The sequence below is a fragment of the Leptidea sinapis genome, chromosome 20 (assembly GCF_905404315.1).
Source record: "Leptidea sinapis chromosome 20, ilLepSina1.1, whole genome shotgun sequence".
Classification (NCBI taxonomy): domain Eukaryota; kingdom Metazoa; phylum Arthropoda; class Insecta; order Lepidoptera; family Pieridae; genus Leptidea; species Leptidea sinapis.
Genome location: NC_066284.1, coordinates 8,409,974 through 8,479,309, shown reverse-complemented (window position 1 = coordinate 8,479,309; position 69,336 = coordinate 8,409,974). Strand labels below are relative to the sequence as shown.

The following is a 69,336-nucleotide window of genomic DNA, read 5'->3' as shown; positions in this document are numbered from 1 at the left end:
TTTAGAAGTTCAAACTTTTATTAAAACAAATCTCTGTAGTAATAAGTAAGTAAGTATAAATCTTGGTAACTACTCTAAGCTGTTGTTGGGTGAGTGACGTACTTAATTAAGATCTAAAGATAATATCACATCACCCTATCTAGAGGGACATTAACCTGCTAAATTTATGTTTTGAAAAATCCTGACGCTGTCAACGCAACGCAAAAAAAGGGTGTGTGTGTTTATGTATGCACGCATGAAGTTATACTTCTTCGGGCTAACGAAGCAAAAATCATTAAAATTAGTTTTTTCTCGTGCTATTCTACGTTCCTAGAAGGAACAATTTTGTAAAAATCTTGCAAAGATGGCTCTGACAATTAATTATTAGATAATGAATACGGCTGTATGGGCTTGAACCCTTTACCTGCCCTAATAATGGACGAAGAAAATGCGTCATTAGAAAAATAACTTAAAGCCAGTTAAGTGACATATTGTTAATTTTTACAAATATATATAATATATATATAAAATAATATAATAATATATATATATATATGTGTATATATATATATATATATATTATTATATTATTTTATACCGTAAAATTTCTTTTTCTAAATCGTAATATATATACATATATATATATATATATATAAATATACATTTAACTACTCATGTAAATCGGAGGTTAAACACGGTCCATACTGCTTTAATCTATCCTCTTATACAAAGAACGTTTACGAGACGGAACCTTTTCAATGTAACTCAGAGAAGATAACAAAATGAAAATATATTTTCCTCTGAATGTTTTAGTTATGTTTAAAGCAATCCTATGATATAAATCTACTAAGAGTTGTATAAAAATATCTTAGTAATATATCAATCTTATAAAGGCATGATAAAATGAAGTAGATTGAACCATGCCTTACGAATAGTTATTTTATGCAACAGTTGTATAATGAGGGTCAAACAACACGAGTGGCAATAAATGACACCACGAGCGCTTTTTGACCTAGTTATGCAACGTGTCGCATACAGTTTTTTTTCTACGACTTGTTAATTTTGGATAAAACAAAAATTAAACAAACAAATATCGTAAGTTTTCAAGTTAAATTGACGGAAAATGTTTTACAAACTTATCTCTGGTGAGTGGTTTCAATTTTCCTTCAAGGAATGTTAAAGATACACCCATACAGCCATATAGAAAATATTATGTATTTATTACGGTATGTATCTACTATGTATTACCTAATATTTCTATGAACCTACCATACCTAACCTAGATTTAGTTGTCTGTGGCACCCTACCATACCTAACTTAGATTTACCAAAACAACTTTTTACTTTCTTAAATCGTAGTAGAATACAGTAGTAGCTTGAAATTGAATTAGGTCCTAATCATATTAATCCCTACTAATATTATAAATGTGAATGTGAATGTGTTTATATTATAAAGTTTGTTTGTTACGTTTTCATGCCGGAGCTACTCAACTGATTTTGATGACATCTGGTACAGCGATAGACTAGAGCTTGGGAAAGGACACAGGCAGACATTTTATCACAGAAAAAACCATGGTTCCCGTGGACTTTATGAAAAACTGAAATTCACATCGATCATCTATATATATCAATGAGTACGTAATTAGTTTGCCATAGCAATCTTCATCGAAATAAGAATGAGATAATATGTTGGGGACGGAATCGAAAATCGAAACCGGAACTGGAATAGGATATGGGAAATAATGGATAATCTTCAATTCTAAACTTGCTTATTATTTTTAAGAACCCTTTACCTACGCGGAGTCGCATTATACCTAACGGCGGTTTTCAATAACTTATCTATATAGTTGCGGATATATGTTATTGAAATGTAAGTAAGTATAAAAGGACAGATTTGTCTACGTCTAGTAAGTTAAACAAAGGATACATAGGTTATTGAAAACGGCCGTTAATTAATTAGTATATAATATAATTATGTTAGAGTATAATAATTTATATTAAATCAGTGAGAATAATAAGAATAGAACTTAACTTTGTATTACAATATCAATCAAGTTTTGTAAGAATACCGCTAAAGCTGGCGACGTTTAAGAATTAGGCGGCGAATTAAGGCTTTCTCTTCTCTTTTCTTTTTGTGTTGACTCGTACTTTTAAGTAGTTGTATTTTAACGATCTTATGCGCGCTTTAAACTTGTTCGTTGTAAAAGAACCATTGAAATTCCGTTGAGTTCACGTAAATGAAGTCATAGAAAATCTAAAGGTTAGGATTATGTGAATTTAGTGGCTGAGAATTCCCAGAAGGTTGTCTTATGCCTTGTATTTCCTTACCGGACACTTAATAAATAATATAGAAATAAACAAAACTGATTAAAAAAAATCAATAAATATAAAAAATATAAAAGCATGAATGTATTTCTCCAATTTAACGCTTCCACATGCTACCAACATGAAATCTCAGCGTAAAACATATCACAAGTCGTAAAATTTATATAGAACATAACACTAAACACGTCTGAATTTTTCATAAACAAATATGAAGGAAGACACGTTATTTTAGTGAACATAACTTCACATAAGACAATATAGTAGCTCGCAACTCCGTCTACGTGAGATTTAAAAATTTTTCTCTTTTTTTTTCTGAAATTTTAAAAAGGAAACTCTTAAAATTTTATTTATGAAAATAAGAGATGAGACGAGCAGGACGTTCAGCTGATGGTAATTGATACGCCCTACCCATTACAATTCAGTGCTACTCAGGATTCTTGAAAAACTCAAAAATTCTGAGCGGCGCTACAATTGCGCTCGTCACCTTGAGACATAGGATGTTAACTCTCATTTTCCCAGTAATTTCACTAGCTACGGCGCCCTTCAGACCACAACACAGTAATGTTTACACATTAGTGCTTCACGGCAGAAATAGGCGCCGTTAATCAGCACCCATAATCTAGCCGGCTTCCTGTGCAATGGACCCACTGGTAAAATCATCATGACTGCTGGACAAAGGCCTCTCCCAAAGATCTCCACGACGATAGCTCCTACGCTACCCTCATCCAACCTATTGCGGAGATCTTGACCAGATCATCGATACATCTTGTGGGGGCTTACCAATACTGCGTCTTCGTTTGTAGTAGCCTTCCCGAAACCTGGGACTTCTAGCACTCCCTGCCCCGTCACTTACGTGGCGTGTGTGGGGGCCGGGACCTTATATTTCTATATCGGAGGTTTTTCGAGGAGGATAAGGCCTTGGCGGGCAGGTTGGCGATCGCAGTATATTGCGATGCTGTCTTGGACATATCACAAAGGTGCAACGATGGATGATATCCTTTTACATAACCGGTTGAATAAGAGATCTTTGGGAGGTGACAAACTGGCGCTACGAACTTCAGAAGGCCATCCAAATCTAGGAGCGGCTGGACTGGTCTGGGGTAGCTGGAAAGTTTTTTTTTTACAAAATTTCTATACTGAGGGTAGGTCAGAGATGACGGCAATACTTTAAAATATGTGGCAGGAATTAGGCCTTATAGAGCGCTAAATTGTGCAGCGGCTTGAATCCTAGTAAAGAAGTCCAAGTTTCCGTGAAGCCAATTTTACTTTGGCTTACCAAAAAAATCTCGAAATATTGAGTTCCAGTAGTCCATTACTGGGCGAATATTGTTGTTCGTCTTCATTTTCATTCTACAATATGGCGTCAGGTTGTCATGATTTTGAAAATTATTACCCGATCACTCTTATCTCTATTAATTATCTTTGAACCTGACATCGATGACGTCACATCGTCGCTTTGTTACGTTGTGCAAAATAAGCATCACTATGATATTAATACAAAAAATAAACAACGATTTATATTTTTCAGAATTGTAAATTGATTTGGTGCGTGTTGTGATGCTGATTATAATATATGTTGAAAAATCAATGAAAGACTCTTGGTTAAGTAAAAAAGTATTATATTATATTATTATTCAGATAATAGACACAGAGCAACAGAAACTATACAGCTATTAACAACAAAAACAAAACGTAACAATGACAACTTCAAAAAAAAACAGTGATAGTAAGAAAATATCACGCCATGCATGGAACCGTTATGAAACTGCAAACCATACTGACGCAACAGGACGAGCGCGAGGGGGTGGAAGGAAAACAGGAGGGGGCTTCATATTCCGGCGACGTCTAGAGGTAATGTGGCCGTCTAGTAAAGTCATGTCCTGCAACATTAACGGCCGTTCCAAATATTTAGTCTATCTCCGGTTGTGGCCTACTTGAGATAGAAATCTTAACCATCGTTGACTTTTCTCTCCCAATAAATTATTCTTATCCGTACACACTGTCTGTCAATGGGAGGACGTATAGCTTACCAGCGATAGAAGTTTGTATGGAAATTGCAATTCACGCGTCCCAATATAATGCGATAAGAATAACTTATCGGGTATAATTGAGGGCAGGTGCAAGGTTCTGGATCTCTCTTTCCTTCATAACATAGTTCATGGTAGGATCGACAGTACAGAGCTAACTGAACTATTCATACAATTACGAGTGCCATCAGCTCGCACTAGACACACGCCTCTATTCCAAGTCCCGCTGAGTCATACTAATTATTATGAAAATTCGGTAATCTGTCGCACTCTATGCAATAATAAGCAATTCAACAGTACTGAACTTTTTAATAACAGTAGAGGCTGCTTTAAAAGGAGTGTTAGTAAAAATCTAAAGGAAGGTTAAATTTAGAGTAATTCACAAACACACACACACACACACATGCACACACAAACACACGCACTCTCAACAAACCCCACACGCACAAATATCATGTCTTTTTATAAATATTGTAAATCCGTTATTAGATGTAAGTCCTACAAAATAGTATTATTATAACCTAATTTAAGTTCTGTGGATTTTGTGATGTTTTAAATAAATGAATAAATAAATAATGGGACAGCTTCAGATTATTGACAGCTAATTACTGAACTAAAGGTAGTAATTTATCTCTATCTGTAGATAGTATATTGGGAACGGCTGTAAGGCAATTCGATTGACGCAAAAAATAATACGAATTGTCACAGCGAAACATTTAAACAGAATATTTTCACATTACTTTCTTATTGCGTTGCGAAGTAGATTAGAAACTAGATCGAAAGCAGTACCAAGTTTTTATAGAAATAACAATTACTCAAAGTTCCCCAGCCGCACAGGTTACGAGATGATGAAACTGTACGCGGTATAACCTGCTAATGAGCGTTTTTTATTTTACTTTTTATGTTTACCTCTCGTTCTTTACTTTCTATTCCCTTACAAATATCTGTATCTACATTTAAATGGTTTCAATTTAAAAAGATGTAGTTATATCCGTGTTTTAATGAAAAACAGCTTCAATAATATTAGAATACAAAGATAAATTTCGCCACTATGTACAAGACTATAATAGCTCAGATAGTCATTGGGTAATCCGGTAAGCAGAAGACCCCGGTTTGAATCCAGATGTCCTATTAGATTTTTTTGTTCAAGTTTTGTACATTCTTAAAAATCCAAGCAAGGCTCGGTCGTCCGGATATTATGCTTTAAAAAAAAACAATTTATTTACTTCAATATACTTATATTTAAGCGAGGCCAGAAACTTTACTGTATTCATGCCTGTATCTCGAATTTAATTACGGAAACACGAGCCCTTATATTGTACTATACTAAACGAAGTAATACTCCTTGCTTTAAAACAGAAAAAAAAAGTCTGTATTGGAAGTTATAAGAATATAAAACGACTTAAATAAACTAAATCAAGAAAACTTTACTCAATGCAAAAGCTTGCCAAGACAATGCAGACAAATTTACTAACCAATACGTTTAAATGGTATTGAATCTAAATGTGCAACTAAATCAAGCAAACGATGTGCAGTTCAATTTACCAAATATACCTTTGGCGAGACCACAAAGCTGGAGATTCACTCCAACGCAACGCAAATATTGGCATACAGCCTCCTATGAGAAACCTCTGACTACAGAATGAGAATCTTAACAGACGCTTATGAACAGCACTGAATAAGGTTATCAGATAAATTATACTGTAATTAATCGTTCTGTAGTATCTACGCATGATCACGTGCACAACCTACGTGTGGATTAGCACTAAGCGATTGCATGAAATTGCAACGGAGATTTGTAAGGTACGGTAGAACAGTTACCTTGCAAATTTATAAGATCAATTATTGTGCGTCGTCGTAGAATCTTACGCGCGTCTTCACAGTACTCCGTCTTCAACTTCCTTTTTACTTTCCATTGTAAAATACGACGATAACTTAAATTTTTATTCAAGAAGGTGATATATCGCGGTGCATTCAATATTTTTACTTTCCATAAGATAAGACAACGATACCCTTAATTGTTATTAAATAATCTAATTTACGTGGTTCGAGCTCATCTAATACTAATTTTCTTGAAATTACAATTGATTCTTAACATGGACAATATCAATATAAATTCCTCTGAAAAAAGTAAGTACCTAAATAATTAGTACCTTCCAACCGATCAGCAGTACAAATATTACTTAACAATGTGTGCATTAACTTGCTGTAACTAGGATAAAATGTAAAATCGTTCCAAGCAATTTGTCGTCGAAATAGACCAGACAAAAAGTTTATTACAATCCTAATGTTACCCGTAACTACATTGGAATGGGATCCGTCTATTCAATTTCAACAGACCCATTTATAAGCCTTAAGAAAATCTATTACAATGAAATAGAATTCAGTTTCTCTTGGGCTGAGTTGAGAAGAAATTTGCAAGATTTAAGAAGTGTACTTTTCTGATTGAAGTGTATTTTATATCGTTAATTTTAGACGGTGAGCGGAGAAGAGTCCTCACAATACAATGTGTAGTTGGAGAGAAGCCAAGTAAACGACTAGTTGTGGAGTATTCAATTTGTAGATTCCATTTATTAGGTTAAATCTACTTGGATTTTGGTAAGATGTTAAAAATGCTTTAAGTTTTTTATTGAATATTAATTAAATGTATTTTTTTAGATTAGCCTTGCAAATTTTTGAAGTGTAACATCTTTCATCTCAGTTACTGGATATTTATCTGTTAGTGATTTCGTGAAAAGGGACGGAAATATGATACAGGAAACCGGGGAAGCACGCGCTATTTGATTCGTCCAATGAGCGCTCGCGGTGGCGCATAGACGGCTGTGAGATGTTGCCAGCTCATTTTGAGCGACGACGTATAGTGTATGCGTGTGTTTGACGAGAAAGAGAAAGGGAACCAAAGAGAATAGAGAAGGAGGACGCATCAGCTTTGCACTTGTGTTATCTACAGTTATAGTGTTGTGCATAAGATCAGAGGTTATATTTACATGTGTAAACTATATTAATTATCTTTACTATTAAGAGTCTGACAAATTGCGCCATTAAAAAAATATGAGCAAGTAATATGGATTATTCGAATAATCCATATTAATATGTTAGTGCGGTATATATTAGTTTAATATTCATGCTGATTAATTTTTGTTGATTTTGTGATTTCAGAGATGTGTAAATCCAGAGTAGAATATATGGGAAATTATCGACAAAAGTGTATGATGTTAGATGCTACTACTACACATTATATGCGACTACTGTAAGACTCGTTTCCTTTTTTTTTATTAAATGGGGGCAAATAGAAAAGTGACTCATATGATTAAAGTAAAAATCCAGGCACCCATGAACATGAACAGTTATCAAGAGATGCGTCCATATTATAAATGAATATTTACAGCTCCAGTATTTTACATTATATATATAAATAATATCTATTATGTAAAATACAAACTTAAAAGCAACAATGTTTTCAATCAATATTTACAGTTCCTATATTTTACATAATAGGTATTTATATAAACTTGTTCAATGCAACAAAGATACTAAATCTTTTCTACTTACCCACCAGAGTAAGAATAAGTAACTATTTATACAATATGTTGAAAACTAGGAAAACCTGGCTATTTATGAATTCATATCAAATTATTGAAAATCTTTTCAAACTTGACGTTTTTTTTTGGAGGTAGAAAGTTGATCTTCATTATCAATATAAGTAATATGAATGTCAAATCCAGTTTTTTTTTTCTATATTAGAGGAGGCATACGGGCAAGTGACGTGATGGGTTGTGGTGGTGAGGTAACAAGCCATGGACATACGAAACACCAGGGCTCAAGAGTTACGTCACCGGCCTTTAAGTTGGGAGTGTAGCTGTACCAACAACCAATAACATCAATTAATACAAATGTCTAATATCTAACTTGTAACGTAATACCTTCGTAGCATTATAGATCGTAAAAATATAAATCATGCATTAACTGTAATAAGCGTATGCCGAAAGGTTCGTTCTGAAAAGAACATTTTATTTTATATACCGTAATATTAGCTCTTATAAGAACCATTTCATAATGCTGTACATCAAGTCATAGAATCATGCAGATCACCAGTAGTCATCTCATCGAAGTATAAGCATCGTCACGTTCTCTCGAAGACCGCAGATATACTCAAGTGATCAGTCTCCTCTATCTCTCGATATACTCCGCGTTACACTACCTCACAGCAAGGCCGAGCGTACTCTACTACAGCGCGTCGACCACTATTCATTCAATTTTTATCAATAAGCGACAGGAGAGGGTGCCCATTGAGATACGCCTATCGAGCATCGACGCGAGCTTACACAAGCGCTCGCTGGCCAGCTTACTGCGATAGCATTAGTTTTAGAGCGAGATAGAACACATAATATTATTCTCAATTCTTATTGAATGAAACTATCGGTCAAAATGTAAGATGTAGTATTGGTGTGTATTTTTTAAACTACTAAATATTTTTTAAGTAACAATTGTAATTGGTTAACTAGTTTTAAGGATTTTGTATATATATCGTGTAACTGAAGTAAAAAATATATTCCACATATTTCTCACAGTCTTCATACTACTCAAGCAGTTGTTTTATTTAATCACCAAACGCTCAGTCTCTAAAGGAATATACTACAAGCTGGAAGGTCCCTAAGCTGACCATAGTCGTCCTTCATTGCCCTGTCACAATTTATTTACATTATCGGCATTGATTTAACTATTCAATGGAAAAAAATTGTGAAATGAAATTATGTTTCCTCTTTTTAGTGAATAATTCCATGAATTGTTGAGACGCGGGAATAAGTTTCAGCCACCAAACCAAATTGCGGTGTTGTGCTCAAGGGACCCGCAAAGTTCTAAAGAGGAAATATAACCGTCCCTCCAGATTCTTTAAGCGACAACTCGCCCGTGCGAAATCGAAGCACGTCGTCAAAATCGGCGAGCATTATTCCAGTTACCGAACTGGAACTCCCAAGTTCTGGTCGTTACTTCAACCAGTCGTCTCTGCCGTCGTTTCAAATGATTGGGGAATGTCACTCTGGCCCATTCGGCAAATGAGAAAGCAGATCTTATGTGCGCTCTTTTTTCCTCCAACTCGACTCTTGGCGACAACGGATAAACGCCGCCGACCATCCCGCGGTGTCAGTGCTCTATGCCTGAAGTACAGTTCAAACAGAAAACTGTTCGTAGACGTCAGAAAATCGAGCGAGCCGGATGGTATTTATCCAATCGCGCTTAGAAAATGTGTGCCACTGAGTTGACGCCGGTGCTCATGCGTTTATTCCGGAATTCATATTCAAAATGTGAAGTCTGACTCATGAATGTCAGCCCTTGTCCATCCGATCCAAGAAAAAGGAGACAGTTCAGATCCGGCAAACTACAGGACTATACCTACCTCTCCAAAATCATGGAGAACATAATAAATTAACTGCTAGCTCTTGGTATACCTAGAAGGTCACCAGTTGATCATCGACCGACAGTACGGCTTTCGCGATGGTCTGTCGGCAGACGACGTTCTGGCATACCTAGCACCTAGATAAGTGGCGGCCATCAAAATCAAGGGGAAGGTCTGGCAGTTAGCCTGGATATAGCGAAGGCCTTTGATTGTATGTACAAGGCACTTCACTCAAAACTTCCATCATTTGGGCTTCCTGAGATCTTATGTAAAGCGGACCTCAAGCTTTTGTCACTGGGCGCAGAATACATGTCGTTGTCGATGGTCGACGGACACCTTCAGACAGCAGTACTGGTGATGCTGTATACACGGTCTCTCTCGGGAAATCTTTGACATTGCCGGGTATTCTATCGAGTTCTTTCTTGAGAAGGTCACGGAATGGGGTAAATTGAACCTTGTCCAATTTAACCCAAACAAGACTGAAGTTTGCTCGTTTACCACAAAAAATCTATTATCCTAAACCTGTTGTCGTATCACCGCTTTTCGACAACACTTTCCTTACAGCCTCGCTTAGTATCGGAATAACGGGGCTCGAAATCTTGAGCGATTGTTAATGCCGCGGTCATCTGAAGGGTAAAACCAAATTAGCTTCGAAGAAAGTGGGCGTCATAAATAAAGCACGGCAATACTTTAAGCCGGCCGACATTCATGCGCTCAACAAAGCGCAGGTCAGGCCACACATGGAGTATTGCTGTCATCTGTGGTCTGGCGGGCCCCAGTATCAGCTCGATCCATTTGACCGCATGCAACAGTGCTCCATGAACGGCTGGATCACTCAGCGTTACGTAGAAACGTTGCTTCAATGTGTGTCTTCTACAGCATTTATCACGGGGAGTGTTCCGAAGAGCTGTATCATCTGATTCCTGCCGCTGAATTCCACCTTCGCACGCCACAAATTAGGATATTATCACCAGCATTTGGATGTGTGGCGGTCCACCTCAATGCGGTTTTCAAGGAGTTTTCTTCCACGTTTCCAGGACGATACGACATGGGTATCTTCAAAAAAAGCGCGTACATAAAACGCTCTTGTAATTCACTAGTGTGTATCACTTAAAACCAGGTATGCTCGTTTGTTCTCCATTTCAGAAAAAAACATGAGTTCTTTCTTTGTTATTAATTCAATAGTAATCAAGAAATGCTTAGTAAGATATTGTTAAAATAATTACATTAATAAAATAAATACATAAACATCACAAGTTGTTTTCGAATCGTTATTAAAAATATTTTACAGAAACAAAACACCTCATGTTAATAGAATCGCTTTAGTATCTGACGTGAGGGATAATAAAAGCTAACAGCAGATTACGTAAGACGCATACAAAGTTGAATATTAAAAAACTTGTAAAGTCTGTTGGAGTTTTAATCTGCAAAGTGAATGAGCTGATGAAAACGACGATAGATAGTGAACAGCGGTGACGAGATAAAACACTTGCAAGTTTTATAATTAAAACTTCGGCTTGGTTTGTTCAGATCGCAAACAGATTAAGCGGTGATAAACTGGGCGAAATTAGTCGTTGGTTTTTAAAAATAGTGCTAACCAAATATTTTAAATAATTTTTTTGAAGTGATAACTTCTTATGAGAGGATAAGCCGCATCGTAACGTAACGCGTTACGGCGCCAGTCTGTCCGGCTTCCCTTTCTTTCACGCATATGGCAGCGGTAGGCAGGCTCTTCCTCTCTCACTCTAAGCAATTCTTAAGTATAGGATAATACTAATCATGTACATACAAAACATTCTAATGAACATATACAAGAATTGTAACTAAGAATAAAATATATTTTATAATCAATAACAGATTTTGTTAATAAATAACCCTTCCTGACATGATCATATTAATAATAATAATATTCACACACTTTTTGCACAAATTATCTTGCCCCAAACTAGGCATAGCCAATGGGTACAAGACAACGATATATTTTATTACAATATACTTACTTAAAAATACATAAATACATAATATAAAAATCCATGACTCGGAAACAAACATCCATATTCATGATATAAATGATTGCATCTACCGGGGTTCGCATTTGGGACCTCTAGCTTAGTACTCAAGGTCACTAACCATTCGGCTATATATATATATATATATATCATAAAATTTAAGTAACAACCTAAGCTCTTCTCAAGTTTACCAAATTCAATATAAAATATTTCCACTTAGAATAGTTTATGTAATTACTTCTGTCGTGCGTCCCGAGACGCTCACGTTTTTTTTACAAAAGATTTTAAATGGTTTTATTGAAAGTCTTACTCTTCCACCCATTAGATTAGATATGCCTCAGACCTGAGGACAGACCAAAGAAACACAGCATGCATTTTTTTTATGGAATAGGAGGACAAACGAGCGTACCTGGTAACCTGGTGTTAAGTGATCACCGCCGCCCACATTCTCTTGCAACACCAGAGGAATCACAAGAGCGTTGCCGGCCTTTAAGGAAGGTGTACGCGCTTTTTTTGAAGGTCCCATGTCGTATCGTCCCGGAAACACCGCACAAGGAAGCTCATTCCACAGCTTTGTAGAGCGCTAAAATGTGGGCCAGCTTGAAGTATTGCCGTGCTCTATTAATGACGCCCAGCTTCTTCGAAGCCAATTTGGCTTTGCCATCCAGATGGCCACGGAATTGGCAATCGCTCGAGATTTCGAGACCCAGTATTCCGATACTAGGCGAGGCTTTAAGGGAAGTGTTGTTGAAGAGCGGTGATGTGATGATGCCTCTTTTATAAATAAAATTTCAGTAGAATTTTATGAAATAGCCTCGGGCCGGTGGTGTCATTTAGAAAGTCATTTATGCTTTATTAACCTTTACTTTAACATTACAATTAATTTCCACCCAAGCTTTTAACACGTCGATCTAACGTCGGGGTAAATTAAATAAACCAGCAAAGTGCATGTTGGGCTTGCTCACAAAGGGTTCCGTAACATTTCATATGATAGTAATAATGCTTTGTGCTTTTTATACTTTTGTAACCTAATTTAATTTCGCATTGGCGGCAAAGGGACTATTTTGGAATGTGCCAATATTTGTTATTATAGCGACAATACTATTATAATGCATGCACTATCAAATTTTTCTGTCTAATGGGACAGTGGAGGCTTAGAATAATAAAAAAATTCTCAATTTGATGGAAAAGAGTGGCCGTTGAGTTTCTCGTATGTTCTACTCACGATCTACTCACGAGCAGGAGAGCAATGTTCGTGAGTTTTGTATCTCCTTGCACTCAAAATCACTATATTTTCAGTGGCAGCGTTTTTTGCACAGGGTGCCGGGAAAATAAGTTACACAGTGAGTTATGTACCGGGCGTCGGGAATTAAGTTTTTAAAAAGCACTTTTAATTAACAATATCAAATGTTACTCACAGATAAATTGCAAAAAGACTGACTAAACAATATCATAATTAAACTAAAGAAATCTAAAAGACATTGGGTTCTCGATCAGCACTACGTCGGGGTACGAGGTGGCAACGTATGCAGGTTTAGCCGTGTTGGGCCGTCGTAACTAGTGGCACCTTTTTCTATTGTGAAGCAGTAACTAGCTTTATTATGTTTCGAAGTTGTAGCAAGTTAAATTACTGGTACATTGAGACTTATGATCTTATGTCTCAAAGTGACGAGCGCAACTGTGATGACATTCCAATTGTTGGGGTCAAAAGCAATCCTGAGCAGCACTGTATCGTAATAAGCAATGTTTACTACTTACTATCAAGTGAAAGTCTTACTTGTCTTGTCACATTTTCTCATAAACATAAAACTAACAGTTACAGCCACAGAACAGATAATCTCTTTATACTGTTCTGTGGTTACAGCACTTTTACAGACAGCGGAGGCTTACTAATAATAAAGTTCATGCTAGTTACATTTCGGCACGGAACCCTAAAAGTCTTAGGTTTTAAGAGCAACGTTCTTGACTCTTGTAATTCCCTAAATTTAAATTCAAGTCACATTTTTAATCATAAATATTTTATAACTACGAAGCATTTAAATGAGACAAATTCATTTCATTGTCATTCAAAGGCTTCATCAGTTGAACGCTATCAAGAAAGTTTTATAATTTTTTAAATATTTATATGAATGAAATAATATATTATTGAAATTTAAATCGTCCCATGATATAAAATGAAACGATTGTTATGTATTACTTAAATGTTAACGAGTAGGCGTGCTCTTATATTTAAATTTCTTAGAGAGACAAAGTTCTGTCTGTTATATCATTTTTTTGGTGAAATTTTGTGATATACAGGCGTTTTATGAACTACACTAATCCTAAGGAGTTTTATTTTCTTGTTGTCGCAGTTGCAGACAACAACATAAAACAAAACAAACTGAAGTCACCGACATACCCGAATGATTGCAAAACATAACAACTCTGGGCAGTAGCACGTAGTACAGATAGCCGTTGAGGCAGTTAGGTCCTCTAATGGCGACCATGTACTCCCCACAAGATGGACCGATGATCTGGTGCAGATTGACGGAATACGTTGGACGAGAGCAGCGCAGGACAGGTCATCGTGGATGTCTTTGGGGGAGGCCATTGTTCACGAGTCGATGCTGAAATAATGCTGATGACATCTAGTTGTAAGTTTTTTTATAAATCAAGAACGGCTAACATCATCTTGATGAAAATTGGGGTGCAGTTAGATCATGTTTAATGGATATGATTATTATATTCTGCTTGCAATTTCGTGCGCTTATATTGGAAATCACGCATCTTAGGGAAACCTTATACTCGTATTCCATGTCCTTTTACACACACTGGTTATAAACTGTCCTACAAACGGACATACCATGTTGTGTTTTATCTTATATTAATATTCCGAGATAGATTTAAGTACTCGCTGACGACGAAGCAGATACAGCTAGATATTTATAAAGTTATATTTACAAAGTTCTTGCGGTTTTCGTCGCCTTTCGCGGAGATGAGTAATTATTGTGAAAGTTATTGAGATAACGAACGGGGGGTAAGTTTTAATTGTCTGAAGGAGATCTGTTAGCTGAACTCCGACATTTTAGCCAACCTAAATATTTATATTCATAATATCTACAACGTAAACTTTTAATGTAAAATATATTAAGTCGGAATAACTTTTTACATTAAGGCATGAATTAATAAAAAATCCTGCTGTGCAAAATAATGTAAAAATGTATATTATAATGTAGGTACTTCAATATGTCACTTGCGAACACAGCGACATCTGTTGGCATAAAGTATTTTTGCCGGATGTTCTCTTTATGAGTTCTGACGCTATGATTCATACCCACCTGTTTTATTTCTGTTTTTTTTTTAATGAAAATAAGGGACAAGACGCCGCTCATGACTTTTGAAAAACCCTAAAATTCTGAGCGGCACTGCAATTGCGCTCATCACCTTGAGAGATAAGATGTTAAGTCTCAGCTGCCCAGTAATTTCACTAGCTACGGTGCCCTTCAGACCGAAACACAGTAATTACACATCTTCACGGCAGAAATAGGCGTCGTTGGGGTACCGATAATCTAGCCGGCTTCCTGTGCAAAGGAGCCTCCCACTGGAATATACGTACATACATTTAAATACCTATTAAACATCATAAGTACTGTAGGTTAATATCATTGTAAATAGAGTCATTATATAGTTTATGACTGTCAAGGCGAGGTTGTTGCTGATTTGCTACTAGCGAGTTAATCTGCTGCCAACAAATGGGGATTCATGTGAAAGACTGTTGATATTCGTCAGTTTGTCGGGGCGGATTCTGTACTACACTGGCCTTCAAAAGTAAGTATCACACTTTTAAAATTGGGATAACGTTTTAAGTTCACAAGATATACTTTCGAAATAAAAAGGACTCCAAAGAGAATTTAATTTTGTACATAAAAACTTTATAGTCGGTAACCTTCTTTTAAGAATTGGCTGAAAAAAAACTTCAAAAACAAAACCATTCCATTTTCAAAGTGGACGTTTCCGAATTACAATTTTACCATTCACATTTTTCTTTCTGTTTTAAATTTTTTTCAAGATCGATGGGTCTTGTTTTAAAAATTAATGCTAAAAAGCACATAACATTTTTTCAGTTGAAGAATGTGCTAGGCATCTATCATGGCTTTTCTGGAACTAGGCATCAGTATGCGTCGCACTGCAAGAATGGTGGGTGTAACGGTATGAACGGTCCAGAAGGTAAAGCGAAGGTACGAAGAGACTGGACAACATCTGAGGAGACCTTGTAATGGCAGACCCAGGTGTACCAGTGCCCGAGAAGATCGTTATATTATTTCCACTGTGTTGAAAAATCGCCACCAAAATGCAGTTGAAGTCCAGCAACAGCTACTTCAGACCCGGAGGGACTACATTAGTGACAGTACAGTGAGAAGAAGACTTGCTGAAGCAAATTTGAAACCCCGAAGACCAGCGAGTGGCCCAAAACTCGAGAGACAGCATCTAGTAGCGAGACTGCGATACGCCCGTGAACACATGCAGTTGGATGAAGAAGAATGGTCAAGAATTTTGTTTGCAGATGAGTCTCTGATGGAAGGCGAAGTGTTTACAGGCGACCTGGTGAGCGATACCTTCAAGCCTGCATCTCAGAAAGAGTCCAATACGGTGGAGGCAGTGTACATGTATGGGCTGGTATATCTTCAGAAGGTCGCACAGAGCTAGTAGCCATAGAAAATGGCACCCTCACTGGGCAAAGATATGCTCAAGAGATTCTCAATGAGTATGCAGGGCCGTATTTAGCAAATATGGGTGATGGATCGATGCTGATGCATGATAATGCCCGGCCACACACGGCTCATATCGTACAAGAGTATATTAAGGAGGTCGGTATCAGCGAGATGGCTTGGCCATCAAGAAGTCCTGATCTCAACCCGATTGAACACGCCTGGGATGAGCTTGGGAGGCTAGTCAGAAATCGCAGACCACCACCTACTACCCTCAGGGCACTAAAGCAGGCCCTGGTAGAAGAATGGGAGAATATTCCCCAACATCGGCTCCGAAACCTAGTGTTCAGTATGCCAAACCGGCTCGAAGCTGTAATCAGAGCTCGAGGAGGCAATACCAGTTATTAAAAATTAAATAACATGTAATACATTTTAGTTGAATTTTTTTACACTAAACTAAAAATGTCTATTTTCATTGTTTTATCTTTTTTAACTTAAAAATGTTACTAATGCATAATTTTAGTTTCTAAGAATTAAAGCCTATAAAATTTGCAACAAAACTTTTTAAATCTTAAATCTCTACCTTCTATAGTTAAGAAAAAAAAATAATTTGAAAAGTGTGATACTTACTTTTGCAGGCCAGTGTATATTGATCGAAGGCTTTGATCGGTTATAACGGAGTCAGTGAAAGAAAAATACACCTGAGTTGCCCCACATCCACAATCTTGTTGTAGAACGAGACATATAGATGCAATGTTGAGTTTGAAAGAATTATTCTTTGAATTTATGTGGCCATAATATAGTGACTTGTACCATCACATTGTCGCTTACTCTTCGTATTTTTGCAAATTATTAAACATGATTTTAGTAAAAATACTAATACTATAAGATGCAAACTAATGCTTAGATCTCACTCAAAAGTATTCTTAGGTTTTGTAATGGACGTACATAAATCTCCTTTTTTAGTTAAAAATTAACAAATTTTGTAGCATTTCATTTAAGTTGCAAACATTATAGATGCTCACAATTTCGTTAGAATTGAAAATATTCTTTTATTTTTTCATAAAATATAAAAACTTTGTAAAAGTATTTTAAATTTTTTTTATTTTTTTTTTGTCATTCATATGTGTCATTGCCGTGCCCTACTTGAATAAAATGATTTTGATTTGATCCTTTAGCGGCGTTGAGGACTTTTCTTAGGATGGGTATACCCTCCAAAGTCTTGCGTAAGGACACATGGCCTGATGAAAGATTGATTCTTCTAACGAATAGTTCGGCTTTTCTTCGGACCAGTGCAGTGGTTGAAACATTGTGATTGAGAAGCCGAAACACCGCGAGGTCGAGGGATCGAATCCCAGCCGTGATATTTTTATTATGAATTTTACTGTTAATTATGGATGAAAGTTGATTTTTCTGAGAGATAAACTTTTTGATGTAAAATAATTATTGTAATAGTTCTGAAGTGTTATATTTTTATAATAATATAAATTGTTACTTTTGTGTGCGATAGCGCCATTAATGAATATTGTATTTAATCCCATAAATGCTAGTCATTCTATACTGATAAATAAATAAATTCGTGCGTAATTATTCCCTAAAGTATTCAAAAATGCACAGCGTTAATGTTCAAGTTTTCATTTCTGCCTTCACTCGCGGAGTGCAAACCGTATTTTTTTATGATTAAAGTCTAAATTTTTCAAAATATTTCTCGATACACAACACTATGATAAACACCAAGAAAACAAGTTTTCACAAAAAAATAAAATGGCACTAACGTAAGTTCTTTTAGACAGCTTTGCGCACTTCATTCTTTGCCTGGTATAGATATGGAAATAATTAAGTAGGTATAAGCTACGCCCCTGTTGTTTCAATCTATTTTGACTAAATAGCCTTAATAATAAGCCCTTCGTTCTAGAAATATTTATTTTCCCTCACCCCCTGATTTTACAATCATACGTGGGTAACACTGAAAATGTTTAGAACTGGCCAGTTAGAAACATTGCTAATGAAAACTTTTTTGAATTTAAATTTTAGAACTCTTTGGTAACCTAATGTAGTATATTGCATTCATTTGTTATTTGTTTTTGTGAATAGGCTGTCATCTCTGGTCTGGCGCACCCCAGTATCAGCTCGATCCACTTGACCGCATGCAACGCAGAGCAGCTCGAATTGTCGGGGACCCAGTGCTCTGTGAACGGCTGGATCACTTGGCGTTGCGTAGAGACGTCGCTTCATTGTGTGTCTTCTACCGCATTTATCACGGGGAGTGTTCCGAAGAGCTGTTTAACCTGATTCCTGCAGCCGAATTCCACCTTCGCACGACACGCCACATGTTAGTATCCAGTTAGCATCCTCACTATCTGGATGTGTGGCGGTCCTCCACAGTGCGGTTTTCAAGGAGCTTTCTTCCACGTACTACAAAGCTGTGGAATGAGCTTCCTTGTGCGGTGTTTCAGGGACGATACGACATGGGTACCTTCAAAAAAGCGCGTACACCTCCCTTAAAGGCCGGCAACGCTCCTGTGATTCCTCTGGTGTTACAAGAGATTGTGGGCGGCGGTGATCACTTAACAACAGGTGACCCGTACGCTCGTTTGTCCTCCTATTCCATAAAAAAAAAAGCGGCAAATCTAAAACTCTTGTTACACGTGAAAATGAACCTAATGCGAGAAAATTTTCGGTCAATGATTTATTATGACTTTCGTTGATGGCTTACTCAACAACAAAGCTATATGCTGCGATTAGCATTTCTTAATGAAGCCCCATCTCGTGCCACTATTTACAATAACATTATTTACAAATTTATAGTTTAACGAGTTTAAGCGTGGCCGTAGCAATCTCAATGATGATCCGTGAGGGACGTCCTTTAACAGCGACTACTGAAGATAACATCAGTGCCTTGCGACGCATGATAGAGGAAGATAAGAGAGTGACCGTAGTATCAGCACATACCGGCAAGCCTAGGCATTGGTATGAGTCAAGTTCAAAAAATATTACACGAACATTTAGGCGTCAGGAAGCTTTGTACCAGATGGGTTCCCCATAATTTAACAGACCACCAGAAACCCCTTGGCATGGACTGGCGTCGCCAAATGTTAGATAAGTTCGACGACGGTGACTCAAATGCTGTATTTGACATCGTCACAGGTTATGAAAGCTGGGTAAGTTGCTACGAACCCGCAACCAAAAGTCAATCAGCTTAGTGGGTGTTTCCTTACGGGAATCGGCCAACTAAGGTAAAGAAAGGAAGAACTCAAGGAAAAAAGATGACTGCCTCATTCGCGACAGTTGTGCTAGAAGATGGAAGGACAGTTACTGCAGACTGGTATGTCAATCGCTGTTTGCCTGTTGTTTGGAAAAAAATTCGACAGCAGCGCCCTCGAAGCAGGATCCCCCTTCACCACGACAATGCTTAAGCGCACTCCGCAAAACGTACTGTTGAATATTTGACTATGGCAGGTGTCGAGATAATGAGTCATCCGCCATACAGTCCTCACCTGGCGCCCTGCGACTTTTATTTATTCCCAAAAACTAAAGATAAAATTCGAGGTATTCGCTTTACGAGTCCTGAAGATGCGGTGAAAGCGTACAAAAATGCCATAGAAGGGACCCCTAAGGAAGAATGGGCCCACTGCTTTTCTCAGTAGTTCCATCAAATTCGACGAGAGGAACGGAGATTACTTCGAAAAACAAAAGTATTGGCAACTTTCTACATTAAGCCGTTTTTCATTTTCTAAACATTTTCAGTGTTACCTAGGTATATCCAACCATCGCCAGACGTAAACTCCAAATGTCTTCAGATTAAGAAGTTCCTTTTACTATGTAGAGAGAACGAATCCTATTTTGCCTAACTTTCAACTTCCATTCTAATTTTTAAAACTGTTTACTATATGGACAGAAGAAAGTCGTTCGATTCAGCTAGTATTATTTGTTAATATCCCTACTAATATTATAAATGTGAATGTGGGTTTAAGTAAGGAGCTACTGAACCGATTTTGATGAAATTTAGTACAACGATAGACTAGAGCTTGGGAAAGGACTAAAACTCACGTCGATGAGCTATAACTATACCAATAGTAGGCTTTGTTTGCCATAGCAATCTTTCTCGAAATAAGATTCATATAATGTGTTGGGAACGGGAGCGAAAACGTGAACCAGAACTGGAATAGGACATGAGACAATCTTCAATTCCAAACTTGCTTATTTTTATTAAAACCCTTTATCTACGAAGACGATGTCGCGGGCATCAGCCAGTAATAAATATTTGAAATGAAAAGCTTCTAATCAAACGCAACCAGCAAACTCATAAATATTCTCAGCGTACAATGTGTTAACATTATCACAAGCTGTAAAATATACTCGTTCAACACAACAGTAAACATGTCAGAATTTTCCAGAAACAAAATAATATGAAGAGAAAAAGTGTTGTATTAGCAACACTTTATATGGATATAAGTAAACAGAATAATAACCACTAAAATACATATAAACTTGTAACTTTTGCTGTAAATACATACTCATGTAACATTAATTTAAACACGTGTTGCTGTAAAAATGCACTTTAAAAACATTCATGGTTTCATCTTAAAAAAAATTATGTACATAAAAGACCAACAAAACAGTAAAAAAATTGTATTAGCGAGTTTAATTACAAAAAATGGGAAGTTGTATTTTGGTTGTTTGAGATTTATAGTGTTATATATATATATATATATATATATATATATAAGAGATTCCCACGTATACACTCGTCACTCATCACGATATCTCTGAAACCATTAGTGCTAAAGACTTGAAATTTGGTAGGAATATTCTTTTCACCGAGTAGAAGCGGATATTTCAAAATTCCATCCGCAAGAGTTTTTTTTATTATGAACAGAACAACGTCTGTCGGGTCAGCTAGTGATGTCATAATTGAATCGATATCAAATTTTAATATATCGTTGCTGTCGCTGTATACAAGCCAAAACGTGCACCCCCATTATGGTTACGGTGAGGTGTGACAGAACGGCAAACAGAAGGCAGGATTGCATTCTAAAATTGACTGCCCGAACATAGCCCAGTATCACAGTGAGGTGCTGCACTGGAACCTTTGTACCGGAAGGGCCACTGAAGTTACTGAATAGACCCCAAACTGTGTGGAAAAAGTTCCATAAAGTTGATCTACATTTTCGAGTTCCAACGCTGCAACGTGGCAAATACGGTTGCTGACATTCTGGAACTCGGGATCATTGACAAAAGGGTAACCAGCAATAGTTATCAGTGCTGATAAAACGAATGACAGTATTGTTGGCTAAAGACATTACACTAATGTAGAAATTGAAAAGAAACCAAATAAGAACGAAGTAAATAACAATAAAAATAAATATATTAAATTAACTGCAATAAATATTAAAATTGAAGATGTATTATAAAATAAAGAGTATTTAATACCTCAAAAAAAAACAGGCCCACTCTGATTTTTGCACCAGACCCAATCTTGAATTTTTTTTTTCACTATAAGCGAGCATGACAAAGTGACGTGTTTCTTGAGTGCTAGGGAGCACTTTAATTGTATTTAATTATTTTGAGTAGTGTGAGGATGTTTACGGCGTAAAATACTAAATTTTGAAGTTAAATTTAAAGTGTGTGACAATGCAGTTTATAGAATCCTTATTTCATCGAGTAATATTAGTATTAATATTTCAATATTGTGTTTCGAGTGTCATGGTGTCAGTGAGCGGTTGTCTCCGTAAAAGTTGATGTCAAAAGATAAGAAAAAATTATAAATCAAGTTTTACTTTAGTTTTATAAGGAAGTTTAGTATCGATGCTTCAAATACAGGCGATACTCCACAGAAATTAACCGTTTCATCCGGCACTAAATACCTTTGAATTCCGAGTGCACTCTTCGACGTTTCATTAGGTTTCATTAGATTACTGTTACAACAAGGTGATATTGATAAATATCATAGTAATTAAACAAACACAAGGGCTATTAATTACAACGTGGAACCAACACTGACGGTATTATTTAACTAAATTCAACCACTGTGATTTTGTGCTCAAAGACACTAAGTAAATTTGCTGTTGGTGTAAAATAACTTGCGACGGTAGTTCAAAATCCTTGCTTAATGTTTATGACGTCTGAGCCTATATTTGACGTGAGCTTGTTAACATAGATTCACACATTTCAACCCGGTCATTAATTATTGAATAGCTTTGTTGTTTGCCATCGGACTAACTTGTTGGTGATTACGGTTCGAATCTAATTTGTTTTTTTTTTTTCATTTTTATAGATATAACGTGTTTTTTTTATATGTTTTGGCCAATTTTAATTTTATTTTATAACACTTAAATATTGTATTGCCACATCAAAAAAATTTAGTAATACCCATTATGTAGCAAACAGTAAAAACATATGCTCTGCGACGTGGAGGATTATTAAAAATGAAACAAAAAGTAACAATAGTGACACTTGTATAGAATCAGTTATAGTAAATAATAATGAGATGAATAACACTAAAGATATAGCAAACAGTTTTAATGATTCTTGGATAAATTTGACTAACAGCAGTGATAAATGTCAGACAAAGCGAAAGTTGAAACCTTGTATAAATCAAAATAAAACTGGAAGTAGTATTTTTCTCAATCCAGTAACCGAAAACGAAACATTAAAAATAATACAATTGTTGCGGAATACTACAGCAGAAGCTATGATGAAATTCTCACAAAAATTATTAAAATATGCAAAGATGAACTAGTACCAGTTATAACATACCTAATCAATTTGTCGTTTGAAACTGGTGAATTCCCAGACGCACTAAAATTATCGGTGGTCAAGCCACTACATAAAAAAGACGATAAAAAACAACTTAATAACTACCGCCCAATTGCACTCGTATCTATTTTTTCAAAAGTCTTTGAGAAAGCAATGTATGGCCGTTTAACAAATTTTTTTACAAAAATAATATAATAAACAAGCAACAATTTGGCTTTCAAAAAACAAGTCGACAACATTAGCTGCATTTAAACTGGTTAACAAAATAGCAGAAAATGTAGATTCTATAAAACCAACGTGTGTAATATTTTTTGATATGAGCAAGGCTTTTGACTTCATATCACACACCATCTTGTTGGATAAGTTGGAGCAAAATGGCGTTAGAGGACCAGCTCTTAACTGGATGGAGTCTTACTTAAAAGACCGTAAGTAATGTGTGGAGATCAATTCTATCGACGAAAAGGCTACCATAATTGCCCAATAATCGAACTTTAAATTAAATAGATTTGGTGTTCCGCAAGGAAGCGTCCTTGGACCATTATTATTTTTAATTTATATTAATGACCTGCCTAGTGTGACAAAAAATTACTGTTATTTATTCGCCGATAACATATCAATAATTATGACATGTAATAATAAAAATGAGATTGATATTTATGAAAGTGAAATTAACAATGAAATTAATACAGTGGTAAATTGGCTAGAGGATAATAATCTTCAAGTGAATATTAAAAAAACCTGATTTATGCAATTTAGTTTAAGTAACCGCTCTAATAACTATAGCCTTAAAATTTATCTTAAGGCTATAGTTATTAGAGTACAATTATAGAATACAAATACCCAAATAGAAGAAGCTCTGCATGTTAAATTTTTAGGAGTACTTCTAGATAAAAATCTATAATGGAAAGAGCATGTAGACATGGTATGCTAAAAAATTGATAGATATGTTTATGTGTTATATAGATTGCGTAGAACGGCTTTACCAAGTACAGTCCTGGCAGCTTATCATGGTTATGTCGCATCAGTACTTCGATATGGACTCATCTTGTGGGGAAACTCTAGCGAGGCTAATAGGGCTTTCATAGCCCAAAAGAGATTCTTAAGAGCTATGACAGGAGCTTTTTACTCAGATTCGTGTGAACCACTGTTTAAAGAATTACGTATTCTTCCATTTCCCTGTATGTATATATACGAACTACTTTGTCAAACAACATGACCATTTATTTACAAAAGCAAGAGATATTTATCCGAGAAATACAAGAAACGGTGACAGACTGGTGATTGCACACAAATTTCATAATGCATCCTACGGAAAATGTAGCTATGTCAAGTGTATAAAAATATTTAATAAACTCCCTCCAAGCTTACGCGTATTACCCGTCCAACGATTTAAAAAGGATCTTTTTACATGGCTTATAGATAAATGTTTTTATTCCATAAATGAAATAATAATAATAATAATAAATCTTTATTTGTTGCAAAAAAAATACAATTTTGCTTAAAATTGCCCTCGGCCCCCAAATTAGGACAGCCCGTGACATGAGGGTCAGCCTCTTCCCGGTTGTGCATTGTAAAATGTCAAATAACAAACATCAACGTATTTTAAGGTCTAACAATGGAAGTTATGCAACAAATTATGAACACAGAAACTATTTTATATATAATTTAGGGCGTGTGTTGTGTGTTTGTGTGTGTATGTGTATGTGTGTGTATATGTGTGTGTGTGTGTGTGTGTGTGAGACACATTAGGTTAAATTAAATTGACTTTAAAATATATATTAATTCTAGTCTTTAAATAATATAATATAAATTGACCTAAGTGCTTAAAATATAGAGTTTGTTAATGTTAAATCAATTATAATAATTAATAATAATTTTGCATGCCAGAAATGGCCGATAACATTGATACATTAAAACTATTTACACCCATTGTTACATGTTTTCTAGCAAAATAAAGGATTTATTTATTTATTATTTTATTTATATTTAAAAAAAACAGAATTACGTGTCATTTATCGGTGCCGCATCAATCATGCAGAGAAGTCAATACATTAGTTCTTGTTCAATAGTCTTATTACATAATAAGAATCATCATCTCAGTCGAAAAATGTCCACTACTGCACAAAGGCTAAATATCTTCACGACCATCAATCCTGTGCTACCCATGTTCTCTGCTTCAACAATGCGTCTTCCAGTGCGTGGTCGCCATTCAAGGACTTTACTGCAACAACCATCTGTCTTCGGTTTCGCAATCATCTGGACTATATCGGTGACTTTGGTTATCTTACGCATCCCTCATGTCTAATTCCTTATTGCATACCGATGTTTAACATGTCCCATGTCCATGCTGATAATAAAAATCACATGTGCCGTGAACAAAAGCGAATGAGTGAATTAAAAAAATGATTACATGATTAAAAAACAAAATTAATTTATTATAAAATTCTTCACCAAAAAAAAATTAATTACAATTTAAATTACTTGTACAATAGTACAGCAATTTGGTAAGTAAAGAAAGACCTATCTTAACTCGGTTGAAAATAAATCATGACATCGATAATTTGAAAATATCGTTACATTCTGAATATAATAATATATATGTAATACTTTCGTTGATCAAGCAAGTTACTCTACTCCACAATAGACATTTTCCTTGGTACCTAACTGAGTAATTGAAATTAATTTCTTGAATAAGCCCATAGAAATTATTTGCAAGTAAATAAATTTATATTTTCGCTCAGAACAAAATATTGGCTAAAATATCATGCAAATGTTGTTTCTCATAACTTCACATAAAAATTCATAACCTGTGTCGTCATTTACTAAGTAACGACACCATCGATAGGCGCTACGAGATGTTACGAGCTGTGTCATAGAGTTACAAATATCGATAGATACACCTTTGTTCAGTGTGTGGTATAAATTTTACTTAATTAAGGCAATTTAAAAGAAAATATTCAACATAACATTAATGGTATTTTAAAGGAGGGCAAAAAAGAAACAGTAGGATTTTCTTTTTTTTTATGAAAATAAGGGACGAGACGAGCAGGATTCAGCTGAGCAGGATTCAGCTGATGGTAATTGATACGCCCTGCCTATTACAATGTAGTGCCGCTCAGGATTCTTGAAAAACCCAACATTCAGAGCGGCACTCAAATTGCGCTCGTCACCTAAGACATAAGATGTTAAGGCGAAAATAGGCACCGTTGTGGTACACATAATTTAGCCTCCCCCTGATTCTTACTCCGTATCTCTTCCCTCTGAAGCTCCATTGTTCCCAAAGTGTAATTGTAGTGATTTTAATGATATCGAGAAAATTTTAATGAATCAATTTTGAAGTGGAGCTTTTATACGGACGTTCTAGCGCGGGTTTTCCATCCGTGCTAAGCGTCAGATTTAGCGTTACATGAGCACGTCAGGTTTGGGTTTCTTTTTTTGAGAGGAGTAAAATAGATTTAGGACCCAAACGGGGCCCATATTACGAACTCGTGTGTCAGCGTAAGCGGACACCTTCTCCCGACTAATAAACCTCCTCTATGCTGTCCGCCCTAAAAGCTTTTCCAGAACGAAGCCGGGCGGGGGCCTTAGAGGCCAAAAATTTAGCTCATAGGTGTGGGAAGTCTCAAAGGGAGACAGAAAGTCGGACCGACTGCTCGCTAAGTAAATGGATTGAAGATCACTAACGATCTTACATATATTATGTTAGTCCAATATACTTCAAGTTTGAAGAAACTTCGCTCTCGGCTGCCATTACGGTAGTATATGAAAGTGTATATTATGTGTGTTTGTGATTGTGTGAATGTATGTATCTGTGTATAGAATAATTGTAATAATAAATTAGATCATAATATTGGTATCTTTTAAAATATTAACATTTTATAAAAGACAGTTGTCCTTGTTAACATTGCTTAAAAATAGATAAGTAACTATGTAATTAGTAGTAAATTCATTACTAATTTGTTTTTAGCATTTATTAGCTTAGTAACGATGTGCATACCTTTGATTTAGATATATAAATAGTAACACTCATTAATGTTTATCTTATTCGTATATGTAATATTACGTATCTAGTTGGTAAGCCATAATAAATAAATAGGTGTGTGAGGATTTGTGTGTAGCGTTTAAGCAGGTGTGTGATTTGTGATGTCTGTGAGTGTGATTGGCGTTGAACGATTACAGGACGAGGAATATCTCGTCGGGATTCTTACAAAGTGTTTGACTTGTGATATATTAAGTTGCGCGCCGCTGGCCATCGTCAAAGTAACGAGTGCCAACGGTTTGTTGCTCATTGCCTCGGCTACGTCTCTGACGTAAAATACTATATTTGATTTAAAATAGTGACCGTTGAGTTACATCTTGTTCATTTTCTTCTCAAGAATTCTGCATTTTTCCAACATATGCTAGATTCAGTTATTGAAAAGAAATATTTGTAGTAACGATTCAAAAGTTTGTGTTTAATTGAATAAAGTTTATTTGACTATGACTCTATGCTTTTCTGTACACCTGACGTCATGTGTGCAAAAGATTATGACGATCGGTTAAGTTGTAAAAGCGTGAAAGTGTAACCAACTCATACGATGGATACGTCCTCCTCCATCAGTCATGCGCTGCCCTCATCCAACGTATTCTGGAGATTTTGACTAAATCATCAGTCCATCTTCTGGGAAGTCTACCAACACTGCGTCTTCTGTGACGCCATTCGAGGACTTTACTGCCCCACTGGCTATCTGTCGGTGGTCCTCCACGGTGCAGTTTTCAAGGAAATTTCTTTCATGTACAACAAAGCTGTTGAATGAGCTTCCTTGTGTGGTGTTTCCGGGACGATAAGACATAAGAACCTTCAAAAAAAGCGTGTACACCTTCTTAAAAGGTTGGCAACGCTCCGGTGATTCCTCTGACGTTGCAAGAGAATATGGGCAGCAGTGATCACTTACATAAAAAAATATTAGTATTAGTAAAGATCAAAGATATTAAATACAGAGTCGATTCAGTAAGATTTTGACTGATATTAATCAATATATTCTGTGAAAAATATCAAGTTTGCCAAAATTGATGACATTATAGTGTAAGACTTACGTAACCAAGATATGTCCGTGAAAAGATACATAATTTTTGGCCTAATCCTGAGTACATCGACAAATCCCAACTCTATGAATTAATGTGAACTGTACACGCATAATATTTGAGACAGTATCGTCAGCTAGTATGTAAATGTATCTACAAAATACGATAATGCAAACTTGTGTTTATGAAATACTGGAGTTAGTTTATCACCTACGCTGTGCACGATCCGGTGCGGAAGATGTGTGCTTGAAGTATTTACACCTGTTTCGATAAATTGAACTTTTACACGAAAGAAATTATCCTGAAGCATCAAGTACAGTTTAGCAAAGCTATAATATTATATTATCAAAAGAATTTTTAAAAATCGTTTGTGTGGCAAAGGCTACTTCAACATAAATGACGTTCTAATTGATACAGATTTGAAATGGAGCGACCTCAGGCTATTAAATAAAAATTTTAAATGTACGAAATTACTTTGTAACCATATTTTTTAATAAAAAAAGAAGGCGGCTTTCTTATTTGTTGCGCTCGTTCTTCTCAGGTAGGTAGGCGGTCTTTTTGGAATGGGTGGTAGTTTTTGACTTTCAAAGAGTGATGTCACATCTTATTTTGAATAAAAAAATATTTAAATTTGAATTGTGTTTTGCGCTGCCTTCGTAACACTATTTAAATAAAATACTTTTTAAAATATTAAAATACATGTCATTGTAACTATATTAGCTTTTGCGTTAAAGTAAATTTTTAATGGTTCCGTACCTCAAAAAGAAATAAAAGAACCATTAAAGGATTACTTTGTTGTTGGTCCATCCGTCTGTCTGTCTGTCAAGACTGTTTATCTCGGGAATGCGTAGAGGTGTTTAGTTCAAATCAGAATAATACACTGAAGTCTACAAGTCGCTTGAAACTGTAAAAAAACAAACTTCTAACTTAACATAAAAAAGATAGAGCTGTTTATGCCGAACAAAAACTTATATCGTGACACTCTCAAAGTAATTAAAATTTATAGGGGATTTTCCGTTGACTCTGACATTAAGTTAGTAATACCGGGTCTTAAAAACGGGGTCCTTCAAAGAAGAATGAAAAAAACACATAAGTATAGGTATATTACTAATAATATGTACAGAACTATCGATGAGAGTGACAACCGAAACACATGTCCGGTTTTTTTATTATTACTATCAGTCCACCTGTAAACGTCGTCCTTAAAAGTAGAATAAAATCCGTGTATTTATAACATGATAAACCAAAACACTTTCCATATTATACAACAGATATTTTATACTGTTACTTCAGAATTATTAATGCTTAATGTATGGTACCATAGTGGTCCTCCTATCTGTTTCAGTTCATTCTCCCATCGTATGAACTGTCTTCCACTATTCCTCTTATCTCCTCTGGGGCACCATTCGGTTATTGCTCTAGTCCATTTTGGTGTTTCATCCCTCATAAAGTCACGACCTTGGAGGAGGGAGGCCTTTGTCGAAGGACAAACAGTTAACAGAAAGAGTCACAGACTGTTCAAAAGTTACTGTGTGTTATGTAAGATAAGTTAATTAATTAAAATGTTTTATAGATAAATATATGTTATTAAATATATCTATAAAGTATTTTAGTGATTATATTGAAGTGACTGTATTGTAGCTTGTAATGATCTGTGGAATTAATTTATCTTTTTATATTGTTTTAACATGTTAGCGTTATAGGACTTCAATTCACTTCTATATAATTAACAACTAAATTTGTTTTGTAAACTGTAATAAAGACTTTATTATTATTATTATTATGTATGGTACCTATGTAAGGGTAAATAAAAGCTTATAATAATAATAATTGCAGCGATCCTCAGCGATATTTCGTCTGAGGTTTCCTTACTGAGCTAGTGAACTGTATATTAAATAGGTGCTAATTCAGCTCAGATCCATACTACAGTATTTGCTTCTACTTAATGTTTTTATTAAACACGTAAAAAGAACACACTGAAATATAGCTGCATTAAAATTATAGAATCCAAAAGACATAAGGAAGTCAGATAAGGTGAGATGTAAAGGTAAAAAGGCCACACATGGAGTATTGCTGTCATCTCTGGTCTGGCGCACTCCAGAATCAGCTCGATCCATTTGACCGTTGTTGCGTAGAGACGTCGCTTCATTGTGTGTCTTCTACCGCATTTATCACGGGAAGTGTTCCGAAGAGCTGTTCAACCTGATTCCTGCCGCCGAATTCCACTTTCGCACGACGCGCCACAAATTAGGATATCATCCCCACCATCTGGATGTGTGGCGGTCCTCCACAGTGCGGTTTTCAAGGAGCTTTCTTTCCGGGACGATACGACATGGGTACCTTCAAAAAAAGCGCGTACACCTTCCTTAACGGCCGGCAACGCTCTTGTGATTCCTCTGGTATTGCAAGAGAATGTGCGCCGCCCACTAAACCACCATTCCATTACCATTCCATAAAAAAAAAGTTAAGGAACTCACGTGCACACACGGTGATTGATAGTCCAGGCTATCTAGCAAAGTACAACACTGCAGCACTGGTTCACAAACACACGTTTTACGCAGGTCTGCTAAATTTCACTGTATTTCGTATTAGTTTGATGTTTAAAGTAAGAAACACACTAAGCATTAAGGTTGGCGTGATTTATTGGGATGAATGATATTTATCGCGACACACGAGGTCTGCCAATAAGGTTCAAGAAGACACAGAAGTACAGGCATTGGTACAGGTGTGTTTCAAAATCTATTGCCAAAATCTGGTAACAGAGGCGAGACAACACGTCCTGAGGATGACTCGTGTAGAGGCGAAACACGTGTCGAATTGTTTTAAAAACAAATATCGGCGGAATTAACACTGGAGAAAACTTGAATCATTTGTATAATTATGGATTTTCGCAAAGTAACGCCTAATTCAATAAATTTTCATGTCTAGGATATTTAATTATATTTATAAAAAAAATATATATGTTTATGTATTATAATTTAATTTACAAGTGCTAAGTGGAAAATTTATAATTACACACTTTTTATAAATTTTGATGTTGACTGCTAGTTTCTTTGTTTTTTTTTTAATTTGATTGATATCACAAATGATGTTCAATATGTCACATGATTCAAATTTTAACCGACTTCATATAAGAGGAGGCTATCAATTCGATCGGTATTTTTTTATGTATGTACACCGATTACTCTGAGATTTATGATCCAATTTACGTAATTTTTTAATTCGATGCTGAATACATGCCATTTGGTCCCATAAAATTTTTACATAGTTTGGCCCAGTAGATTTCATTTTATGAAAATTTTTGTTTACTTCGATGATATAATTGTTTCTTGTGTACTGCTTTTTTAGGAGTTTTCATTCAGGTTGATTATATATTTTAATTATAAACCTACACTATAAAGTAAAAAATAAAAAAAACACACCAACAAATTGTCAAGGAAGGAAATGACAGGAATGTTAGGTACAATTGACAGCCTAATTAACCAATCAGAGAGTCACCTCCCTGATAGTGCAGTGTTACCTATGTTCAATTTAAACAATACTCAACTCATTCGTGACGTAACATTCAACGTTTTTAACGTTATAATCACAATTCTAACATAAAAGGAGTACGAACAGTGGATATATTTGCTGAAGTCGTTGGTAGCTAACTACAAAAGGAGTGAGTCCCCAGTGTCAGAGGTTGCGGAGTCTCGAACGCGGTGAGACTCACTAACGAGCGTTTTTATTTCACTTCCTGCTTCGCTTTTTGTACGGACACTGAATTTTCTTATGCCAGTCTTTGTTTAAAACTTTACTCTTATGGAGGTTAAAAAAGCAACTCTGTGGTTTTATGAATCCATGGTGCAAGTAAAACTTTTTTTTTTCATAAAATAACATAATATTATATAATACTAGCTGACCCAGCAAACGTTGTATTGCCGATATTAAAATCGCGATACAAAAGTAGCTGTTGATCGTAGATGGGTGAAAATTTGAAGTTGTATGTATTTTTTAATGCTGACTCATAATTAAACAAATTAAAAAAAAATGTCGTGTGGACCACCCTTAACATTTAGGGGGATGAAAAATAGATGTTGGCCGATTCTCAGACCTACTCAATATACTCACAAAATTTCATGAGAATCGGTGAAGCCGTTTCGGAGGAGTACGGGAACGAACATTGTGACACGAGAATTTTATATATAAGATAACTTCCCGAGATACCTCTCGTGGGAGGTATCTCGGGAACCAGAGCCTAAATCTGGCGTATTATGGCCATTCGGCCAATCTGAATTGAAAGTAGTAGTTGAAATTAATGATTCAACTGCACCCTTACTCCGCGGCCGGCTGTAATGCAATATACCATAGAATATAGATGGACGAAAAATGAGGCGATGTAATAAAAGTTAAACTTTAAACACTTTAATTCGTCTATTAAATTTTCGACAATACCTCCGGATCGTATATCGATGTTAAGAATAAACGGCACGAGGACCAACGATTGCTCTTTTAAAATAATTATATTATTATCGGCAACATGGTGGCTGTGATACACAAATAAGATAACACGTTTATATTACGTGCTCTTATTGGCCGTTAAGGCTAGGGTAACTATGGATGCGAGTTCTGACGAAAATTTGTTCTGACGAGTACGTCCGAAATCCTCGTCAGAACAAGGCGTTTACACTGCACGTTTTCTGTTATTCTGATAGTCAGTTCGTTTCTGCTGTCCAGCGAAGATGGACGAATTTGATTTTCTTGAAAGTCCATTATTTAAAATATTATTGTTAAATGGTGGAAAGACAGAGCATGTCAACGAGTTACTTTCTATAAGAGACGATAAAGGAGAGTTCCAAATGTAGAGTGTTGAGTTCTGTAGCAACTTTCTCCCACTTTTGCCGAGAAATATATCTGTTGTGATAATTTTTGTCTCTCATATCCCACAATTACCGATTCTCGTACACGAGACTGATCAATTTATCGTTATCCATGGTGGAAACCAAATCACTCGAAATTCGCAGATGCAGGTCGTGCGAAAAAAATCAAACTCGTTTGAACGCTCGAGTCGTTCTGACGACGTCGTGCATGTTCTGACGCGTTCGTCGTTGCCAGTGTAAACACTGTCATTGGATACCAGGCGTTTGTTTCTTCTGACGAATCCGTCAGAACTCGTCAGAATAAATTTTCGTCAGAACTCGCATCCATAGTAACCCTAGCCTAAGACGTCGGTGAAGCAAAGCCTAAGACTGTTGCCTCTCATAAGAGAAGCGCTGGTACTATCCCCACGCGCTATGTATCAATGTGTGTCCGATTTTCGTATTCGTAACCTTACACACACAGGCGAATATATTGTAAGGATGTGTGTGAAATTTAGCAACTCACACTTAGCTTATCAACAGGGCTTTATTTTTAATTTATTTTATTTATTTATATCTTATCAACAAATTACATATTATAGGTAACACAATTATTGTACATACATAAACTCATTTGAGTTTTACCGTGTACAATAAGGTCGTCGGAAGACATATAATATTATTTAAATTTAAAGTTTAATACTTAACTAACTACTTAAATTAAATTATTTATTTTTAAAGAAAAATGAAACAACTGAAAACTACATACAAATATTAATTATACAGAAAAAAAAACACAAAACAAAGGCATACACATTTAGGTGCTAAGAAATTTTATGAACAACATTACAAACTAAATAACTTACAAATATCCTCAATATTAACACTACAAGTATTGTTGCTTTATCTACAGAGTGATTATTTTATTTACAAACAATAGAACACTGCAAGGACGAGGAGAAACTTGAAACCCTGATTATCAAGCAAAATAGACATACAGTTGCCGTCGAGTTGCGAAGTAACCGGTTATACTTACCTTTTTTGGCAGATTTTTAAAAACCAATACCGTTATTCTAATAACACATATCCTTTAACATATATGTTCGAATTTTGCGAATTTAAATGTGAATCTTTATTTAATGCTGATATTGTGTATCAAAAGCTTTAACAAATAAGCCATCCTTATAAATATTCGTTATAACGAAGTCAATCCGATTTCCGGCGGATGCCCTAACTGCTATAGAAATGTTGATTTTTCCTATTACACAATCCGCATTCACATATTCAAGTACTTTCTAAGCCTTGCTGGTTGTTAGTGGAATGTACGGGACAAAGTTTGTGCAGATCCGCGAATAATCGATTATATTATAACGAATTAATAAACGAACTGTTATGATATATTATTGTAAGAATTAATAGTTCTTAAGCTATTGTGCATAACTACAAAAAATAACATCTAGTCTTCTTACGTCAAAAGCATATTAATGTTATGTTTGTCTTATCTGTGGCGTTTTTTCATAACTATCTATAATCGAATGAATTTGTATATTGAATAATAAACGTTACAATTTATGTTACTATTCATAAACTTATAATGGTTTATGCAATAAACGCAGCAATATTTCAGCTACTATTTATTGCAAATGTTTTTTCTAAAACTGGATTCCAGGTGACCAGTAATACAGGTATTTTATTACCTACCACAGGCACCAGCGATCCAAGACCAAAACCTATGTATCCCCTGTATTTTTAAGTTTTTGCTGTATTGTAATTTTGGTTGTTGGTGAGAAAAAAAAATATTATAATGCCCAAATAATGCAAAATAGTTCGTCAAACTATTAAATTTAACTGAATAAAAAATGCGGCCTAGATTTTGACTCCAAGTGTTCCATATAAACTTGTATATGACACTAAGCCTGCTGAAAACAACAGAAATTGTTTTCTTTACCTTCTCTAGAAATTTCATAATTATACGTCAACCAGAAGTACTTTTTAAATATGAAACACCTGCAAATTGCTTAATTATAATATAAAACCTTAAATAACCGTATCTCTCGAACATTTGAATTTAGAAGCCAAATCATTTTCAAGACCCCGCTGACGTTAGTATTTGATGTGATTATCAACTTCATACCTCAAAGTGTTCCTGAGAAGAATGATTTTGACTAACGGAGAAACTACAGAGAGTCCTAACAATTCCTCGTAGTGGTAAACAAACCGCGTATACTTTCTAAGCCTTACTCAATCGATTCAAATCGACAATTGTCTGACGCGGAGTTCGGGCGAATTTCCTCCCGTATGTTAACACCATCATCTGCATTCAAGGCGAGTCCGCGCGAGTGTTTTCCGACCGTTTTCGCAACGAACACCATTCTGAATGTGTGGACGTGACTATGATTTATTTACCGGAGGGGGGGTAGAGGGGGGTAGAGGGGAGAAGGGTGAAGTGATCTCTCTATCCGTTCTTATTTATTATAGATTCGACAATACAATGAAATATTGCCGACATAGCACGATTTGTTATATAAATATTTACGAAGAAACTCGCGGCTGACAACCAGACATGTTATTGAAGGCTGAAGGTCACAAGATCCAATGCTTTAAATTAAGATACTTAAATATGTATATTTCATTAATTAAATTGATAAGTTCTTGGAGTCCGGCGGCACGAAACCTTATTCGGCGTCTTGACAAGTACTTAAATTGTCAAGACGCCTAATAAATGACAGGTGACTGAAATTAAATTTCAAATATCTTTAATCAAAAAAGGTCTTGATGTCACTTAAGGTTGTTATTGAAAGTCAAAAGACTACCCAAACGATAAAGAAAACTTCTCAGACCTGAGAAGAAAGAGCGCAAGAAATTCAGCGGGCCTCTAAAATGTGGCAACGTTAGTGGCATTATTTAATAGCCTGAGAGCGGTCGCTCAGTTTCCAATCTGTGCTATCATTTACCACACAAACGATTTTAAATAATTCTTGTGAAATTCGTTATACATTTGTTTCGGACATTCTCTGGGTTCTTGTAGATTGTACTCAAGATCAGGTACATCCATCTGTCAGATAATATGTTTGGTTACTTACCTGCGAACTTCACGATGTTTACTTTTCCTAACTATATATTTAGTTAACAATTCATTTTAGTTTATTTTATGTTGAAATTTAAAATTTATCTTTACATTCACTGGTACAAGACGATTGGTATTTAAATGAGTTTATTCTATGTTTACAAAAATGATGATGAATAAAAATTTGATGAAATAATTTACTAATTGTTAATTACCTTCCTTTGAAATCGCATTTATCGAATCGCCTTGGCTTCCGAGCGCTTTAAAATTAAACTTCAATAATTAAAACAATTTGTTATTTTTTTTAAGTTAATAACCCTCACTTCTGGGATTAATTACACAAAATTTGAAAACAAAATATTTTATAAACGATGCAGGGCTCAAACGCGCGACCTATCGCGTCCCATGCGAGCGCTCTTCCACTGAGCCAACCGTTCGAGTTACGTATCGTTGATAAATCTTGTATGTGTTGTTTAACTCTCAGGTTGTGGCTTCATTTACAGGATCTAAACTAATAACCTGCTCAACCTCAATATTTGCATATTAGGAAATTGACTTGAGATGTCGCGCTTTCAAATCTAAACAATTTGTGATATTAAATTTTGAAAACAAAATAATGAACGATGCGAGACTCGAACCTGCGACCACTAGCGTTCCGTGAGAGCACTCTTCCTCTGAGCCGAAAAGAGAAAGTGGGAGAGTCACGCTGCTGTCTTATGACGTCAGCACAATCGGGCCAGACTCGTCCGGGTTACTTACCACACTCGCACAGAATACCGGCGTGAAGTAGCGGCCTAGTGCCGCTATGTTTCGCATAGGTTAGTGTCGAGGACCGGAGGCCATAAAGTTATAAAAATATTAGAAGAGACTCTACTAATGAAATATTTCTATAAAACAACTTATTGCTGTCTTTGTATGAAGAGGTCTCCCTTGGTTCATTGAACAAGTTTTTATCTAACAAGATAGCTCTTGCACAAAAAGATAATAAATTCTACTTACGTTTCGTTTCTGCTGTTATTTCTGCTTTATTTTATTCCGAGTTCTCTTTGTAGACGTTAATAGGATTGCGAGGAATTAAAACCGCCAGGGAAAAGATTTTCATTAAAAAGCCAATTATATTTTTAACTTCTTCATTGAGTTTCATTCACAACGTATCAATGAAATAATTTTAAAGGACTTGATAGTTTAGTAGTTAAGCCTTTATATCGCTGTTTTTTTTCATGTGTAAAAGTATGCTTTGGTATTATTTAACGTTAAAACCATTGATGGCTTTTAATGCAATTCCATATCTGAAGTAACCAGTGACTAACGGCTGTTCCCAATATTCAGTCTGTCTCTTACTTGAGATAAAAACCGTAACTATCGTTGACTTTTCTGTCCCAATAAACTTATCAACAGTAACTCACTTTATCCGTACACGCTGTCTGTCAATGGTACGTTGTATAGCTTACCAGCAATAGAAGTTTGTATGGAAATTGCAATTCACGCGTCCCAATATAAGGCGATAAGAATGACTTATCGGGTATATTGGGACAGCTTCAGATTATCCGTCGATACGTTTAGTGGGACAGAATAGTCAACGATATTTACTATTTTTATCTCAAGTAAGAGATAGACTGAATATTGGGAACGGCCGTTAGTAAGTCTTAGTAAAAATACTTTTTTTTAAAGAACAAAACTCATATATATAAACAACATAAAATTAATTATAATGTATTTTAAAATAATAATATTAATAAGTTATCAAAAGTAAAATAAAAACGTTGATTAAACTTGACATACAATAATTTTTTTATTGCAAAATTCTAGATTTGTATACAAATAAATAAAATATCTTTGGAAGACGAATCGACGCGTCATCAGAATGGGATGGAACCTTGTCAATTTAAATTAAAATGGTGGTTCTCAATAGAAGTAGAGTTGACAAAAAACGTTCTTTATAAACAAAAATAGAACAATTAACGCGACATGCTTATTAAAGTTCAGTACCGAAAATCCCGATTCCTACTAATATTTTCAAATGTGAATATAAGTTTGTTTCTCACGCTTTTACGCCGGAGCTACTTAAAAACGGTCTTAAAGCGTCATAATATGCAGATAGACGGGCAAAAGAACAAACAGAAGTCTAATAATGGGGGTTTGTTTTTTCGTTTAGAAGTACGCAACATTAAAAAGAGCCAAAATTGTCTCGCATGAGCTTTTTTGCAGACGGTCAGAAAATAGAATAGTTCCATCGTAATACTAGTGGGAGGCTTTTTTGCACCAGATGCCGGCTAGATTATAGGTAACACAACGGCGCCTATTTCGACTGTGAAGCAGTAATATGGAAGCATTACTGTGTTTTGGTCTGAAGGGCGCCGTAGCTAATGAAATTACTGGGTAAATGAGAATTGACATCTTATGTCTCAAGGTGACGAGCGCAGTTGTAGTGCCGCTCAGAATTTTTGGGGTACATTGCATTGTAAAAGGCAGGGCGTATCAATTACCATCAGCTGAACGTCCTGCTCGTCTCGGATATGTTGCACATTGTTCATGTTCATAAGGTCGCAAGCCATTCTGATCGCGCGCAGAATTATAGTAATTAGATATACAAGTATATATTATAACGGAAGGCCTGTTATCGCCCGTATCCAATCCCGTGCTAAAGGTACGTTGCTGTAGACACCCGGATGTCGAGCTTCCGCACACCTCACCCCATATGACACGATGCCCACTAGTTTTCCATTGAGCACCGCTGGCCCTCCTGAATCGCCCTGAAATGACATAATCTATATATATAAAAATGAATTGCTGTTCGTTAGTCTCGCTAAAACTCGAGAACTACTGGAATAATTTGGCTAATTTTGGTCTTGAATCATTTGTGGAAGTCCAGAGAAGGTTTAAAAGGTGAATAAATAGGAAAATGTTCGGAATTTAAAAAAAAACAACTATTTTGTTTTTCCTTTGATGTGTCCCCCGTCGTTCAGAAATCAAATTGAAAGAATAGTTTAAAATGAATAACTAATTAGAATCTTTGTATCTGTCTAACTTTTTTCAGGAGTTAAAACCTACCTATGGTTCATAGATTAACTACAGTTGATGATGATACTATGATGGCAATACAACGTTTGTTGGGTCAGCTAGTTTTAAATAAAGTGATTATTTATCATTTAATATTATCATGAAGATACACAACTGTATAATAAACTTCTTACAAATTGTATGTTCGATGAATGGAGAGTGGCTGGTTGCAGAATCAAGTGGGAAGAGTCTGATTGGAATGCACTTAAATATTGAATGAAATAACACCTATTGGTGCAATACACAAACTGTAAAAACAGCATCAACGTAAACAAAAATATTCACATAAATGTTCATAAAATGAAAACTACTAGGCCAAACTATGTCAATTTTTTATGGGACCAAATGGCAGACATTCTGCATAAAAATAAAGAAGAATCACGGAAATCGGATCAAAAATCTCAGAGTAATCGGTGTACATACATAAAAAAATGCCAATCGAATGGAGAACCTCCTCCTTTATCGAAGTCGGTTAAAAGCCATGTTATACCATAGACTGGGAATGGTGCGTACACCCTTAGACCACTTGTACTTTAGACAATTTACTCAACACCGCAGCTTAACACATAACCTATTCTGCTATACTTTTTTAATGTGACAGGAAGTGACATAGACAACAAACTCGTCGCGGTTACCTTAGAGTATAACATAATACTAAATAAAATAATATTTTGATTATAACACAAATATGCATACTTCTTATGCCTAATACTCGGATAATTCTAGTTAATAATTCGTTTATTGGGCGATGTAAATGCTTTTACAATATGATCTCAGAAAATGCACGAAACAAATGTGTTACGAAATTTCCCATAAAAAAAGCCAACTTCATAAACTCAAAAGTATCTTTATAATAACTTGATCATAGCCATAGGGCTATGATCAAGCAGTATTGATAGCAATACGTAGCATAAAAATAATAGTATCCCATTAATATTAAAGGTGTGTTAAATTAATCTCTATTACGTTATTTTATACTTTTTACTTTTTAGTGTCATTAATCAGGTAAACTATTATAGTCCGGTCAATTTAGACCAAAAAATGAGAGTGAAGTTACATAAAGTCCCAACAAGCTGAAAATCAGTGAAATTGTTCAAAACATAATTATAAACAATGTTTAAAAGTTTCCCATCATTCCCGTGTATGGTTTATTCAAGGTCAAAGGTCAAAAAAATGAGTTTTTCGCGATTTGAGTCTCAGAAACGGTGGCTCGTAAGAAAAAAAGTATTGATACATTTTTTATAGATAATTTTATGATCTACAATTTTTGTCCGAGGTTTTTTTATGATAAAACTTACCGTTTTGCTGAAAATCGCGAAAAACTCATTTTTCAAAAGCTTTGACCTTGAATAAAATTTTTTCCATACACGGGAATGATGGGGAACTTTTAAACATTGTTTATAATTATGTTTTGAACAATTTCACGGATTTTCAGCTTGTTGGGACTTTATGTTACTTCGAATGTCTTAATTGACCGGACTATAAGATTTCATTGCTTTTTGTTGTCATAATATTCTAAATAGTATTTTTTAAGTAGCTATGGGTAGGCCTGCAAAAGGTTCCGCGTGCCTTTAACAATATACATACCATATAGCACGTTCTTTGGACACAGAAATATCGTGAAAAACGCTATTGTAAAAGTGACAGGTAGCCTAAGACCCACTCTTCGGCAAACGGGTTAATGATAATAATATTATATAATCAAACTAAATGAAAACTCCCAAAAAGCAATACACAAACTGTAGTAATATCCAACAGGTTATAGATAACAGTAGACTGTAAAGTAGATCCTGTAGATGAAGTCACAACCTGAGAGTTGAACAAAGGAAACAGAATTTTATAACGAGGCGGTACTCAAACGGTTAGCTCAGTTGGTTAGAGCACCGGCACGGAAGGCCGGAGGTCGTGGGTTCGAATCCCGCATCGTTCATAAAACTTTGATGTTCAAATTTAATTTTTGTATTAATCCTAGAAGTGAGGGTTATCGCTTTAAAACATAACATATTGTAATAACATCATCAACGTAAACAAAAATATTCACATAAATGTTCATAAAATGAAAACTACTAGGCCAAACTATGTCAATTTTTTATGGGACCAAATGGCAAACATTCTGCATCAAACTAAAGAAGAATCACGGAAATCGGAACAAAACTCTCAGAGTAATCGGTATACATACATAAAAAAATGCCAATCGAATGGAGAACCTCCTCCTTTATCGAAGTCGGTTAAAAGCCATGTTATACCATAGACTGGGAATGGTGCGTACACCCTTAGACCACTTGTACTTTAGACAATTTACTCAACACCGCAGCTTAACACATAACCTATTCTGCTATACTTTTTTAATGTGACAGGAAGTGACATAGACAACAAACTCGTCGCGGTTACCTTAGAGTATAACATAATACTAAATAAAATAATATTTTGATTATAACACAAATATGCATACTTCTTATGCCTAATACTCGGATAATTCTAGTTAATAATTCGTTTATTGGGCGATGTAAATGCTTTTACAATATGATCTCAGAAAATGCACGAAACAAATGTGTTACGAAATTTCCCATAAAAAAACCAACTTCATAAACTCAAAAGTATCTATATAATAACTTGATCATAGCCATAGGGCTATGATCAAGCAGTATTGATAGCAATACGTAGCATAAAAATAATAGTATCCCATTAATATTAAAGGTGTGTTAAATTAATCTCTATTACGTTATTTTATACTTTTTACTTTTTAGTGTCATTAATCAGGTAAACTATTATAGTCCGGTCAATTTAGACCAAAAAATGAGAGTGAAGTTACATAAAGTCCCAACAAGCTGAAAATCAGTGAAATTGTTCAAAACATAATTATAAACAATGTTTAAAAGTTTCCTATCATTCCCGTGTATGGTTTATTCAAGGTCAAAGGTCAAAAAAATGAGTTTTTCGCGATTTGAGTCTCAGAAACGGTGGCTCGTAAGAAAAAAAGTATTGATACATTTTTTATAGATAATTTTATGATCTACAATTTTTGTCCGAGGTTTTTTTATGATAAAACTTACCGTTTTGCTGAAAATCGCGAAAAACTCATTTTTCAAAAGCTTTGACCTTGAATAAAATTTTTTCCATACACGGGAATGATGGGGAACTTTTAAACATTGTTTATAATTATGTTTTGAAAAATTTCACGGATTTTCAGCTTGTTGGGACTTTATGTTACTTCGAATGTCTTAATTGACCGGACTATAAGATTTCATTGCTTTTTGTTGTCATAATATTCTAAATAGTATTTTTTAAGTAGCTATGGGTAGGCCTGCAAAAGGTTCCGCGTGCCTTTAACAATATACATACCATATAGCACGTTCTTTGGACACAGAAATATCGTGAAAAACGCTATTGTAAAAGTGACAGGTAGCCTAAGACCCACTCTTCGGCAAACGGGTTAATGATAATAATATTATATAATCAAACTAAATGAAAACTCCCAAAAAGCAATACACAAACTGTAGTAATATCCAACAGGTTATAGATAACAGTAGACTGTAAAGTAGATCCTGTAGATGAAGTCACAACCTGAGAGTTGAACAAAGGAAACAGAATTTTATAACGAGGCGGTACTCAAACGGTTAGCTCAGTTGGTTAGAGCACCGGCACGGAAGGCCGGAGGTCGTGGGTTCGAATCCCGCATCGTTCATAAAACTTTGATGTTCAAATTTAATTTTTGTATTAATCCTAGAAGTGAGGGTTATCGCTTTAAAACATAACATATTGTAATAACATCATCAACGTAAACAAAAATATTCACATAAATGTTCATAAAATGAAAACTACTAGGCCATATTATGTCAATTTTTTATGGGACCAAATGGCAAACATTCTTCATCAAACTAAAGAAGAATCACGGAAATCGGATCAAAAATCTCAGAGTAATCGGTGTACATACATAAAAAAATACCAATCGAACTGAGAACCTCCTCCTTTATCGAAGTCGGTTGAAAACCATGTTATACCATAGACTAGGAATGGAGCGTACACCCTTAGACCACCTAACTATAAATGTTTATTGTATAATATTACAAATATTGGAATGAAATAAAAAAAAACCCCGCTGAGTATCTTGCTCCCGTTCTTTTTAGGTCTTAGGCACATTATTATGAATGGGTGGTAGTTTTAACGTTCAATAACTTATTTTAATTAATGATAATGAATATTGAATAAATATGTGTTGTTTAGTGTAAAAAGAGCGTAGGTATGCATCCACCGGGTCGACAGTACTAAATTGTTAGCAGGCCTTACAAACTAATTTAAAATGTTAATTGTAGCCATTTGAAAATACCTACTCTATTTTGATTGAAAAGAGTGGCCCTTGAGTTTCAAATATGTTCTTCTCACGAGCTTTTCCGAACATAGTAGGTATATACCTACTATGTTCCGTTCCGTTTCCATAAAACGAAAACTTCATCCCCCTCCCACATTTTTGATATTAAAGTCCACACATGTCCTGTTGCTCTATCTGGCCCTTGCTCTTGCAATAGTATAAGTAGAACTACTCATATAAAATACTTAGGAGTCGTCATGGACGAAAACCTAAATTTTAAGCAACATCTTAATACAACAGCGAAAAGAATCCGCAAGCTGATCTATATTTTTAAGAACTTACGCGCTTCGGCATTTTTAAATCTGCTAAAACCACTTTTATTTGCAATCGGTCAATCTGTATTATATTATTGTATCACCGTATGGGGAGGGGCGGCTACTTCACACATGATACTCTTAGAAAGAGCACAGAGCTGTCCTTAAAGTGATTTTTAAAAAACCTATTAGATACCCAACACATAAACTATATAAAGACTTAGAACTTCTTTCTGTCCGAGGTATATTTATCTTGCGTGTTATGACAAGCATGCATAAAGAGGTCTTGAATTTGTCTAATTATAAAAACCTACTAGATAGACGTTCGTACAAGATTCCAACACCAATAATAAACACAACATTTTCAAGTAGATTTAGCCCATTCTTACATACATATATATACAACAAGGTAAATCTAAAATGTTCTATTAAAAATGGCTCGGTCCATCAGGTCAAATTTAAAATACAGAGATGGTTACACACACTCACTTATGCAGACATGGAAGCTATTCTTATAGTGACAGCTTAGCATTCATATAATGTTGATACTTTGTAACATGATTAATCAGATACTCACACTCACTCACACCCACCCACCCACTCACACACACACACACACACACATACAGAGTGCACTTTTTGACCTTTCGGTTCATATTGTTAACCATAGAATATGTAAATTGGTTGCCAACAGGACAGACTACGCCTAGTGTAGAGACCAAATATGATGTAATATTATGTGATAAAGTGTCTGTATATAATAAATAAATAAAAATAAAAATAAAATATTATAGTAGATTCAGTAATTCAAATTACTTAAATATTTTTAATGATCAATAATTGCACCCTAATTGAATAAAGTTGATTTGACTTAAGTATTTTCTGGTTGATGTCAATTATGCTCTTTACTAAATATTATTATTTTAAAAGTATATTTTGTGCTGTTCAGATTATGTTGATATTGATTTTTAGGAGCTGAACTCCAGATTTTTAATAGCAACAGCTGTAGAAATTATTTGTGGAAAACTCAACAAGATTTATACAAATAGTTCAGTAATAAATAAATCGTTTTATTTTTAAATTTATTTTTCATATGCTATTTTCATTCGTAATTCTTTTCCTGAAACCCGTTCTAATTGAATTTCCTCTTAATACAACCGAAATGTATTTCCCGAAATATTATGATCCGGCGAATTCACAACGAGTGTTGAGTAAATATAGTTCACAATTTATTAAAGTAATGAACACTGTTATGTAGGGTAAAATACATGCATTCGGTTACTATTACATTATTTTAAAAGTTGTACCTTAATATTATGATATATGATTCCAGATAACATTAGGTACGTATAACGTAATAATAATATTGTAATATAAATTTATTTCATACCCTTGATCCGTAGTATAACTCACTCGTTAAGCATTTACATTAAAGCCATGTTTGTTTTTTTTTTTTAATTAGAAATTCTTTGATTTATCGACAGATCTTGAATTCAGTGTCTCTCTAACTAACTCTTCTGTGTGTCCGTTCATCTCTGTGCTAAATACAATAGCTTGCAATAATATTTTGACAACTAAAAAACAAGATAGTGAATTTAAAAATGGTCAGTTTGTAAACTACTACTACTACTACGGTACTACTGCTTAGTCGTTTTTTATAATATTATTCATAGTACTATGTAAAAGTAAAGTAAAATAGAGTAAGTATTTTTTTTCATGACACATAACAGATATTTATATCATAAAAATAATGAAATAAAAATATGATGTCAGGCACTTTGTTTTATTCTTAAGAGTTATTATTTATCAACTATTTGTTGCATTACCTTATTTAAATAATATATAAATATGTATTTTATATATAAATAGTATATAAACACTTCAAAAGCAATAAATTTTATTGTAACACGAGCCCGTTGACCTTAGCGTCGGTAACGCGGGGCGGCTTATAATAATAATAATAATAATCTTTATTTGCATTTGAATAAGGTCAGTTTTACAATCGGTCTTATTTTATTTATATTACGTTTCTCTTATTCTACCTACAAGGCATGCAAATATATGTAGTATAACATTTTATTTCATACAAAATTGAACCTAACCATTAAGTATTATACACTTAGCAAAACAATTATAATTCTAATAAAATAGTCAATGTAATAATAATTCATGTCAGATTTATATGTCAAAATTCCTTAAATTTAAATAGTCATTTATTGAATAAAAACAATTTTTTATTAGCCATGTTGTTAATTTGTTCTTAAGTTGATTACATGTCATGTCTTTTAAATGGTCGGGTAACTTATTATATGCCATGTAATGAACATTATCTTGGCAGAGTGTCAATTGACATTTGGGTACAAGTAATTTGTTTGGGTATCGAGTGTTCCTAGAAGAGTGATCTTTCATTTTGGTGAACGATTCCGGGTGTTTATGTACAAATACACACATATCCCGAATATACAAAGAGGGAAGTGTTAATATTTTCTTTTTTATAAAAAGTGGCTTGCAGCTATCCATCCAGTGTGCATTGCATATTGCACGGATACATTTTTTTTGAACTCTGAAAGCGCGAATTGCGTCCGAAGTATTTCCCCAAATGATGAGTCCATAGCACAGTACGGATGACACATATCCGTGGTATGCACACCACGCGGCTTGTTCTGATACTGTTTGTCTTATTATCATAATGGCAAAAATAAACCTGTCCAATTAAGACGGCTTAAGACGGGCATGAGCGCCACGCGCTTTGTGGCAGATTTGCACCGTAGGGGTTATTTAAAAAGTATATAAATATGTATTTTATTTTGTAATTTAAATATGGATTCTAATGTTTTAACTCTGACATGACACGTACCACGTTGTCTCAAGGTGACTTGCAGAGATGACCTAGGTGACATAAATCCAGAAATTATTACTATTACAACTTGTTTGTAATAACCTACCGCAAGGACACCACACATACTTACGATAATTAAATTGAATTCGTACACGAACAGAATAAAATCTTATCTCGTTCACTTTCCAATAACAAACCTTTTGTTAATAAAACCCCACAAACTATGTCGATTCCTACTCCGAAGTCTGGCCAACTAAGTCGTTTTTCAATACTCAATCTTCACAAAAACGTACTTGTGTTCTTTGTAAAAATAATGACCATAATAATCAACTTTCTTTTTGCCCGTTATTTATAAAAATGACTCCACGTGAACTTCATAACTTTGTTAAATCTAGATCGTTCTGTACTAACTGTCTAAGTAATAAACATAAGTTAAGTATATGTTGGTTCTGTTCGTCTAAACATCATCATTCAACATTACATTTTGATAATAAGTCCAGAGTGAGTCATAGCTCATCTGGGCAGTCGAATACATGTTTAATGCGTAAGTATCTATCCCTACGATTTTTGTATTGGGGCAGTGCGGCCGATATTAATACCATCTTTGTGCTGCAGAAGATTTATAACCTAGGTCCTAAAGAATCAATAAGAGAAAAATTTAAAGAAATAAACATTTTCTTCTTGCTTCTCAATACATTTTTGATAATGTTCTGTATGTTCATAAGCACATTGAGTAATTTTCTAGAAACTGTGACATTCATAATGTTAACACGAGGAACAAACATAAACTTCTTATGCCTACTACTCGGTTGGGTCGAGTTAGTAAGTCTTTTGTTGGACGATGTATATGCTTCTACAATATGATCCCAGAAAATGTTCAAAAGAAATGTGTTACGAAATTTAAAATAATTGTTAAAAAACGTTTGTGTGGGAAAGGTTACTATAGCATAAACGATTTTCTTAATGACACCACGGACTGGGAATAAAGCGAACACCCTCAGGCTCTTTAATTATAAATGTTTATTGTACGATATCACATTGTAATCCATATTTTTATACAAAAAAAGCCCGGTGAGTTTCTTGCGCCCATTCTTCTCAGGTCTGACGCAGTCTATTTTGAATGGGTGGTAGTTTTTGACGTTCAATAAGTGATTTAGAATCCTATTTTAAATAAAAATATTTCAATTTGAATTGTATGATCTAAGTTTTAGGTTAGTTTATGATACGTTATGATTCATACAACAACGTCACTGTTATGGGGAGATAACTAGGGAAGATAATGTACACGTTAAGTTATGGACTAAACAATAAGACCTTGTTAAACGCTGAAATCGAATATGACAAGTTATTTTATTATCTAAAATTTAATTTCATGCACATGCTACATACCCTTCGTTTTTATTAAAGTCCCAGGACCCTTAGGACACATGACTATCACCAATTACGTACTACTTGACTAAATATTATTATAAAATTGTGTGGTGAAAGAAATACTGAACTAGTGATTTTACCCTATACTTATTAGATAGAAGAACAAAAATATAAGTCGCATCTGTAGTATTAACAATGTTTTAAAGTTTGTGCCCTATATTCGCAACAATCCACAAGCTAACAGCTAATTATGCTAACATATGTGAAGTTTAATTAAGCGACGTTTCTTTGTGTAATGAAAGAATTTTAAATTAGAGAAAAACAACGGTAATTTATGAACATAAGGGCCTCTTTCATTGAAAGTACTGAAGATTGTTATAATAATTAGACAGAACAACTTACTGAAGGCGTAAAACATTTATATTAACATAGATATTTGCATTATGTTAGATTTATTTATTAACTGGTTGTCTGCAACTAAGTGTAATTTAAGTTAAAATTTAAATATTAAGTGTGCTTAGTGAAACTGTTTAAGGAGACATCCTTGTGTCCATGTTTCTATTTTTACTTTTTCTACTTTACCCCTTATTCATAATAGTCTGCTAACTTAAAGCATTGCTAATTCTCACTCTGTCTTCTTCTATTGACCTAAGTCAGAATGAGAAAAAACATTCCTTAGCGGCTGTTTAAAGTTAGCGGACCATTATGAATAAGGGGGTAAATGTTTAAGGATGTATCTGTATTTGTTTCCAAATAAATAAATAAACAAATAAATATGAATATAAAAAATAAAATATTTAAAGAAGTTGCTTAAATTACTGAGGTCAAAAGTAATAGAGATTTACAAGGACATGTTTAGAAAAGATAAGGCTATATGGAATGGAATATAGCCTTATCCTTTATAACGCGAAATTCGAATTGAGAAATGCGAGGAAGATCTACTAAGCTACTAAGGTGAATAATGATGAATTGAATGCGATGGTAGAAACTACCAAGGAATTAGCGGTTAGTTTTATGGTCGCTTTCCATCAATAGTGTTCCATTTTTGTCAAATCTGTAAAAATAAAAACCATGAACATTAGAGCACCTGATTAATCTGACCTACACAGAGAACCATGAATTAAAACTCGCTTTACCATATTGTATTATTCTCAGAAGATGCAAAAGAAATGCAATTTATGATAAACTCACTCTGCCAAGAAAGTAAGAAAGTGGGCCTCGAAATAAATCAAGACAAGACAAAAATAATGACTAACAGAGAACAGGTACCTATAAGTCTTAATGCAAAATTTATTGAATATGCTGACGATTACATTTACCTAGGGCATGTAATATCCTTCAAATCCTGCAATGAGAAAGAAATAGAACGTAGAACTAAAAGCACTTGGAATAAATACTGGTCGATGAAGGAAATTTTCAAATCAAATTTGCCAACGAAGCTTAAAACAAAAGCTATGGAGACCTGTTTAATGCCATGCCTCACTTACGCTTGTCAGACATGGCCTCTAACCTATAGAAACTTAGAAAAAATTAAAGTTTGTCAGAGAGGAATTGAGAGAAGTTATATGGGGCTAAGAATAAGAGACAAAATTAAAAATGTCACAATAAGAAATAAAACAAAATCAAAAAATGTAGCCTTATCTGTTCTGCGTTTAAAAATGGAAATGGGCTGGACATATACAAAGAACAAAAGACGAAAGATGGTCCAAAGTAGTAACGAATTGGTACCCTATAAATAGGAAACGAAATCGAGGCAGGCCTAATAAGAGATGGAGCGATGACACAGTAGAAACAGCAGGAAAGATGTGGACAAGAATTGCAAGAGACAGGAACAAGTGGAAATCAATGGAGGAGGCTTTTACTGCTAAAGGCGGTCCTTATGTCGAAATTAATAACTAATTATAATAACAAAATTTATATTTTTATTTAAAATAGTGAATACTAACACACACTAACAAATACAATTTATAAGTAAATATCTTAATGTATAGATGTAAGGAAATAAAGCTATAAATAAAATAAAATAAAAAATAAAAATTACCATATTGAACCAGCACAGAGATGAAGGAATTTTGGGGAGAATTGTGACATGTGATGAAATGTGAATTCTTTACGATAATCACAAGCGAATGTCGCAATGGCTGAATTCAGGACTTCAGAAGCTTACACAAAGAAATCGAATGGCAACTGTTTGGAGGTCACTACGTGAAATGATTCGTTACAGCTTTTAGCTTCGCAGGTGTCTATATTACTTCGATCAATGATGGCGAAACTCACAGTGAGATTCCCCCACTCATCCGCCGATCTTCACGATCATTGCTCCTTGATAACACTCGACTTTAAATAGCTCGAGAAATTGTTTTAACTTTTTTAATAGAAGAGGACAAAAAACGAGAGTGCGTGGTGTTAAGTCATCACCGCCGACAACAATATCATGTAATACCAGAGGAATCACAGGTGCGTTGCCAGCCATGTCATATCGTCCCGAAAATACCGCACAAGGAAGCTGATTTCAAAGCAGCAGCTTGGTTGTATGTGGAAGAAAGTTCCTGGAAAACCGCACTGTAGACGATCGCAAGACATCGTAATTTGTAGCCTGCGCGTGAAGGTGGAATTCAGCGGCAGGAATCTGGTGAAACAACTCTTGTGTCGGTGATGCAAGTTCAGAAAATACGCGATCTCGGGGTTGTATTCGATAGCAAACTCATGTTTCACTCTCATGTGGGGAATATTGTGGAAGCTGCTTACCCACGGCTTGGATTTGTTCTACGTAATGCATCTCATTTGACGAACCAAGCACTTTGTATACTTTGTATGGCACTGGTCCGTAGTATTCTTGAAAGCATTTCAGTGTCGCGCGCGTACGTACGAGGTCGTTCCAAAAAAACGCAGCAACCCTTGTAATAAGTATGTGCAGACTCTGCCACTATTTTGAGAAAAAATTTAGAAAGAGTTACGCACCTACGTAACTGCAGTGAATCCAAGCCCAGATGACCTTGTAAAAAGAGTGCTGGGTACATAAATGGATAGTAGCTATTGCCTCCGATACAAATGTCTAAGGAACTGTTTTTGGACTTGCTCGATCATTAAGGCATATTTGCTCTCAGCCGCCTGCGTGCACTCAAGCGCATAAGCACACGTCGGTAATACAAGCCATGTATCTTCTAAGCTCTGTACTTGAGGTAGCACCACAGGGTGATTTATTTGCCAGCTCAATGGGATGTTTTCTCAAAGAACGTAAGAAAATATTTGAGAGCATTATGCCTACAAGTTCTATAAAATAAGATACCCAGTTTTATAACTTTGAATGTTTTCTATCTTAAGTATGGTATTTTTATAACGCTTTAGATTTTATCTTTAATGATACATTTTATTTTAATAATAATAAATAAAATATGACCGCTGAATTGCTCGGTATATAAGAGATGTTCATGAAATGAGATTCCGATACTAGGCGAAGCCTTTAAGAGAAGAGATTTTTATACACAGCTATATTGATATTACTAAAAAAAGTGCTATTTCAGATTCAAAAGTGTGATAGTTCCCTGAGTTCTGTCTACCAGAGATTTTTAATCTGAGCTTCACTCATGTGAATAGGAATAGTTCTTTAACTACCGCATTTGTAAATGGCCGCTGGCTAGCCCTGTGTTCTAATTAAAATTCATTGCAAAAGTTTATTAAGTCTTATTACACGATTTGATTTTATAGTTGAATGGAGTTTTCCTTTTTTTTGATATTGAAACGAGTAGTTTCATTGAAATTCATTTCGATCGTAAGTTATTCAAATATTTTAATGTATCTTATGAATTGAATGTAATTGGATTATTATATTATTTGCATGAAATTACATTACTATTTTGCAATTGGAATTCTTTGGTAGGTTCTGAAAGGTATTTCTATATATATATATATATATATATATATATATATAAATATATAATATAGAAATAGTATATACAGAAATATAATTAAAATAAGTTATATACAGAAATACCTAAATAATAATAATAGATCGTGAGTGTTGACAAAAAATTGTTACTCCTCGACGAATTTCGAACAACGAAACTTCAAATAATTTGTGGCACCTTACAGGGATATTTGATATTAGATTATTTATGCGGTTCCAAACTGATGGTTCGTATTGCAATTGGAACCTCAAAAATGCTTAGTATAATTTAAAAATAAACTTTTTTTTTAATTTTGTGAAACGCCCTAAGCAAAACCTATCATCATATATGCTTTATCTGCAACAGCTCTCCCATGTTAGTCAAGTAATAGCTTTAAGTCCAAGATTGCACATAAACAACTGGATTGGAAAGAATGAGTGATGTGTGTATAATCTCTTTTGCGTATTTTTGTAAATTTTCTTAGTTTTTCATTCGTTGTAAATTTTTTACTTATAATTTATTTAAGGTACAATATGAAGAAAATCTATTGATATCTTCTTGCAATAAGATAGTCGACAGCATATAAAAGGATTTTACTATTTTGAAACCATTTGTTAATATCATAGATAAAGATTATGAATATAAAATGACCGAATATAGACCCTTGGGGTACCCCGGAACTTATAGTACAAGAGGACGACGAGAACCTAACCAGGACGAGGGATTTCTGTCTACTCTCAAGTTAAAATGCAAACCACTTAAGATGGTCACCTCTATCGCCGCTAAAGTGAGCTTCATCAACAATTTTACTTGGTTTACTTTGTCAAACGCTTTACAATTTTTTTTTAATACTGTAAGAAGAGTTTTGATCCGTAGTCTCGTAAATTAACTGAGTGTAGAACAATAGATTTAACATTGTGGACGTAGCCTTAACATTAAGCTTATTTTATAATATTTAGTTACAAATATATTATTAAAATAGCCTGAGAGTTGTCGCACCATTCCCAAATTATGGTATCAATATGAAAGCTATATATGTTCACCCAACAAAAGACTTACTAATTCGTCTCTGTTAAATACAGAGTGTTAACATTATGATTATGAGAGTTTATAGAAAATTCATAAACATTCTCTAAAATAATATAATATTGAAAGGCAACAATTAATATGTTTATTCCTTTAAAAAATCTCTTGATGATTATTTAGGACATTACTAATATGTTTGAAAAACCAACTATTTTGAATATCTCTATATAACTCTTTTCATAATATAACACTATTAAAAACAATCTCTATCAAGGGATGCAATACCAGGTCAAATTTCTTTAATAATAAATGCATATTCTTCTATTGTTCATACTCTGCTCATTTGATATGGGATTGAATTTCATTCCCCAGCTTCAAATAAGGAGGGAGTACCTTCGTCAAACCACTCGTCTCTACTGGATAGGCAAGAGATGCATGTCAGTGTCTATCTAATAAACTCTAACCTGACAAGAATCCTTAGTTCCATTGATGTATCCTGCGCAGAACATTCTGGGTGTGATGTTTCCATAGTTTCCATCTGGCATGGTCTTGCATTCCTCAGCAGACATTATTGGGACGTACACGCGCCGAAGAACATCTTGCATACGACTTTTCTAAAAACAATAATTGTTAAATATCTAAACTTGTTGGTAAATGATGGTTATTGAATTCATTCAGAGAATTTTGCTCACTAGACCTTAGAAGAATGAATAGATCACAATATATAGTATTTAAAAGGCTTCATGCTAATATTTCGATCATCTATTTCATTCATTTATCTCTCTCCTAAAAATTTTAGTAACTTTAAAATCATCCTTAAATGCAATTTTTGCATACATTCTATACTATGGGTATTTAGTCAAAATATTTGAGTGAATTTTAATGTTGGAAAACATACCTATAGCTAATTCTACTGCTACTGAATTAAAATATTTCTGCCAATTTTTATGCTCAGCGATGCCAGACACAGAAAATATTAAAATTAATATCAAAGGCTATTAAAATAATATTTAACGCTAATAATAAGAATCTCTAGAATGGACTTGTCGCATGTCGTAATTAATTATTTCACGGTGGAGTTAAAATAATTAAAACAAATTAGTGATACTAAAATGATGTACCTAATGAAAGTTATGCGGTAGGTATAGGTAGTACTGAAATTAAACTATTATTTGTTAAATTAACTTTATTTTTGTACATTTCCATTAAGAAATTTTTAAGTCTTACATCTATTTAAATTTTATGTTTGCTCGTAAGAGGGCTTATAAGAATTCTCCTCTTGAAATAGTCCATTCATTAAGCAGCATTAGCATCTGCTTGTCTGCAAATTATTTTAGGATTTCGTACCCCAGAGTTGGCCAAGCCAGGGCTAACCCTGTTGTTAAACCTCTGCCACCGGTCCATCTGTGCACCTGTCTGTCAGCGGAATATCCGACCAATATCTTCCCTTTCTTGGCGTGCGTCCGTGCAGAATGGGATGTCGCTATGCCAAAGTAATGGCTGACAGGCTTGCCCTGCATGTTTCAGTATGACAACTCAATGATAATTGAATTAGCAGACGCCTCTGTTTATGACATGATTATTCTCATATTAAACATTTTATTGAGATAAACCTTTAGTTGCAACGTGCAACTACTAGTATCTAAAAATCCGCAAAAGCTGGGCAGTTTAAATTGTGACTGTGCGCGCATTATTATTGCCACTATAACAACAAAGAAACGCAATTGGCGTAATCCAAAATGGAAAAAGTTTATAGTACGATGCTATAGCAGCGTGTGTGAACTTTGCGAAGAACGAAGGTAAAGAGCGAGCGTCACCATAATATGATAAGTGAGCAGCGTTCATTACTGGCCTTTTAAATGGGTGTACCGGTTTTTTTGAAGTGAAATCTTATTTAGGCTCGCTGCATACCAAACACCGTAACTAACTCGCTTCCATTTCCATTCAATAAAAATATTTATTTAACAGAGTGATAATGGGGTTGCTACTTCTTTCAATATTCCTCAACCTTTTCCGGAGTGAAGGTGTAAAATGATATGAATCTTAAAAAAAAATTCACATTTAAAAATATTTTAAGCGTGATACTACTAAAATACTACATAAATCAAAGGCAATAAATAGCTGATTAATTAAAAAAAACATTAAATTAAGTGCTATCCAGCGCACCAGATTCATTACATAGCGAAAAAGTTTTCTACATCTTGTACTATTCTCTTTTGTCAACTCAAGAGAGACACCCTTGGGATCTTGACCTCCAATGGGTAACGTGGCAGACACACATAAACATAAACCAATGGGGATAAGACAACGAAGGAGGAACACCATGAATCGCTATGGTGTCCTGATGCAATATCCATTGTGGCCCCACCCTATGTCGCTAGAAAGGCTGATGAGCTACCAGCCACCAGTATGGAGCTTTTTTATCGGTTGAGGTTGTCCGCGTTTGTGTACATCCGAGCCCGACATATGGGCCCTACTCTCACGGCTTAAATACGTAAAGAGTATTTTCCTCCACTCGAAAAAAAACATTGTGTCATAATTTATTTATTTATTTATTAGGAAGCCAATGTGCACACAACTATCTTAATCTATAGATACATTTAAAAATTCCTTTATAATGTTGTATACTCCACTTACAGGCTATCTCGACATGCTTAATATTATTATATACATCCTTTTGTTAAACTAAAACTTTTGAAAACAATTTTTGAAAAAAATTTACAAATTAAAGCCACAAAAGACTGATAAAAAAAATAACTATGTTCTTACTTAATAACCAAGAAAAACTAAAGAATAAAACAATAACTACGAACAATGACTAACCATCTTGCAGTACTTTCATAATTTTTTTGACTTCTTTTTTAAAACATGGGGCAGAGTGCTGAAAAATATCTATACCAGCTCTTTTAACCAAGTTGTTGTAGGTGACAACTATTCTATACAAAGGGGCGGATCTGCCTAGGTTCGATCTAGTTAATCTAGGCCTGAACGTTAGTTTTTTGATAACATGTGACCTAGCATTACGCTTTGGTACCGCCAATTGAACCCTACTCAACAGATTTGGGCAATCGACCCCTCCATCTATAACATTTTTTAGGAAAGAGAGATCAATTAAGTCCCTGCGATCAGACAGTGACGACGCTTTATAAAATTTTAAAAGATCAGTGTAGGTGTTAACCTTTTTATGTATTTTATGCTTGTATGCTAGGTGCCGTAAGAACTCCTTCTGGACTCTCTCTACCCTATTCTTATGTATTTGATAATATGGGTTCCATGCAATAGAACAGTATTCAAGTCTGCTTCGAACAAGCGAATTAAAAAGTGCTAGTTTAGTAGAAGACTTTCTAAATGCCTTTGTATTCCTGATGACGAATCCCAACAATTTTAGTGAATTTTTAACTATATTGTCAATATGAGGTATAAAGCTTAATTTTTAATCTACGATCACGCCAAGATCTTTTATTTGATTTACTCTATCTAAAATGTTGTTTTCAATTATAGAATCGAACTCAACATTTTTAATTTTTGTGCTGAAGGTTATGCTTTTGCATTTCAAGTGATTTGATTTTAAATTATTGAGATCGCACCAATCAGAAAGTCTATCCAATTGAATCACATATGTCATTAATCTTACTGTACATCTTTAGGTCATCAGCATATATTTGGAACTGACAGTACTTGAAACATTCAATAATATCGTTTATGAATATTCCAAATAACAAGGGCCCAAGATTGGAGCCCTGTGGTGCTCCTGACGTCGCAACAAATGTATGGGACTGATATCCTCCTAAAACCACATTCATTTTGCTATTCGTTAAGTACGACTCAAACCAGCTAAGTAGAATCCTGCAGATACCGTATCTCCGGAGTTTCTCTAACAAAATATAGTGAGCAACTACATCAAACGCCTTTGATAGATCCGCATAAACAAAATCTACTTGAGCTGTATTATCCAGAGCCATTGTTACGTCATCCACAAAGAAGGCTAAATTAGACATAGTTGATCTTTAACGAACCCGTGCTGGTTTTCTGACATCGCTGGTTTCATGTACCATGCTTGTAGCGGACAAATTAATTTTTCAAAAACTTTAGAAAATATTGATAAAATACATATTGGTCTGTACTTTGCTATATCTTTTCGATCCCCACTTTTGAATACGGGAACTACCCTGGGTCTTTTCCAAATACTTGGGAATTCACCGTCACACAAATATTTGTTAAATATTAGCAATAATGGTTCTGCTAGGAAAACAGAACAACGTTTACCAAATATGGGTGGTATGTCGTCTGGTCCGGGCCCTTTATTAACATTGCCTTTTGCCAACACACAAGGCCTTTTAATTGTTTTATAACATCCATTTTAGTTATGTTGATACTGCCTAATTGTGAGTTATGTATGGAATTAATAGATGGTTCTGTTTTTAATATTTTGTCAGACGTTATGTACATATTTGAAAAGTGATTTGCGAATTGATTGCAAATATCCAAGCCATCAGTGAATGAGTAACCATTAAAAGAAATAAGAGCAGGATAGTCACATTTATTATTACGCTTTTGTTTTAAGTAAGAATGAAAAATTTTTGGATTTAATTTAATATTATGTTCTACCCTTTCCAAATAGTTTTTATAATCTAAATTAATAATTTTTTCACATCTTTCTCGTAATAACATAAATTCAATTTCATCCATAGGATTACAATATTTTAAGTACAGTTTTCTATATTGATTCTTCTCAGCTAATCTTTTAATTAAGTTTTTAGAATACCAAACAGGATAACAACTTTTATTTTTAATTTTTTTCTTAGGCACAAGTATTGAGCAGCCAGGGCGTAGACAGGTCGAACGTATACGATAAGAAACAGAAGATCCAACGTAATTAATGCTCACCTTATACTGCAAGTGGCCCCACCCACTCACACCAATCATCAAACCAGTTTGAATATCTTGTGGAGAACCAATGGCAATTGGCCGAGCGTTTGCTGAGACTGGTATGGGTCGCTCCAGAAGCAGAAGCTGATAATCGAAGTCATGTTTGTGGAGACCAGAGTTGTTCCAGAGTGGGTGAGTGAAGTGGGAGCAGATGGGATAGCCCAGGGCGATTGAGCTTTGAGTTGAACCGGCAAATACGAGGTTGTCTCGTTCTCTGAAAATTATATTTAGTTATATTTTTTTTTATTTATTTATCATATTACATATACCGATATAAAACTAGGTCAAATTAGCATTTAAAAAAACCACAAAGGTTAACAACTAATGCTAATAACACTTAATAATACGTCACAACTCACAACTTATGCTATAAATTTAATGAACACAGTGAAAATATTTTAAAACTTTTAGACTTAAAAACAAATAAATATAACTTATAGATATGACTTAGCAGGTTCTCATTCTCTTAGCTGCTATAATTTATGTAATAGGTAATCCTTTATTCTGTAATTAATGTTTTTAGTATTTTAATATGTTTGTAGTAAAAATCATTATACCAGACTTAATTATTAGAATATTTACTTTATACTCGGCTAAGTTGAAGCAGTAGTCTTTTATTTTAATGAAAATAAGGGACGAGACGAGCAGCACTTCAGCTGATGGTAATTCATACGTCCTGCCCATTAGAATGCAGTGCCGCTCAGGATTCTTGAAAAATCAAAAATTCTGAGTGGCACTACAATTTCGCTCGTCACTTTGAGACGTAAGATTTTAAGTCTCCTTTGCCCAGTAATTTCACTAGCTACGGTGCCCTTCAGACCTCAACAGAGTAATTTTAACACATTACTGCTTCACGGTAGAAATAGGCGCCGTTGTGGTACCCATAATCTAGCCGGCATCCTGTGCAAAGGAGCCTTCCACTGGTAAAATATTCTATATCTATATCTTTTGGGCGATTGTACAGAAATAAAAAAATATTGTTCAAAATCTTTTGTGTCATTAAGTATACTTTAACATAAAGTACGTTAGTAATGTAGCGATCACTGCCAATTGCTTTCGAAAAAAAAATCATCAGATTATCATTAAATCTGAATAAGGAATGATGATAGCAACTATTGAAGAAAATTACTTTTTCGGTTCGTTAATAAAGTAATTTTAATGTGATTGATAGTGATCTAATAGTACATGTATAGACGACCAATATAGCCAAGTGATTAGTGGATCCTGCCTACTGAGCTAGAGGTCCTGAGTTCGAATCTCGGTAGGTTTACATTTAAATGATGAATACGGATGTTTGTTTTCGAGTCATGGATGTTTATATGTATTTATGTACGTATTAATTTTATCATTGTCTTTTTACCCATAGTGCAGGCTATACTTTCATATTTATTATAAAAATTCTTTATTTTCAAATTCAAATTCAAATTCAAATATTTTTATTCAAAATAGGATTTAAAATCATTTATTGAACGTCAAAAACTACCACCCATTCAAAAGAGACTGCCTCAGACATGAGAAGAATGGGCGCAAGAAACTCAGTGGGCTTTTTTTATTTGTATAAAATATGGATTACAATGTGATATCGTACAATAAACATTTATAATTAAAGAGCCTGAGGGTGTTCGCTTTATTCCCAGTCCGTAGTGTCATTAAGAAAATCGTTTATGCTATAATAACCTTTCTCACACCAACGTTTTTTAAACAATTCTTTTAATGATAATTTATGAACACCATTTAGTATCTAGTAAGATAGAATTTATTAGGATAGGCATAGTATATAATTAAAAAATTAGATTTAATGTTTGATTATAATCATTTAGTATAATAAGTTGTATCATAAGTTAAAAATGTACCTTTTTAGTTTGCTTGCAATAAAGGCTTCATTCAAGATAGGATTTACAAACAAAACTATTTTTTTTTACTTTAAAACTTTCTTTGTAAGGGTTTAATTTTCAACTGACCGCCAGTGCTGGTCAACAAAAGCCAACAATAGGACAAGCAGCGGGCTCACGTTGGGACAGCATGCTGGAGCAGTAACTTGACCCAACTGCTTGCAAACAACCATAGACTGTATAAAATTTTCCTGTCTGCGGAACTAAAGTTACACACGTCACTCTTATATAAAATAACTAGCTGTCCCGACAGACGTTGTTCTGTAGATAAAAAAAAATACTGTTTTATAGGAATTTGCCAATAACATTTAAAAACATCAAGAATTATTTCGTAACGTTTTCTTCTTGTTGTTATAATGAAATTGTTTCACAGCTGAACTGTCAAACCGTGCGTCACTAAACTCTCTCAAAGAAAATATGTCCATACAAAACAAATATTGGAAATAAAAATATTAATTATTGGTCCCAAATCGAAATAAAAAGTATCCTATCTCTCAAAATAGACTAAACTGCACTCTATGAAGTAATCCCCATTAAAATCCGTTCATTAGTTTAGGAGTCCATCGCGGACAAACAACGTGTCACGTAATTTATATATATTAAGATTAAGTAATTGTTACATTACCCACAATGTGCTGCGGTGAGGACCCAGTTTGGTGCGAGCAGGGTTCCCCCACAGTATCTGCCGTATAGCACTTGAAATGGCACATCAGTTATATCCACCAGCTTTCCGCCCACTATTCTCCAACCAAACTAGAAAAACAAAATATATATTAATAAAACTACATAGTTATTTAAAATGATATTTGATTTGTTAAACATGTTTCAGTATTACGTATGATATTAAGAAAGTGTTATATAAAAAAAAAAAAGTACGCAAGAACGATAAATCATATTTTATACATAGCATTACGAGTATATATTTGCTACTGAGAAGTTATCAGTTAGTGAAAACCGTGTCAAATATGCCACGTTTTTCGCCATAACATTCATAATAATAAGAACCACATTAATTTATTGTAATTTCTGTGTTCTCGTTATTAATCATATTATGGCATAGCTCGTGTAACTTCATTCTTGGGTTTATGTCCGACAATGGTACATATTATATCTTCAAATTATATTATTGAGTTTTCCAAATACATATCTGATTTCTGAACGCTTATGTTCAAGGCAAAGATTAATTAGGCAACTTTCAAACCTCTTGTATTTATGAAAATAAGGGACGAGCAGGACGTTCAGCTAATGGTAATTGATACGCCATGCCCACGTCAATGGAGTGCCGCTCTCATAAATTCTAAGCGGCACTACAATTGCGCTCGTCACCTTGAGACAAAGTATGTTAAATATCATTTACGTAGTTATTTCACAAGCTACGGTGACCTTCAGACCGTAACACAATAATGTTTACACATTACTGCTTAACGGCAGAAATAGGCGCCCTTCTGGTACACATAATCTAGCCGGCATCACGTGCAAAGGAATAATTTAATAATACATGTATTATAATATAGAAATCTCTATATTAATTCTAGAGAATGTTTAATAAAGTAATGTATACATTAGATTACTCAAATCAAATCAGATTTATTATTCATTTGAGTCAAAAAATAATACTTATGAACGTCAAAAGTTATAAATTTGACCACCACATTCTCATTGCCACTCTTTTTAAACAATATTAACAGCTATGTGAAGCGAGTCAAAAAAGACTCAAACCTCAACACTAACACGGTTCAGCTGATGGTAAGTGATCTCCGTCACCGCATACATTTGACATAATCTTTTAAACTGGCAATCCAGCATCATGGATCTCCAGCTAACAGTTTTTCACTTTCATACAGTCAAATTAGATCATTAATAATTTTAGATAGACTATGAAAACTGTGAAAAGGTCGAGAAATATTGAGGTTGACAATAACCTCTTATGTTAAGCAATGCACGCACTAACACAAAATGACATACAAATCGCGAGTGTGTGGCTTAGCTTATCACGTACAATTTTTTAATGGAATAGGAGGACAAACGAGCGTACGGGTCACCTGGTTTTAAGTGACCACCGCCGCCCACATTCTCTTGCAACACCAAAGAAATCACAGGGGCGTTGCCGGCCTTTATGAAAGGTGTACGCGCTTTATTTGAAGGTCCCGGAAACACCGCACAAGGAAACTCATTCGACAGCTTTGTAGTACGTGGAAGAAAGCTCTTTGTAAACCGCACTGTGGAGGACCACCACACATCCAGATTGTGGGGATGATATCCTAACTTGTGGCGTGTCGTGTAATAAAGTTATAAAACTGGCCTGTTTTCATCGGTTGTCTAACAGCAAGAGGCTCTATCTAGACATATAAAATATCTACGATAGTCAATTTCTCAAATGATGTGAGCCTTCTTTATGTGTTAATTCCGCTAAGAGTCGTCTTCAATAGGTGAATACGACGGCATTTGGCGAGTCAACATCGCCTGAGAATGCCTTGTGTAGAGGCGAAATATGTGTCGAATTGATTGAAGACGAAATTAAGCGGAATTAACACTCAAGAAGTTTTTAAAAAAATACTAGCTGACCCAGCAAACGTTGTATTGCCATATAAAGTAATAAATATAAAAAACCATTGCCATCTTGCAACCCTATTGCGGATCTGTGGATGTAACAGAATAATATAAAAATCGCGATAGAAAAATAGGTGTTTATCGTAGACGGGTGAAAATTTGAAGTTGTATGTATTTTTTAAAGTGGTATCATAAAAAATTAAAAAATAAATCATTTATCTAAAAATAATAAATAAAAAATTTGGGGTGGACTACCCTTATCATGTAGGGGTATGAAAAATACGTTGTAAAAATTTGTTGTCTGATTCTCAGACCTACCCAATATGCACACAAAATTTCATGAGAATCGGTCAAGCCATTTTGGAGGAGTTTAACTACAAACACCGCGACACGAGAATTTTATATATAAGATAAAAACATACAATATATAGATCGACCATTGAAATAGAATGGATCAGAGTTAAACAATACCTGCAGGATATCTTATGTGACCCTTTGATATAATTATGACATCTGATATCTTTAAAAGATCAATATTTTTCAATCAATTGCAATTTCGTTTTAACACTTATTCCAATTCGAAGTTTAAAACGGCCTTTTAAATAAAACACTTTTAAAGGATTAAAACGCGTGTAATTGTAACGGTTTTACATTAGATGTTTGCGTTAAAGTTACCTTTTTATTGTTATTCAAAAGAATTGTTAAAAAACGTTTGTGTGGTAAAGGTTACTATAACATAAATGACTTTCTTAATGATACCACAGATTGGGAATGGAGCGACCGCCCTCAGGCTATTAAATAATAAGTTTAATTGTACAATGTTACATTGTAAATGTTACTTTAATTGTAAAACATATTTTTGATGAAAAAAAAAAAGCCCGCTTAGTTTGTTGCGCCCATTCTTCTCAGGCCTCAGGCATTCACTTTGGAATGGGTGGTAGTTTTTTTTTGACTTTCAATAAGTGATTTCACATCCTATTTTGAATAAAAATATTTGAATTTGAATTTGAATTCCAGGTCTCGTTTTCAGGGGGACTGCAGATGAAGTGAGTCAAAGATAGTATTTGTCATAGTTGTCATAATGAAGTTTAGCACCATTTATTTCCTCAGAGGTGGTATTTGCTGTACACAGTTACAATTACACGCGTTTTTATCCTTTAAAAGTGTTTTATTTTAATGTGTAACACTCACGTTAATCAAAGAAAATACTTAAAACGGCCTCTCCACAGTAATCGGGTGTAATCCGGGGAATGTTTTAAGTGTGCAACAAATGGGGGTTCTTCTGTGAGTTTTTCAAAGTCAAAGTCAAATAATTTTTGTTTTCTTTATTCAGCTAGGCTTAAACTACGCGCTTATGAATCTTCACTAAAAATATTTCTTTTAAATTACTAAATCTACTATATGTTCGGAAAATGTAGAGCTCTTGAGAAGAACATACAAGAAACTCAATGGCCAATCTTTTCAATCAAATTCAGTATGTTACAATGGCTGTAATATACAAAAAAAAAACAGTTTGTAAAGGCTGCATCCATTATACGAAATATTATATATATAATATATAGAATATTTATAGAATATTTCATAAAAAGTAATGTAGAATAAACTGAATGAATATAAATTACTGTATATTGGATGCGTCAACCTTTAGAGCTTAAATTCATTGTTTGTGTAAGGATGCTTCGTGAACATGATGGTCGTGATTACTGTCACAATTAGTACATATTCGAATCCAACAAACACAATCATTCATTAACTATAACAGGTCGACCTGACACGCAAGCAGCACCCGTTCACGAGTTGATGTATGGACCATCGTTCCACTCGTGCATTTTTGATCCGTTATAACTGCATGCTAATGGAACGGGAAAAACTGATACTAAATTTGATAGATAATTTAATTTAATGACGATTTAAATTATTTTAGTTGTAGGACAGCTGAACACATGATAAAATACATTAAGAAATCTTATTCAATTCCTAGCTCGGACTGGATATTGCTGGAATGGGTGCGATTTATTGCTTCGAGTCTGATTAGATTCTCGTAGAGCCAATTCACAATATCAAATTAAAACTTACACTAAGTTCCTGAGGTGCTAGTAAGTTGTAATCGAAAGCCTCTGGGACGAGGTCCTCGTGGTAGTATTTGTAGGTCCGCAGCGGTATCTGCCTCGTAATGAACATGTTGTAGTATTCCTGCACACAGGCTCGCGACAGACGGCCATGGTACTCCAAACCTGGACCAATCATACCGTTGTACAAAAATATGTGATCGAAGCATTAATTTACAATAAAATTGTTTGAAAGCAAACTTTGCCTACGCGTCTATTTTTCATTGTGGCAGAGTTTTCGTTCAAGTGTGTTTTGACCGCGCTTTGAATACAATGCCACGCAATGACAAAGTGTTGTGTAAAAAACTGTCCAAATAACAGCATGTCAAAACTTAAAAACGATGGACTATTGTATTTTAGGTAAGTGCCCCTTTTAAATTAACAAAATTGTAACTAACTTGACGTTTTTATATAATTTTGCTAAATAATTACATTTCAATTACTAAAACAAAATGTTCTTCTAATAAGCGTATACAATAGACTTTGAGCATTCCTGCCACAAAATAGGGTGTTAATTTGAATGAATGTTTTGATGTTACCCTTATATTATGTTAATGTATACTTAAATTAATTATATAGAACGAAGCTCGGGATTTTTTTGACGATCTTTTAATAGGAGCCTAGTTGTTTACGGTACGTCAATGGATCGAAGTTTTTAACATAATAAACGCATTTCAAAGAATTTGTAAAAATACTTCTGGTTCGACAAGTTAGAACTGATGATGCATCCCCCATACAGTCCAGACCTTGCAACTTGGTTTTATTTATATCAATTCAAATATGCTTTCAGAACTTTATTTATCAGTTATCGGTGTTGGTTCCGTCTATTTTGGACCATTTAGAGGTCCTTCATATTTTAATCTTTTAAAACTTTTAAAATTCTACTCTTACTCACTACACTCGTGTTTTCAAGGTCCTCCAAATAGTCCGAACCTAGTTGGTACCAACACCGATAAATCGTCAGTAAAGATAATTTAAATAAAATTCAATATGTTCCACGAAATTATTAATAATATAGATACTTTGAGAAATTATAAATATTTCATAAACAGAATATGGTAGCACAAATAATCCAGAAACTAACAATGTGACTTAAGTAAATGTAAGTATGAATACCAGGGCCGGATTTAAACTTAATGCCGCCCCTGGCCACGGGAAAAAAATCCGCCTCAATACTGGAATTTTACTTAAACTTATAGTTTATATATTTTATTTTTCAAAACTGAAATAACTAATTTATTGCAGAAACTATTAATGTTTTTATAATATAAAATATAATTATTAATTTTTACTAAACGTGCCAAAATTATAATTAACAAATAATGGATAAATTGAATTTCTTGAATTATCAATTAAACCAAAAATTATTAAGTAACGGAATTAATTAATTATATTGAGCAATCTTGATAAGACTAAAAAAAATTTTTTCACTTGCAAAATTATGCCGCCCTAAAAATTTGCCGCCCTGGGCACTTGCCCCATCTGCCCCTAGTGTAAGTCCACGGCTGATGAATACTATCTACCGCACCATGCAAAAAACATTAATATCATTAACACCATGTTGGTATGTTTCGTTGCTTGAGAATGCGATTTTCAAGGAAGCTTCCGGGACGATACGATATGGGTACTCTCATAACACCTACCAAAATGGACGGCAACAATAATAAACATCAAAAACAATGACACTGTTTGGGCTAATTGAAGTCAAGAAACATGTTCAACAATGTATTGAATAATAAAATAATGTATCAATCGTTACAGGTGAACTTTATTATTCAATACTCGCTCTCCACTCATATCTAATATTTATAAAAATTAATTGCTGTTCGTTAGTCTCGCTAAAACTCGAGAACGGCTGGACCGATTTGGCTAATTTTGGTCTTGAATTATTTGTGGAAGTAAATAATAATAAATAGGAAAATACTGCTAAATTAAATAAAAACAACAAATTTGTTTTTCCTTTGATGTGTCCATACATAATTTCTATGAGAGAATTTATTGACGCACGGTTTGACAGTTCTGCAGTGAAACAATTTCATTACGACAGCAGGGTGCATATTTTACGAAGTAATTTTTGATGTTATGATATATTATTAACAAAGTCATATAAAAACAGTATTTTATTTATTATATACAGAACAACGTCTGTCGGGTCAGCTAGTACTTCATAAATATGTAAAAAACCTTTTTTTTTGATAAAATTTGAATTTGTAAAGATATTTAAAAAGGCTATTAAAACTTTAGGGTATGAATATTTTCCATAACTTTCTGAAGTTGGTGCAATATAAAATATAAGAATGACAGACATATAGAGACAGACATACAGATATATTTCGCACAAGAATGTAGTACTTATTGATGCAAAACTTGGACCATACTTCAAAATATGGTAGATTTTGCTTACTTTTTCTTTACGTCGCTAAGTTTAACTACTTTTTTTTATTTTTGAAGTGTTGGTACCACTTCTAGACCAACTTTTAATTACAACGTTAGTAAAACTTTAGTTTAAACACTCACATTCACTGCTAAACATGTACAACACAGTACAAAAAACAACTTGTACAAGTAACATGTCGTCGTATCAGCCGCTCGAACACAACTACCTCGATCTATAAACACTAGTAATCAAGTGAATCTAATCCGATAAGTACGCTTTTGTTTAGTAATTACATTTTAATATGTATAACTAACACCCACGGCTTTTGAATACGTGCTTACAACACACAAACTACGTAAAAGAACCGTAGTCTGGTAGCGGTGTGGTAGATTATATGAGATGGCTAGGCAGAGATGAGAAATTCCTTCAATTCAACGCTACGGTTATATCTTATTTTTATGTAATGTGTATTAATGATTTATTTATTTAATAGGAAGCCCACGTTGTATACAATGTATTACCTTATGGTATATTTACACATTAATTACTTATATTATTTAACATCGTATACCCCATTTACGGTCTAACTCGACATGCAATTAATTACTTAATTAAATTCCAAGTGCTTAAAAACATTATTAACATATGAAAATTTCCTAGTTTACTTACTATCTAAATGACTTTATAAATTAATTAATTACCTACCCAAAAATATAAAAAAATTAAAACTCTAAACAATAAAGAAAAAAGTAAATTTTATATAAACTAAATTTAAAATACAGCAACTATTATTAAATATGAAAAAAAAACGTAATGATATTATTTAATAAAATGATTTTTAATTTTGCGCTTGAAAATCGATACAGAGTTCCAAAATATGTCCAATTCTGCTATTTTAAATATATAGTTGTAGGACATTACAATTCTGTTAATAGGAGCGGTCCTACCTAGGTTACTCTTTGTAATTATTGGCATAAAAGTAATTTTATTTTTAATATGTGACCGTGCATTTTGTCTTGGAACTGCTAACCTTATTCTGTTTAATAAGTTCGGGCTATCAATAGCTCCATTTACAATTTTATGCAAAAAACAGAGATCTATTGAGTTTCTACGATTGCATAGTGATATTGTTTTATAAAGTTTTAAGAGATCGTTGGTATTATTAATTTCTTTTAATATATTGTCCTTGAAGGCTAAGTGTCGTAATATTTTTTTTTGTACTCTTTCTATTCTGTCTTTATGCACTTGATAGTTAGGATTCCATACAACAGTGCAATATTCAAGTTTACTTCTAATCATTGAATTAAACAGCGTTAATTTTGTGGATGATCTTTTAAATTCTTTTGTACTTCTTATTATGAAACCTAAAAGTTTAAGAGCATTACTCACCAGATTATCAATATGTGGTATGAAACTCAACTTACAATCTAGAATGATCCCGAGATCATTTATTTGATTGACCGTTTCTAATATGTTGCCATTTATACTGTAATCAAAATTAATATATCTTATTTTTCTGCTGAAGGTGATACTGTAACATTTCAAATGATTTAATTTTAGATTATTTTCATTGCACCAAACCGAAAGTCTATCTAAATCCTGTTGCATATTAATCGAGTCTTCAATATTATTTATTTCACTATACATCTTGAGGTCATCTGCATAATGATGTATAAATATAAAAATTCCAGTATTGAAATTCAAATAATTGTATATTGGCCAGTTGTGTTTATTTATTAGTAAATAAATTAATTTCGTTTTATTTCATTTCATTTCAATTTCCTTTCATATGAATTTGGGGTCGAAGAACTTAAATCCGGGGATCTCTTGTGCCCCCTGCTAGTACTTGTGCCTTAGCCTCATACATCTTAATTAGGAACTGGATGTCCTGGCTCTGTCGGAATTTTAAGATGCGTGGGATGCTTAGTGGGTCTAGGCGGAATATATCCTGTTCTTTATGTAGGCACCTTAAAGCGCCTTAGTAAAACTCTAGCGCGGGCCTCATACTCCAGAAGAATGTGTTTTAAGGTTTTCAGTGGCTTCGCAGCAGAATCTGCATAAGCTGGATTTACACCAACCACCAATTTTGATGACACCAATTTTGGTTAGGCGCACATTTTAACATTTTCTTGCAAACTCCTTCAGTGCTAATAGCACTTACTCTTCTGCTGGATTTTTAGTGTTGAGTCATTCTCCTTCTGACCGTGGTGTAACGTGCCTATGAATTTCATAGACACATCCACTTTCGCACTATTTTGCGCAGTCAATCACAATAATCTGATATCTAATACATCGTACACTTATATTCTTATCTTTGCCAAACTTGACTCAAAATGTAGTAAAAAGGGTGAGCGCACGACAGAAATGAACACTTCATCAAGAGGAGGATAATAATATGAAATAGAACTATTTTATTTTTTCTTTATGTAACAGACATTTACAATATACCTATATAGTTATAATTACGTATAAGTTAGTCGGGGTCTGTTCTGTGTTAATGTTCTGACTTATCGCACTTCCA

The 69,336-nt window shown here is 34.4% G+C and overlaps 1 protein-coding gene across 1 annotated transcript; it reads right to left on the bottom strand.

Moving 5' to 3' along the window:
• Positions 1-37,853: 37,853 nt before the first annotated feature.
• On the bottom strand, positions 37,854-67,071 carry LOC126970180 (trypsin-like). Its single transcript, XM_050815961.1, has 6 exons — positions 66,956-67,071; positions 64,407-64,564; positions 60,406-60,533; positions 57,847-58,102; positions 53,424-53,573; positions 37,854-38,906 (listed from the first exon to the last, which is right to left on the bottom strand). The coding sequence occupies exons 1-6, from the start codon at positions 67,008-67,010 to the stop codon at positions 38,754-38,756; spliced, it is 900 nt and encodes a 299-aa protein (XP_050671918.1). The 5' UTR covers positions 67,011-67,071; the 3' UTR covers positions 37,854-38,753.
• Positions 67,072-69,336: the final 2,265 nt, after the last annotated feature.

Coding starts and splice junctions, on each gene's coding strand:
- LOC126970180 (XM_050815961.1), bottom strand. CDS start 67,010: ATGTTACTTGTACAAGTTGTTTTTTGTACTGTGTTGTACATGTTTAGC. Junction 64,565..66,955: donor GTACATGTTTAGCAGTGAAT/GTGAGTGTTTAA, acceptor TGATTGGTCCAG/GTTTGGAGTACCATGGCCGT. Junction 58,103..60,405: donor CTCACCGCAGCACATTGTGG/GTAATGTAACAA, acceptor TATAATTTTCAG/AGAACGAGACAACCTCGTAT.